Source organism: Piliocolobus tephrosceles, chromosome 11 (assembly GCF_002776525.5).
Source record: "Piliocolobus tephrosceles isolate RC106 chromosome 11, ASM277652v3, whole genome shotgun sequence".
Classification (NCBI taxonomy): domain Eukaryota; kingdom Metazoa; phylum Chordata; class Mammalia; order Primates; family Cercopithecidae; genus Piliocolobus; species Piliocolobus tephrosceles.
Window position 1 is genome coordinate 29,438,689 of NC_045444.1, and position 72,089 is coordinate 29,510,777.

At 38.4% G+C, this 72,089-nt stretch overlaps 1 long non-coding RNA gene and 1 pseudogene across 1 annotated transcript; one reads left to right on the forward strand and one right to left on the reverse strand.

The window, feature by feature from the left end:
* Positions 1 to 11,944: 11,944 nt before the first annotated feature.
* Positions 11,945 to 21,629, forward strand: LOC111546153. The gene is made up of 3 exons (XR_002732669.1): positions 11,945 to 12,175; positions 18,868 to 19,026; positions 21,132 to 21,629. It is a non-coding gene; the product is annotated as an uncharacterized LOC111546153 (long non-coding RNA).
* A 37,456-nt stretch (positions 21,630 to 59,085) lies between these two features.
* On the reverse strand, positions 59,086 to 59,540 carry LOC111546056 (annotated as a pseudogene).
* Positions 59,541 to 72,089: the final 12,549 nt, after the last annotated feature.

A 72,089-nucleotide genomic window follows, 5' to 3' on the forward strand; every position in this document is an offset into this window, starting at 1 on the left:
AGAGGGAATCCAAATGTCTACATTTTTTTCTATGATAGAAATGAACTTAGCATATTTTCAAGAAAAGACTACAGCTGTATGATTATATAACAAAGGCAATATTGTTCAGGAATTAGAATGAAGGAATTCAGAAAATAAAATGCAAGCAATACATAAGTGTCTATATCTTAGAGAGTTTAAAATTTAGTTTCTGTGTAAATCAAATGTATCCGGTAATACTGTGTCTTGAGGAAGTACATGAAAGGTTACCGCCGACCCTAAGGAACACTGATGTCCCAACCTTGTTTTCAACTGCAGCACATTTGCCTAACAGGGACATATTATATGCAATGTTGCATAACACAGAAGGAGCATGCTAGTAGCTTGCCAGAGGTCCAGAGCCCACCCCCTTTTACAAGGTCTGATCCAAAGCAACACTGAACAGTGCAGTGTCATTTGAGGGGAATAGGGCTGATCTAAGACCTTCAGTAAACTTCAAACCTACAGAAAAGTGACCCAGATCTTCACTGCAGTGTATCTGTTTAGAGGGAATGTGATGCCAATGAACCATTCTGGAGGATAATTTCTGTACTCTAGAATTTCCATTTGTTCCCTACATAACTGGTGACAGCAGGCATCATAGTGTAGGACTGCATGTTACCACAGGGTCTAGACCATGACCTTAGATGAGGTAGGTGCTTGACAAAGTTTATTTACAAATTTTGCATGTGTAGCAACTTGGTTGACATGATCACCATCTTCATTCATTTTTATTCCAACTGCAGCCAAGAACCCCGCAGGAGCTGAACGGGAGGGGGACACTTGCAACAAAGTGCTTAATTAGTTCCCTCAGTTAATAGAGTGAGTCACAGGGCAGGATTAGAAAGAAAATGCAGATCTGTTTGGGCTAGTATGCTAAACTTAGCTAATGGATCATTTGCTCCATCCTCAAGATAAGATGGAAGAAAGAGATAATTAGTAAGTTGAACAGGTATGAAAAAGATGGGCTAGGGACACTCAACAGCTTTTAAGATCTCTTGAAATTCACTTCTATAAAAAGTTTCCTTGTTTATAACTATTTGACTCTAGCTCTAAAAGGATCAGTTTTTAGTAGAAGCAAAATACTAACACCCATTAATGCAGATAACTAAAATCCAACCACTATGCAAATGACGGTGTTTAATTTATTTGCCATGCGCAATTTTTGCTGAAATTATTCTGTCCATGGTTCCCTGCATGAGAACTAGCACTAGGCTGATTTGTGCATAAGGATGTCCACTGAGTCAACCAGCAATGAAGACAACGGGCCCACCTGAAACCAGGGAGCTCCTTTCTGAGAGAGGTGGTTGTGATCCCTCATGGACCATAAATAGAGTCAGAATGAGGGGCCATGTTGGGTCATGCCCAGAACCGCTCAGCTGAGAAAGCCTCCCAAGTAAGAGCCTGCCCTACTTTGAGTGGATGTTTTCATGAAGTCAAAATGCCTTGATGAGAAGAGCATGCTCTGTAGTTTCCAGTGTTCAATCCTCAAAGTGCCTAAACTTTTAAAGAAAATGTTTCCGGCTAAGGAAATGATAAAACGCCTTAGGTGTGGAGAGATAAAGATGAATTTTGAAATTCAGAAATAAAAAAAAAAAATTGAAAAATAAAAATTTTGTGTTTGTTTGCCCTAAACACATGAATAGATATAATCTGATGAAAGTAGTACAAGTACTCCAGCAATAGCAACACCAAAAATTACACATCTAATTCTGTAAGTTATTTGGGTTTTTAATTTAAGTAAACACTATCTGTTAGTATACTTCACCTTGAACTGTAATTTATTGAACAACTAAACTTCAATGCCAAGATACTAGTCAAGGAGATCTGGAGTAGGAGTCCTAGTAGACCCCTCTAGCTATGCTGGAGATAGTTGCAATGCCACTGAAATGATGTGCACATGATTTTGCAGAAGTAGCATCAGCACCAGGCATTTGCAAATGTGCTAAATTCTCCAGAACTTTGATGCAGGCAAAATGTTTAAGGATAGAAATAGAAAACTATGCTATAAACTAAAAGCAGCCTTGCAAGTAATTACATGCCCACTTCTCAGGGTGATAAATTACACTTGTTCATGCTTTTTATACTTTTTCTATGATTTATGAGAAGATTATAGGTAATCTTTTTCTTTCTATTGATACTAGTAAAGTTGCATCAAGGCCATACATGTCAGTCTGGAATAAAAAAACCTGAGTATGATCTGTAGCCAAAACAGGTGGTGAAAGAATGTAGCAGCTAGGATGTGAGACTGAAAAATAAGCAGGGTAGGGGGGACTAGCGAATCATTGAACGCCAGTTTATGCCACTGGTAGCGCAGCTGTGAGAAATAAAACTCAACTGTGTTCACAATTGCAATTGACAACCTGAAGACAAATGGAAAGCCAGAGACAGACAGCTCCTAGAGATGGCTTGGCACCTACAAGTTTAGCCAGAACACTGTGCAAGGAAAATAGAATGCAGATGCGGAGAGAAGCAGCTAAGAGATAAGGGAAGAGACTATGGGTATCAAGTCCATCAGGTGAACTTCGAGGCCAGGTGGTGGGCATGGGGCTGTGTCTGCTTTAGATGCTTAGAGATGGTCTCCTGGGAATTGATAATGACCATGACTTTTCTCCCATAGCTACAGAATTTCCATGCATGTAATATTTTCACCACTTTCCCAGGTGAATTGCGGTTTACTCCAAGACAGTTCATCCCAGTCCAAAATTTCTGTGGTCATGTGCTCTTTTCACCGTGACCTTTCCACGCAAATGATTTTTGCCAAGTCACCCAAATACGGACTTCGTTGACATTTCTCTCACAATTGACAGTTTTTTGAAGGAGTGGGGCTGTCTTTTCATTGCCAGGACCTCTAACTTAGTCCATACCTTTTTAATGTAAAGTTATTCCAATGACTTCTCAGAGGGGTTATTTTTTTTTTCTCTCTCTCCATTTCAGAATCTTAAATTTTAAAGAGTTGTTTGTGGCCAACCTCCTGCTATAGGAAATCCTTCTAAAGCAATTTTGGTCACTCAGACTCTATTTACTGTCCTCTGAAGGAGGGAGGTCTTGCGAGAAAGTTTTTATAATATTGATTCACAAATAGTTCTAATTGTCCTACTTCTATGTGTTGACTGAACAAACATATGCCTTCTCTTTATAATAGACTTACATACATATAAAGATGACATTTATTTCTCTAATCATCTCCTCTACAGGTTAAATCATCCTGGTTGCTTCTCTCATTTAACTCAAAATAATTTCTGTATTTCACCATCCTGGCCATCCTTTTCTGTGCAGACTTCATTCTGCCATGCTTCTCTTCAAATGGGTACCCAGACGTAATATCCTGGCATAGTCCAAGCCATATTAAGAGCCAAGGCATTGTAATTTCTCACAAGATAATTTCAATCTATGCAGCCTACGATCTTTCTAGCTTTTTAATCGCTACTTTATGCTCTTGGCTTAAATTTAGTATGTCATCAATGAAACCCTCCAACTCCTTTATATTTGCTACATGATCAATAGTATTACTTTTCATCTTCTGAAGATATTCATGTGGATGAAGGATTTTAACTTAATGTTCAAATGTGACCCAAAAAAGCAGTGCAAAACTAATAGATGGACCAATGCTGAACCTAAAAATTTAGTTAATGATAACCATCCTCTACCAAAGAATGCTAGATATTTGTTCAGCTTATTTCCCTCTCACTGGGGCAGAGATAGTCTGGGGTGGGGGAGGGGTAGAATGGCATGAACCTGAGTTCAAGTCACCAAAGAAATTGAATGTGTCTGACACATGGCAAGGCTTTCAGCTGGATAGAATGTAATCCATTGAGATTAGTGGAAAATAAATCTAGAAAGGCAAACTTAGAAAATATTACAGAGGCTCTTAGAAGCTAGACAGTGACATTTTGTCTTTATTCAGTAGACATTGGGGAGAACTTAAAGATACTTGACCAGGTCAGTGACAGAATAAGATGAATAACTAATATCCATATAGCAACCAGGTATTATAAAGTAATTCTTGCAGACATCACCTCATGAATTAGAACCATACCCTAGAAAGGTTGGTCCAATGGTGACATGGAAGATGGAGTCAAAGCAGGTGCAGGAAGAACTCAGAGCCAGGAGAAGCCATGCAAGCAAATGTGGTTTTCAACTAATAGAGTATGAAGTCTTTAATCAGAATAGTGGAGACTAGAGTTTAAAAAAGGAAAGCCAAGATACAATTGACAATGGAAAGGAAGTGACTGGATGTGGTAACTGATTAGATATAGAAAGCAGCAAAGTAAATCAATCATGACCACAAAATTTTAACTAGAAAAATGGTAGTTTTTTATAATTGTAGGGAGAAAATAGCAAGAGAAACTTTTTTTATGGCATTGGAAAACGGTGGCTTGATCGGATGAATTAATATGCATGTGTCTCTTGGATATCTATTTTAAAAACCTCCAGAGTAGAGAGAGTCATAAATGTGTGTGTAGCCCTTGGTAGTCATATTGACATTAGTAGTACTGGACTGTACCTAGATATGAAGTATCTAGATAAGTTACAGGAATAAACGAGAATTCCAAATGAGAGAAAGTAAAAAGAGAAGAGAGAATATTAAGAATAACCAGTCAAAGCAATAAGACATCCACCAGGAAGGCAGGAAGAGAACTTATATTGGGTTGTCATTCAAGGCAATGAAGGAGAGGAGATGGGTGGGGGCAGAGTGTGCGAGTAGCAGCAGCATTTAATGCTTATAGAGTCTGCAATTGATAAAGCTCGTGATAGGCCCAAGCATGGACCAGTTAAACACATTAGCATGAGTCCTCTAGAAGAAACTGGGATCTGGAATCTGACCTCTCCCTAGCACTAGGAGGACAAACCTATTTGCTGGGAGGAAGTTTACTGCAGCAACAGAACATTGGTGTGGTTCAGAGATGAGCTGGCACTCTTCAGAATTAAGTGTCCTGCTGGAGAATCCAAGAGCAAGTGATAATGAGAGACTCAAAAAGGTAGAGGTAGTGGAGGCACATGCCACTTATTCATCAACCAGGGGTTAGGAGAATCTCAGTCACTAGGCTGGAATGCAGGGGTGGGATTCTGCTTTCTAGTGACAGTGGCGATGCCCCAGGAAACTGATGATATGGGATTCTAGGCAGATTCCAAAACACAGATTCCAGTACAAGTAAAACTGGGAGGCAGAAATTGGACAATATTAGAATTTGGAAGAAAGTCAAGGCAAAAAGAACAACATGAATAACTGGTCGTACAGTCTCAGAGCATGGGGCTAGAGACCCAAAAATTTTTGCCTAAGGTTAGGAATCTGAGTTTAAACCTGCAGGGGCTTCTAGCAGCTGCAGCTGTGAAGACTTTTTGAATGCAGAGACTGAATTTGACAAAGAGACTGTATCTTCAAGAATGAGTTTCAACTAGGATATATGGGAGCTGGTGTGAAAGTCAAATTACAAGACGTGAAGGAATGAGTGAGTGAAAAAGAATGCAATGCATGGAGGCCAGGCACAGTGGCTCACGCCTGTAATCCCAGCACTTTGGGAGGCCAAGACAGGTGGATCATGAGGTCAGGAATGCAAGACCAGCCTGGCCAATATGGTGAAACCCAGTCTCTATTAAAAATACAAAGCTGGGCATGGTGGCACACACCTGTAGTCCCAGCTACTCTGGAGGCTGAGGCAGAAAAATCACTTTAACCTGAAATCATGCCACTGCACTCCAGCCTGGGTGACAGAGCGAGACTCCATCTCAAAAAAAAAAAAAAAAAAAAAAAAAATGTAGTGCGTGGAAACAACTGATGAAATTTTACACTGAGAAAGGGAGAAAGAGGCAGAAAATTAGCAAAGTCCAGAGAGAGTTTTCTGTTTTTATCTCTTGGTAATGAAAATAAAAACTTCTGTAAGCAGGCTGGGTGGGGTGGCTCTCCCCTTTAATCCAGCACTTTGGGAGGCATAAGCAGGTGGGTCTCCTGAGGCCAGGAGTTCTATACCAGCCTAGCCAACATGGTGAAACCCATCTCTACTAAAAAAAAAAAAAAAATACAAAAAAATTAACCAGGCATGGTGGTACCTGCCTGTAATTCCAGCTACTCAGGAGGCTGAGGCAGGAGAACTGTTTGAACTGAGGAGGTGGAGGCTGCAGTGAGTCGAGATTGCACCATTGCACTCCAGCCTGGGTGACAAGAGTGAAACCCATCACACACACACACACAAAAACTTCTGTAAACAGAGAGAAGGAACCAATAGAAAAAGGAATCATTCATTAAACTACAGGACTGCAAGATAGAAGGAGGAGAAGGGTAAAGGAGTACACAAAGGATATGTTGGCCAAGAGTCCTTTTGAAAGTACAGCCTCTAGGAAGCAGCCCTGGGCAGTAAGAGCACGAGACAGAGGATCCAAGGCCTGTGTTTTAGTCCTCATTTAGCTTCTACTCCACCATGGAAGCCTGGACAAGTGCTTCTTCTCTCTGGGTCTCTGTTTGCTCAGGAATAAGGGAGATGGCCTAGATCTTCTGGCTTATGACTAATTACAAACAGGTAGATCACAGATGTGTGGAAGGGAAGAAGGGTGATTGGAAAGGAAGATGTGAGCAGCTTCAGTGTTCTAAGTTAGGAAGCAGCATAACCTGGTGATGGCTATGGCTGGTGGTGGAGGGTGTCACCTGGACTACTAGAATCAGATGAGAATCAGCTGAAGGGATGGCAGAGCACAGAAAGGCCATGAGAGACTGCAGGGCACAGTGGCTGAAATCTTAGCCAGGCCATTTCTGAATGCTTGCTCAGTTGCTCACACAAGTGTCTAAGTTATGAGGCCTTAGACAAACTACTTAATCTCTCCTGACATGTTTCCTCATCTGTAAAATGGGAGTAATGGTTCCCTCATTATTTTCATAAGTAAAGGAATAATGAACACATTCAATAAGATAATGCATGTATATTGCTATTTCGTATATTGCCGGACCTACCAGTGTGCTCACACGAGCTAATGGTAGTTGAGACAAAAAAGAGGAAAACAAAGCCGATAGGAAATAATAGAAATTCATACTGACTTTCAAGATTAGAGTTTTGTAACTTGCCCTTCTACTACCATTGTCTTGCAGTGAGCGTAGACAAGCAGTTAATGAAAAGAATTCATAGCATGGAGGAAGAAGAGGAAGAAGTGAAAGTGCTTCTGGAGGGCAGACAGGTGGGTGACTGAAGGACTGACATGACATTTAAGTCAGTAAGTCAGTAAGAAAAACTGAAGTGACATTTAAGAACAGAGAGGGTGACAGTCCCAGGGCCAAAGGCCTGGGGAATGAGTTTCTAGGTCAAAAGGAATTGGGTGAAGCAGGAGCTTTGGACCATTTGGTCAAAGAAATGAAACACAAAGCTTAAAGAATTGAAAGGAGTCATACAGGAAAAGATTTTTTAGAAGAGAGAAAAACTAAAAGCAAGAAGCAAAGAAAATTTCTAGAATGAGGGATAAAATGCTACGTTTTCTGGCAAAGAAGGAATTGGGGGTGGGGAGAGACAAAGTCATTATATTTTGATATTTGTTTACTATTTTGCCACATATATATATTATTAAATGGAGACATTGAATAAAGAAGTAGTAATAAAACAAACACAACTAGAGACCCTGGAAAGGAAATGGCCCAAAGGATGGCTTGGCCCTCTGAATCATATACTGGCTGAAAAGCAGGGGAAGTCAAGGTCACTAGAGACTTGGAAGCTAAGGTTCTGAACCCTGCACTGGGTGTTTTTGTCTTCCTTGTAAAGTTATAGAGGCATTTCACAAGTATTTATAGTAAGGATGATAGGCTAACCATAGAACTAGGCCTAGTGAAAATCACTATCAAGATTCACGAGCAATTGCCTCAATTATCATAACTTACAGACTGCTTACTCAAGTGCCAGGCACTGTTCAACACAATCTTATTAATCTCCACTATAAGACCCTATGAAACTATGGTTTTGCACATCTTACAGATAAACTGAAGCTCAGAGATGTAATGTCACTTACCTAAGGTCACTGTATTAGTCTGTTTTCATGCTGCTGATAAAGACATACCTGAGACTGGGAAGAAAAAGAGGTTTAATTGGACTTACAGTTCCACACGGCTGGGGAGGCCTCAGAAGCTTGGTGGGAGGCAAACGGCACTGCTTACACGGTGATGGCAAGAGAAAAATGAGGAAGACACAGAAGTGGAAATCCCTGATAAATCATCAGATCACCTGAAACTTATTTACTGTCACGAGAACAGCACGGGAAAGACCGGCCCCCCCCCGCCCCCCCCACCGCCATGATTCAATTACCTTCCCCTGGGTCCCTCCCACAACACCTGGAAATTCCCACAACACCTGGAAATTCTGGGAAATACAATCAAAGTTGAGATTTGGCTGGGAACACAGTCAAACCGTCACACCATCAGTCACTGAGGTGGTCAGTGGCAGAGCCAGGATTTAACCCTTCAAGTACTTTCTCATATTATAGATAAATTTCAAAGTGGAGGCAAATTGTCAGAAAACCGTTGATATTTTTCATTCAAAAGAAGATGCATGAATCACAATTATTTTTATCTTTCTCACAAAGTAATCCACTTTGTGAACTTCTATAATCCATTCTTCCCTGAATAACTTCCTATATTAGCTTGCCATTTTAGAATGTTCTCTGGAAAAATGTGTTTAGAGGTCCAATGTGGGAAAATTAAAATGGTAACTTCAAAGTATGGAACAAAAGTTGTACAAAATCTCAGTTTTCTGAGTATAGCAATATTAAGAAACTTAGCAATAAAGTCCTAAAAAATGTAATTGTAGCTTGGTGGCACTGTTAAATATGTATACTGTGGTCTTTTTGACAATTGTATTAATCCCTTTACAAAGCCTTCAGAAGTTCCATCACAGAAGCAAGGATGCTGTTTTGATCTATTTATTACTCTTAAGTGTTCAGAGAACTGTCCCTATTTTCTAATTAACACTTTTAAAGATAAAAAGCCATGTATTAAATCAATCTGAATGATGGTTGTTTGTGAATCCCACAAGATAAGGCAATTTGCATGTTCACTTTGTACTTCCAAACTAAATCTGCCCATCTCCAAAGCAGTCCCTTATAATGTAAACCTTTTGTGAGCATTTGTAACTTGAAAGAAAGTTTGGCCTACTACAGAAGCAGTGCCAATTATCTAAAGGGCTTCGTTACCAAAAATGATTAAGATGCAAAGATATTGGGTTGTTATTTTATATTGTTTGCTGTGGAGTTCGAGGAAATGACTTTTAAAGCATCCAGGATTATAGATTATTACCTTTTTATGGAGGACTAACACAACTCATTTCCCCCAACAGTTAACAGCTTTCAAAAGTAACCAGTTGCCACTCATTTGGGGTAGAATTCCTTTGATATGAATTAAATTGCTTGCTGATGAAATGCACCTTTCAGCGACCTGTTTGAGTTTCAGCTGATGCTGTAGTATGCTTCGTGATGTGAATTCTAGCATCGGTGCTAAATCACAGTGGTGATTTATTATTGGATTTTCGGGACTGATGAGTCAGCACTGTAAGATGTTTACAAAATTAGACTTTCAAGAACAATGGCACTTCTCTCATTAAACAGAAACCTTTGTTGCCCATACAGGCTATTGTTTCCACATGGTTGTGGTGTGATGTGTTCACACTTGGGGCTCGCATCAGCTAGGGTTTCTTTGCATTTGCAGAATCTGTCTTCATTGGACTTAAAGTGCTCAATCAACTTTGAAACCATGTGTAAAGGCTCCGGTCCTCCAAATTCAAGAAAGAATCCATTATCTTCTCTAAACAGTTCAACCTGTGCTTTCCCTTTGCCAAATAATTCAAGAAACCAGAAACTTCACGTTGGCTAGTGAAGTTGTATCAGATTTTTCTTTTTTTTTTTTTTTTTTTTTCTCTCTAAAGAAATGAAAAGCAATGCCTTGTATCTGTGGATCTCTTGTGAATGGCTCTGTAAAAGTTAAGACCTGGAAAAAGCTACAAGGCAGTGGATGAGATGGCGGAAATGTGTTGCTGACTTTTTCTGGGGAAAAGCAGAGGGTGTTTTTTTTTCTTCATTCAACAAATGTTTGTTGACCTTCTGTTGAATAACAGGTGCTGCTATATTACTACAGGTGCTATCAATATGAACACAAACATGACATTCTTGTCTTCATGGAGTTTACCTTCTAGAAAATAAGATGGACATAAAACAAACTTAAAAACACATAAAATAATATCAGCTCATAATTTCTATAAGCGTTAGATACGTCCCCTAAAATTGAAATACCTTAAACCTCAGCAAATGCAAGCAAAACTAAGGCCTGCTTATTCCCAAAACAATTTTGAGCTTATTTTAATAAGCAGCAGCTTCCTGGCCGGGCACTGTGGCTCACACCTGTAATCGCAGAAGTTTGGGAGGCCAAGGCAGGCGGATCACCTGAGGTCAGGGGTTCAAGATCAGCCTGGCCAACATGGTGGAACCTCGTCTCTACTAAAAGTACAAAAAATTAGCCAGGCATGGTGGTGGACGCCTGTAATCCCAGCTACTCAGGAGGCTGAGGCAGGAGAATTGCTTGAACCTGGGTGGTGGAGGTTGCATTGAGTCAAGATCACCCCATTGCACTCCGGCCTGGGTGACAGAGTGAAACTCTGTCTCAAAAAAAAAAAAAAAAAAAAAAAAAAAGCTCCATTTATAACACAGCTTTCATACAGCAGCTGTTTCTTAAGACCCCAATCACAGTTTTCATACTTTAGGTTCTGTTATAAATTCAACCTAATCATCATAGCACTTTCTAGCACTTTATTTTCTGAATCTAAATGGAAATGATCAGAGAGTGCATCATTGCTGACTACTCTGGGCATGTTTAGTATGACCCAACCCACAGAAAGAGCAACTCGACAATCTTTTGATGCCTCCTCTATCACTATTATTAGATAATTAACATGATCATAATTTTTTCTGTATTGTATATTGATTATAATGAGACTAAGTATGGACAAATAAAACATATTACCAACTCAAATCCTAAAGCAATGGATTTCAGCATTTGGCTCTTGTTCCTATGACAAAACACATGGCAAATGATGTTCACCCATGGGACATAGCTCTGTGGACATTTCAGGATGAGTGCAATCCTCAGGATGTTAGCATACCTCCAGTCTTTTTTTTATTCACTCAAGAATGCAAAAGGGAATATCAGTGAGTGAGAATGAAATCATTGTAGAAATAACCTTGACTCCTCTGCTCCCATTTATTTTTGAATAAATCAGTTGAAAACTATTCCTTTTTTTTTTTTTTTGAGACAGAGTCTCGCTCCATTGCCCAGGCTGGAGTGCAGTGGTGTGATCTCGGCTCACGGCAAGCCCCACCTCACGGGTCACTCCATTCTCCTGCCTCAGCCTCCCAAATAGCTGGGACTACAGGCGCCCGCCACCACACCTGGCTAATTTTTTGTATTTTTTAGTAGAGACGGGGTGTCACCGTGTTAGCCAGGATGGTCTTAATCTCCTGACCTCGTGATCCACCCGCCTCGGCCTCCCAAAGTGCTGGGATTACAGGCGTGAGCCACCGCACCCGGCCAAAAACTATTCTTCATCACAAATTACTTGTGAACCTCTGACAAAGAATCATAACAAATGTATGTGCCACAATAGTGCACTTAGAACCACTGACTGCAAGGAACTAAATTATTCTAAAATTAGATAATCATACATGTTCTGAACTTTCAGAAATTCATTATATAGTTAATTACAATAAATTTTAAGAAATTCATTATAATAATAGTTACCAATAACCAAAGCCAACCACTGCCATAATTGAAACACCTAATTTGCTTTATGATTATAAACTTCTCTTTTCTCCCTTCAGTACTAAAGATCTGGTGGTAGAAGGGGGAGGGAGCTCTTAGCTCTTCCTAAAGCAGGTACTTCCTTTTCTCTACAGCCTGTGTGTCTTTCAGATCTCCACTGACAAGGTGTTGATATGTGGAAGTAGTTACCTCAGGTCAAGTGTTCCTGCAACCAGGCTGCAAGTACTCACTTCAATGGAAAGCTCTGAGGTCCCTGCCAGCCCCTCTGGTCTACAGATGTCTCGGGATGCAGCCCCACCCTTTCTTAGTCACAGCAGTGGGATTTGCAAATGAGCAACACACCAGAGTTGTAACCAACTTTAAGGTGGACTTCAGCAAAAGGTAGGAAACTTGTTGGCTTCAGAAATGTACTTTTTAATGATTGATATACTTCAAAAAAATTACAAGAATTCTCTCATTGTCAATTCAGGTGGGACATTTTGTTCTTTCTGTGAATGAGTCCTTTGCTTATTTTTGGGAAAATGTGGTTTTACATATCCTAAGTTTAACCATAAATCCTTCTGAAATGCAAACTGAAAGCACACTTTCCTTCTCATTACATTCCATTCTACCAAAAAAAAGATCTAAGTATAACTGTAACAGCATCTATGCAGGGCTGTAAACCAGAAGTACAGGACTGCCTTGTAAACAGTGCTACATAGGAAACTTGGGAAGGTCTGCCTCTCCGTTGTGACTCGACAGGCAATTGCTACGTGAAGGCAGATTTATACATTAGACTAGATGCTTAAACCCAAATTTTATGGCTGTATAGCCTTGTAGGAGTTTTATTTTTATCATTGTGAAACAGGAAACATGTTTGATAGAAAATGAAATCAATAAATACCATTTCTATAGAATAATGTGACTGCTTGTTGATAGGCAGCATCTTGGAACTTTGTTTTTCCTCATTTTAGTGAATGAATGAAAACTTTGTCAAATTTAGGACTTCCATGGGCATGATGAAAAACTATTGCTTAAAGGCAGATTTTAAAACTTCAACAAAGGGAAGGAAAATATAGAGAAGAAAAGGAAAAATAAAGGAAAAGAAGGGAGGACAAAGACATCGGATGAAAGAAGCAAAAACTGAACAAGGAGAGAAGACAGGAAGGAAAGAGTGAGGAATGAAAGGAGAAAGGAAAGAAGGGGAAGTAAGGGAAGGATAAAATAAAATATGGCACTTAGGTACACTAGCAATATGGTTATTTAAGTACACTGAATTATCAGAGTGGATCAGCAAAAAGTTAGAAAGCACAGGTGTCTCTGTAATTGTGATGCATTGGGAAAATTCACACTGTTAAATGAGCCTCAATTTCTCACTTCTACCTGTGTGATACAGAAATACACTGTTAGTACACTGGGCCATAATCCAAAAGATGCCAAAACTAGTGTGTGAGAATGGAAGACTTGCAAAATTCTTCTGTCTTGTGCTCCTCTAGTATCAAATCAGACTGTGTACATTTATGTTTTATATGCTATTAGTAAGGCACATTTGTTGAATGTTTGGATTGAATAATTTTAAGAACACACCACTATTTTTATAAGAAAAATATCCTTAAAACATGATGAAGATTCATTGTTAATTTTTTTCATAGAGACATGGTTTAAATCAAGTTCACAATCCTGGGGGTGGGAAGTCAGCAAAATGCTGAGAAAATGATGCAGAACTAGTAAAAAGGAAACAATTTGCATGAAGGCTAAAATACAGCTCTTGGAAGGACAGCCTAGGAAACTAAAGAAGAAGACATAAAACTAAAGAAGATATTTGGTCTCCCTTTTCCCATGTAAATGTAAAACAACAAACCTAACATCGTGCTTCAGATTAACTATATCATAGAAGCATTTGCTGTATGAAATTTCTGTTCACAAAAAGACATGCTATATCTGAATGCACCATTCATTCTATTAATTACCAAATTTCTTTGTACTGAAAAATTTTTGTTCTACTGTAAATGTTTTTGTTAATGGAGATAACATCAGTGAAAACTTTACAATCTCCATAATATTGGTTTAAATTGACCACATGGTTAGAAATTAGAAATCTAAGATTTTTGTCAAACACATATACGAATTTCAATCTCTACAACTATCAAATATTTATTCTTTTGGTTCTCCATTCATCAGTCTCTAAATGGAGAAAATGTATATATTATGGATTTGCTTGTCTGCACTCTATTATGGAGCAATCCTTGCCCACATTTAAAGATGTATTTAAAGAGAATTTAAATTTAAACAGATTCATATGCACGTGCATACATAATGAAAGAAAGGAAAAGGGAGGAAACATTATGGAATTTCCTTTCTATTTTTTTCTGCAAAACACCACTTCTTACATGTGTAGGTTTTGGGGTATTCTTTCTTAAGAGGATATTCTTTCTTTCCTCTTATCAGGGTAGGGCACTGAGAGCAAACGATATTTTATTTATAATATTCAGGAATTTTTTTTCTTCATTTTTATTTCTGCTCACCCATAAAGTTACTATTGTAGTAACATGTTGGCCGATCACACTGTCCAAAAGTAGTTAAGTCTAAATTTCCAAAGGAAATATAAATTAAGACACAGATGGATGTTGTTGTATGAGGGGAACCTGGTCTGGGTTTCCAGGGTGATAGGGAGAGAGAGGGAAGTGATGTTTTGCCTCTTTTAACCTGGTTGTTAATGCATCTTTGCACAATTAATTCATGCCTAACATTTAAATGCATTTATAAATCCTCTGAGGGTTAAGTAATGTCATTACTGTTTTGTGGTACGTTACTGTGGTGCATCTATACCAGTTTTGCCCCAGATTCCTCATTACTCTCCTTCAATAAATAACAACAAACGGTGAAGTCTAGTTCTGCATCAGCATTTCAATTTCCTCATGAAAAATTGGCCTTCTTTCTTTTTGGTTTGTGAGCACCTGGGCTAACATCACTCATGCCATGTTATATAACAAAAGGCAAAAAGGCAACTTGAGCAATTGTCTGATGTCACTTGCTTATTTTGGATGCCATTTTGATCCACACAACTCAGACTATGGGCATTGTTTCCTTGTGCCCCTATAAATGGCAGAACAATCAACTGAATACGCCAATCTCCTGTTCTAGCTCTTTGCCAAGTTCACTCTGAGATTTAGCCAATTATCCTCATCAATTTATGGTATGACATATTCCCTTGCTAAGAAAATTCTTACTGCCCCACTGAGTCTCATTCTCTTTTAAACTTATATACAAATCACAGCCGGCTAATGGACATAGTAAGTGCTTTCCTGTACGTGTCAAAGATCACCGGGTTTGCGGTTGCTTCTCTGATGGGCATCACTGGCATCCCAGGTACTTCCCTGGGGAGAGTTACAGAAGTCTGGCTACAATCAGCACCGTGTCCTAATCCTGCATATGAGTATCATATCTCTCGAACAGGTGCTGGCACCAAAGACCGAGACCAGCTACAACTCCAGCAGCCTTTTTCATGAGATAATAAGATTTTAGGCAGGTTTCACAAAAACGTTGAGATTCACTGAATCGATAAATGTCAAATAAATAGGGAAAGTAACTGAGTGGTATACGTGTTGATCTGTCATCGATAGAGCTGTAGATCAGATGGCGATGTGATCATTTTTAGCGCAGCTCTTCCCATCCTCTGCTCAAATGCACCAAATGAAGCGCCCATTTGCTGACTAGAAATTCACAGTTGAGGTCGACTGACGATGCGGTGCAAAGAAGCCTGTTCTGTTCCTCTGCTCACAGATAAGCTGTGCCAACCTTCACCTTTAAATAGCCCTGTATTTAATTATGCGATATTTAGAAATAAAGTTCAGTCGCAGTTCACTAATAATTTGTACCCACTTAAGAGGAAGAGAGTTAGCAATCAGCAACTCAAAAAAAAGAAAAAGGACAGCTCAGTGCCAGGTTGCAATATAAAATAAAGCATTTATTTAAGGGCAATTTACAGTAAATTAAACTGGACTGTAACAAAAATATCCTGGATTTTTTAAAGGGTGATGTTATTTTTCTATTTCACCATAAAACCTTAGGAGCTATGAATTAACTTAAGCAAACAGAACAAAAACTGAACCCAAGAAAGGTATAAGAGCTACTTTCTTGAAAACAAAACAATCTTTTCGTTCCTGCCATTTGTCGGAATTCTTCCTCCGGGCAAGCTGGACAGCTGCACTAGTAGGTTTTTCAGTCATGGATTGTAAGCCCCACCTGGCTAGATTTGTTTAGCAGACAGCTGGCAGAATTAAATAAAAAGAATGGGACACACAATGCTTCCAAAAAAAAAAAAGCTGAGAGAATACTTTTTGGATGTTTTAGCCTTTTGGAGGTTTATGGTTTCCCTTTCTACTTTTTCTTGCCTATATCCACATGTTACTATATGTGAACATATCTCATGGATATTTTCTCTCAATTATAACTCCATAGCTGAGGTAAGAATGCAGCACAAATGAAAACATCAAGTAAACATGTCTTGAATGACTTTTTTTTAGTTAGAAATACCAATTTGCAGTTTATAAGTCCCCAAGAATGACATCAGTTTTAAATTACCATTTTTTATTTCTGCATTTTCTTTGCTATTTTTTAAAGCCAATAAAATAGATTTTCTTCATCTGGAATGTTCTTTCTAGCTTAAAGATAAGAAGGAGTCTAAATTGTGGGAATGGCATCCTTCTGCATCTGTTTCTCTCACAAACCTATCAAATATCTAATTTTTGGCATGACTGCTGACTCCGACAGGGGGATGACATAAACCAGCTTTGTGGTTACATGTTTCATTTTTAATCTCATGGAAATAAAGATCAGCACTGAAGTGTCCCTTCACATGTGACAATTTGGGACTCTTTTCCAAAAGCTCAGGCAGAGGGGCGTTAACCTGGTTAAATTTAACACACAGCATATGCAAAAGTGGCATGGATTTTTATGCTAAGGCACAAGACAAACCTGCCTTCAGCAGAGCCTTGTTCCCCTCTGAAGCACAAGCCACAAACAATGGGAACTGTATAACTCGGTGGCAGCAGGGTGCCAAAGAATGATGGAAAATGGATACAAGAATGGGGAGATGAAGTAGCTCGCTCAAGAGCCACACATTTTCTGTTTATTTTATCTCTTTCCATAAATGTGACGGACTAGTGGAATATTTCATCCATCCTAGATTCACTACTTAGCATGGGGAGAATCCAGACTTTTCATTAAACACAGTAAATATAGTACGGAAGGTTCAAAAAAACCAAAATGGTTTGGATATGATCCTGATTGGAAGAGCTCCATGAAAATAGATTCCAACTGCTTATAAATGAGCAAGGGGGAAGGGCATGCTTGTTTTAAAGGCAGCATGGCAGAGGAACATTAATGCTGATAGCCCAGCTATCATCTATGAGATGACCATGAACGGCCTCGACAGCCAGTGTAGAACTACTCAGAAGTTCACATTTCCATAGCCCATGGAAATGTATCGAACATTAAGGACCAAGCTAGGAAACAAACTCTTTAGTTCATTACCTAATATTTGCTTTCCAGAGCGAAAGCCTGACTTGGCCCTTCTCCATCCAGCCTATACATCTCTCCATGCAATGTAGACTTTATGGAGCCAGGCATGATCTGTTCATCACAGAGGCCTGATTCTCTCTAAGCACTGATATCAATATCATACATTTCAAATACAAGGGAGGCCTGGGCAGGCTTAATCCCCTGAGCCCAAGTAAACTGAACATGGTCTCTAGAAAGGCTGTTGGCATAGAACAAAAAGACAGTGTTACTGTTTATGCTTTTACATGGTTAGCAAAATGGGTCCCCATCAAAGACTAAGAAAACAGCCCTGGTGAGAAGAGAGGAGTGAGGTCACTCTAGGTTTCTGTCTGACCCTTATATGCAATCCAATCTTGGCTGTCATCTAACAGTGTTGTATTTAGTTTGATAGATATATCTATCTAGCCAGATGATTACAGTACTGTGCATCTTCCATGCATTCATGGCTTAGCTGAAATAAAAACTACAAAATCTGTTTGTATGTGCTATGGGCTTTCCTCTTCTTCCTTCATACAGATTTCCTTTCCTCCTCTCCCTCCTGCCCAAGAAAAGGAAAGGAAAAGAATTCCCTGTAAATTGTGTATTCTGATTCTGAATTATTTTGTAAATGTTTCATATGAATCCATCAAGTCTACCCTAGATCAACTTGCATCTCAGCCAACTTCTTTACTAAAGAAAATTGATTCTTGTTTACTTCTTTCAGGAAGGAGAATCATGATGAATTATTAGGATAACCCCCTACTGTTAGAAAATCTCCCTCCGTTGGCTACAGGAGCTTTGAAATTCGAAAGTCAGAAGTAAGCCTGGATTTTTTAAAAATATTTTTTTAGACAAGAAAAAAGATTTCTACAAGTTTCAAGCTCAACCTTAATAATTGCTCAACAGCCATATTTTTTCCTGTTTTCATCACCCCAATGAGCAGTACGTTATTCTGATACTTTGTTAAAAGACCCTTTAATTGCAAATTGACCTTCAATTTTTAACGGAATCGCCCACCACCAAGCAGGATTTTATTTCTGGATGAAAATTAATATCATTCCTTTCTATTTTAGCACATATAAGCATTTAATTGGGGATGGTGTAGACTACTTATCAAAGTAAGTATTCCTAGGAGAAAAAAAGTAGTTTTCTAAATGTTAATTCTACTAATTGAAATCTGCTAGAGAAAGAATTTATCATTTTGGATAGAGGTAAACATAGTGCTATAAATATATAGCAAAAATCCCATAGACATCATTGAATACATCATCACAGAATCTCATATATTTGGCAACAGAAAATGTACTCTATTATTTGTTGGGTTAAAAGAGACTACATATCCTTGAGAAGATTTTTTTTAATTTCTAGAGTTAAATTTATAGCGTAACAGAAAATTACTAACTTCTTCCACTACCTAGAGTTTCAAGTCACTAATTTTACTAATCCATTAAATGTATGTTTCTACGCTTAAGAAACCAAAGAAACCTGCAGATTCTGTATATTTACCCAGGGATCACTTTCCTGGTGGTGAAATGTAACCAGCTCTTTTGCAGAATGGAGCAATCACTGGGTGCCAGTAACACTATGCTACGATGTGCAGAGAGGGAAATGAAGGCTAGCTCATCCGAAGGAAACTACAGGGGAATTTTAGATCAGCAGAATGCAATTATCCAAGTTGGAATTGTTCCAGAACACCAAAGAGAACTCTAAAGGTGGGTAAATTGAATAGCGTTTCTCCTCAATTTCAGGACAAGCAACTCCATCTCACAAGACTGGTGCTTGTTCTGTTTATTTGTCTTTATGTTGTGAGTACTACTGGACACGTGCTGGCCACCATCACAGGAGGTGAAGGGTGTAGAACACTTGATCAGAATCAGGGGCATCAGATCAATAATAGGCACCCTATCCTCTTCTGCTATCCAAAGAGTGAAAGATGTTTTTAGAATCTGTTTCAACGTACAATTTATTGATCAACTGGGTACTCAGGGAGACTCTATTTTCCAGTTCCTCTTGCATCTATGTGTGACCACATGACTGAGTTCTGGCCAATGGAATGTGGGTGGAAATATATACTTGACTTTGAGCTTAGTCATAAAATAAATATACCACTTGATCCCTTTCTCTGTCTTTGTCTCTCTCTGTCCACACACACACACACACACACACACACACACACACACACACACTTATTCATCCAGAAGTGCAGCACTCAGAGATCTCAGAGATGGTAGATTAAAAGAGTTCAAATCCCTGAGTCCCTGCTTAGAGGGCTGCTATCCAGAAGAGTGACTCAAGCTACATCAGACCATGACATGAACAAGAGAAAAAAAACACTTACTGTGGTAAGATTTGGAAGTTTTTGTTCCAGGAGCTAGAGAGATCTTGACTAATGTGATGTCCACAATAGAAATGAAATTCCTTCAAATTCCAGAATTAAGAAAGTTGAAAAAAGTTACTACATAAAACAAGAACTTCCATTAATTGCTTATGGGAGTGTAAAACTTTGCTAGTGTTCTGAGGGGAAAAATGGGCAAGAAATATTAAGCTGTAATGGCTTCGTATCTTTTTATGCTTCAACCTAGTAAACACTACATCTAGACTCTATCCTGACGGAAAAATCAAAACTAGTGACCAAGATCTTTGTTCCTCAGAACATGGGTTATGTTAATTAAAATATTAAAATAATAATATTTTTATTATTTTAAATAAAATATTAAATATTAAAAATATTAAAATAATAATAATAATAATAAAATAATAATAATAAAAATATTATATCACATTAACATTAAAAAAGATAGTTAACTAAACTGTGTTTACACCTCTATTAGGAAATACTATTCAATCATCAAAAATTACATACCCAGTGGGCCGGGCGCGGTGGCTCATGCCTGTAATCCTAGTACTTTGGGAGGCCCAGACAGGCAGATCATGAGGTCAGGAGATCGAGACCATCCTGGCAAACACGGTGAAACCCCATCTCTACTAAAAATACAAAAACAAAATTAGCTGGGCGTGGTAGCAGGTGCCTTTAGTCCCAGCTACTTGAGAGGCTGAGGAAGGAGAATGGCGTGAACCCGGGAGGTGGAGCTTGCAGTGAGCCAAGATCATGCCACCGCACTCCAGCCTGGGTGACAGAGCAAGACACTGTCTCATAAAAAAAAAGAAAGAAAGAAAGAAAGAAAAGAAAAGAAATTATATACCCAGTGGATATTTTAGCCATTTATTTATTCAATAAACTAATGTTTATTTAGTATCTATTATGGCCAGGACTTATTCTAGATGCTGGGGATGTAACAATGAACAACAGTAAAATATGTCTGTTCTGATGATGTGTATTTTGTGGTGGGTAAGATAAACAATATACAACAAACAAATAAATCAATAAATGGATACTCATAATGAACTAGAAAAATGTTCCACTGACAATATTTAAGAATATAACATGCAGGAACTGTATATACATTGTACATACACAGGCATACACACACATACAACACCCCACATACAGAGTTAGACAGAAAAAGGCCAGACAGAAAAATAATAAAATTCTAACATATGCATATGTAACTTTTCTAATCATGAGCAACGTTCATATGAGCAAAGTTCATAAAACATACAAATCAGTTGCATTGCTGATGTATGAATTTGAGATGTTAAGTGTATAACTCTGGTGTGGAGGGATGATCAATTTACATAGAGTAACAGGGCAGCCAACCAGCAGCCACTTGTCAGAAGGATTTTATTATTACAAAATCAAGTAACACTCTGCAAAGTGATTTAAATTATTTAAAAGAAAACATGACATCTTTTTCAGAAAATCTTAAAAAGAAAAAAAGAAGGTGATGACTTTGGATAGAACCCAACCAGCCCGTGCTGGTCATGGAAGTGGAGAGACTGTGGCAGGAGCAGAACAGCGATGGAGGGATGCTTCTTATGGAAGTTGGGAGCCTGATGAATGAGTTCATCATTTTTTCTACCCTGAAAGTGACAAAAACTAACTCATGAAACTTTTCTGCCTGTATTCCAGAGAATGCAAAAATTACTCATCAAGTAAAAAATTAAAAGGAATTTTTAGTGCTCTGAAGTGGGAACTTAAATTTTCCACTATAATTTACTCGATTTTTAGAGATGACTTATAGGTTATGGTGGGATGGGTGAATGTGTCCATTTTGCATGTGCTCAGTATGTCCGCTTACAAGTTTCAAGTGTCTGCTGTATACCACAGCATTAGCAGTGAATGTTTCTGGGCTGGGGAATTTAGAATTATTTTTGTTTCAGTCTTCATATATTTCTACTTCCTTAAAAATTTTCTAAAGAGGATACGGCTTGCTTTAAAACTTAAATAAGAACAAAAATAAATATGTACATATCTAAAAACAAAAGTGTATGGCTGTCTCTTTACTCACGAGGCTTGTAAATAGGACTTTTTAGCCATGAATGGGGTACCCACTTCCATTATAAACTTACATTGCATCTGCACAGGTGTAGCTGCCATCAACAGTGTGTAGTTGTTGGCCCAAGTCCATGATGATCCCACTAGGCCATCACCTGGCAGGTGAGCTTAGGTAATGCCTTTGGGTTCTGTACCACACCCCTTAAAGATGCACAAATCAAGATGCTTAGCCCCCTGAAAGAGTGATCTCTCCAAAAAATCCATTAGTGTTCATCCATTCATCGTTTCTGATTAGACCCACACCCTCCAATGAAGTCCACAAATAGCATTTCAGAAGCAGCCTATTTCCATACAGATGGAAAAGGGAGCTTATTCTTCACTAAACTCAACCAAAAATCTTGGGGCATTATGCACACATGCAGAAGGGGCTGCAGTCCTGGACGTATCCCACCAGAACTCACTGTTGGCAACGGAGGAGGGCTCTGAATCAGAGGGTTGGAAGGAATCTAAGTAAGACGTCTAGTCCATCACCCTGCCTCCAGGCAATTTTCCAGGCAGATGGGTATTTATCCTGTTCTTAAAGCTCTCCACTGATCTGAGGGAAAAAGACATGGGTATTTATATCCATGATGTTTTCTAACCAAATGTGTAATATTTGCCACCTACACCATCTGCAGCAGTTCAAAATGTAGTAAGATTGAAAGTTAAACTCATTGATCTCAGCAAAGATAATGAAATAAAAATGTTTTGTATTATATATTATAGTTTTTCCCAAAGTTTTTGATGAAGGATTCATAAAATGGCATCAGTAGTTTCGGGCAAAGAAGAAAGAATTTGTTTGACGATTGACAATCAGTACAGTTTCCAGAAATCAGATAGGAAAAACTCAGCTGCTAGTTATTGCTCTTAGCACAGTTGTGTGCAAACTAACACCATGGTCCTAGGCTTCCTCTCTGGGGAATTCATTTAACTGTGTTTTCTTCCATGGCTTTCACCATAGCTCACCTGTCTCTCAAATGTATATCCTTAATCCCAAATAGTTTAAGAGAAAATAAATTATCAAAAATTCATGTTTTGCAGTGGGGTCAAGGACATCCTTTCTCTGCCCCTCCCATTACGAGCACAATTATTTTAAACAAAATAAACATAATCCTTTGTTTAGTGTTTGGATACAGAAATGAAATTTGAAGACCTGGCCAGATTTTATGAAGAACTGCCCAAACTCCAATCCCTTAATCTTCTTATTCACAGAACCTGTTTCTTCAGATTTTGGAACATGAGCTATTTAAGATTCAGTAGGTCACTTTCTCTGATGCCTGATATACTGATGATGGTGCTTAGCAACCTCTAGTGATTTTACTGCTGCTTGGCCAATCCTAAGTTTACTCATCAAGTACCTTAGTTTTTTAATTGGCCTCAGCATACCAAGCCAATATTCAGGTATTTATCCTTGACATTGGCTGGTGAGCAATGATATCATCTCCAGCCAGACAGGGTTCAGAGCCCCAAGAGATCACAGTTGGCCCCAGTTTCTGGGCAGGAGTATGGTCAAGCCAATCAATGTGAGGTACATCTGTGAGAAACCCCGCTCTGTGGACGAGCCTACAGACAAACCAGAGAAAACCGTCTCCAGCATCTAGCCCTTAGTTCCAGGTGTCATATAACTGGCCTGGAACGGTCCTTACATTTTCTCTGGGCTCACTGCTAGAGGCATTAGAGACAATAAAGTCTCTTTATTTAGGAAAGCTCTTTCTCAAAAGCTCTTCCCTACTGGGAGTGAGTCTGGCATTCAGAGGTTACCCTAGAAAACTTCAGCCTACATTTTATTGAAGGAACCATGATTTCAGACATGAGTCACTGAGAAGAATCAGTTGTATAGGATTTAGTCTCCCTAACACAGAGAGTTGGTGAAAATGGCCAAACTTAGTTATATACTTAGTGTGCATAAAATGGCCAGAAAAAAGTTATGGCAAAACTTTTCTGCATGAGTTATCTTTCTTTCCCAGTAAGCAAAACAGAAATGTAATAATTGTGTATCAAGTATAGTAGTATAGTGGAAAGAGAATCACCCTGGTAGTCTAGAGACCAGAGTTCTAGCCATCTTCTGCCACTTGACACTGATATAAGTAAGTATAAATTTACTCACCTATAAGACACAGTTCTGGAACGTTTCCAAGATAATCAAAATGCAAGGAGCCCTGGCCATGTAGCAAACCAGGAGTTCCCATCTGGCAGCATAGAGTAAACCAAGACAGGCGAGGTAGTAGCTGAGACATTCTATACCCAGTCCACTGAGATAGTAAATGCCAAGGCCAGATCAAGCCAGCATGAATATCTAAAAGTTATTATCAGAGAGTGAGACACAGTAGCACCTTTTCTAGGGGAAAGTGGTTCTCAACATCTAGGAGTACCTGAGTTTTCACTCGAAGAGGATGATGGACAAAGTAGTAGAAGTAGGACCAGGCCTAGCCCACTGGCTGGCAGGGCCTAAGGAAAGAGAAAAGAGCATGGCCCAGCTGATGGGGGTGGAAGGCAAGCTGGTCTCTAGTCCCAGAGAGAATTGACTCAGGGAACCGGAGCCAAGGAACCAACCCAGGTCACAGCCAGATGAGAAAGCAAGTCACCGTTGGAGGGTGATGGGTAGAGAGGCTGAGGCCTGCCTGCTCTACGTGTTGTTAGAGAACACTAGTTGCTGTATCCCCACTGGGCACCCACTGTGCTAGGCAGTAGCACCAGCACACCCCATTCCTTTGTTATAATAACTCTCAGAGGTAGCCTTTGCTGTACACACTAGAGGAAAACAGCCAGTATAACATTTCCCAAAAAAATGCTCCACGGACTAAGAGCTCTAAGGCTAAACAGATAGCTTGGGAAATGTATGCTTTAGCCTTTCCTTTATACTTTTAGAGAATCACAGTGTACATTAAAAGCTGTAAGATGTCCTGTATTAAATAAATCATTTTTCATTAGCCCAGAATTTCCAATAAAACCACCTCTCTGCCATCCAACAAATAAGCACACATACTTGTTCTTTCAGAAGCATTTACATCTTTCTGACCTAGTGTTCTAAGGAATAGACTCTGAAAATGTATGAGAAATGTGTGTGCTTTGTAATACAAAGCATTAAACAAGTATAAAATCTTAGTACCATGGTTGATTTATGCTGATGGAAATGAGGAAAGTCATGGAAAGTAGAAGCCAAGAATGAAGTAGCCGCTCTTGAGAGTCTGATTCGGTGTACATCCACCAAGACATTCATCTTGTGTAGCTGAACACCTAAATTTCTGGTGTGATACAGACCACAGATGGGGGATATATTTGGGTTTATAAAAAATATACAAAATGAATGAATGAATGGGAAAAAGTAGAAACAATATTATATTCCATCCATGTAGAATAAATTTTATTTGGGTGGGGGGACAATAAACTCCTCCCATACTACACTCAAAGAGTGGTAAAGTTTTACCAGAATGGGCCTCCCATCACAATCACATGTTCACAGAGTTCTCTGCCAGCCCCTTCCAAGCTGACAATGCCTCCTTACAGGGACTCTCTGATTTTCTCCTGTCTGTCCGTCTCCAAATCAGAAACTGTTCTGGGGCTATTGCCTCTGCAGGAGACTTAGCTCCTAGGCAGTTGGGTGTATGCATTTGTTGGGGTGAGGGAGGAGGGAAGGTGGTCTCAGAGGAAATTCTGGATTAAAAAATAAATAAATAAAAAGGTTGTTTTAATAAAGAGCTTCTCAGAGCCTTTAATGTGCTAATGTGCACTGTGGTTTTCTAAGAACTGGCTGAGGAGCACAGGACATACTGTACAGAATCTTCTAAGCTATATATTTTTCCACAAAGCTGTTTGTCCATGAAGCATTTGTTGGGGGTTGGGGGAGCTGCACTGGCTTCTTTACCTTTCCTTAGTGTGCTTAGCCATAGCTACCTCTAAGGGTTATTTTAAGGAATGAATGAGACAACAGGAATGATATTGCCCAGCACAGTCATACATAGCGCAGTATCAACAAATAGTGTTCCTTAACAACTTGCAGGCATTTGGGGAGGCACTATTATCCTCATTTTGTGAGTGCGGAAACTAAGGTTCATAAGGGTTCAGTGACATGACTTTCTTCAGTAAACAGCCAGGCCTAGGGCTTCTGCCTCCAAATCCTAAAAGCATTCTCCTTGCCACTCCTTGCGGCCCTGAGCGGTTTTCACTTTGTAACTATATCGTTACCTTTCAGGATGTCACATCCACCCAGAAATCGACTTCCCGTGAAGCACTCTGAGTAAAGCCAGTGGGAGCCTTGCGTCTGTGGATTCTATTCTTTTGAAGGCGTGTGATCAGCAGACATATGCTGTCCAAAGCTTCCCACACATGCCACTTCTGAGCTGGCCTATCACTGGGGGCCTGTGCAGTGTGGTCTATTTGAGGCCAATAATCATATCACCATTGTAATGAGTGGCAAATCCTATGTGATTTACACATTAAAAGGAGGCTGAGATGCATGGAAAAACCCAGCCCCCATTTGTCTAATGAAATTAAAGCTCTTAGCCAAATACTGGTACTGAAAAGAGATGTTTGGGAAGGGCTCTCCCGCCCCTGCCTCTGAAGAAGAGGGTGAGTGTTCTTTATTCATGATCCTGCCTCTACCTAAATCACTTCCACAATGGGACCTCTAAACCAAGGGGCCCTGTCTGGGAGCATGATTTACTCATAGCTGAGGCTGGGCGAGGCTTACAAAGGCATTATGACTAGTTATTTTCAATGACAATTGAAGGAAAAAATAAAGCAGCAAAGATATTCTGTGGTTTGGATGGCAAAGCACTAAACTGCCCTCTGCCTCCTCCACCAACTGACATAAAAGAAGGTTTTGATCCACAGCTGATAAAGCAATTATTTTAAGATATTTTCATATTCAGTGGTAACTGGACAGTATCATGAAACAAGTATAAATGATATGGCCCTTGGAGCAACTGGGTTGAGCATAAGCTCTGGAATGAACCATTGGTCCCATGATAAGGTAAGAAGAGGTGACGGGTTCTTGCCTTCAATGACTGCCCGAATACTTATGCGTTCCTCCTTGGCTTTGAAACTGTCTGAAGTCATATTGAGTGAGATAAACCAAAACACGCCAAATATAATTGGATTTAAGTGCGAAAATCAAGAATCTACCATGATTAAGCTAGTTAGCATATAGGATGCTCTTGTTTCATCCATGAATGGCTAAGAATATGAGTGGTGGCATTGAGGCAACAATCTGTGTATAGGAATAGCCAGAGCATATAGAAAAATAACTAATAGCCTTTATCCCTGGCTTAAACAACTCCTCAAAGGCAAACACATTTGAAAAATATAATGCAGTGTGCACACACATACTCACACCCACACCCCTGAACCAGAAAAAAGAAGAGTGTATTGAGAAGTATATGTCCATTTTCCTTACACTGTGTAAAACTTTGCACAATCCAGACACTGTCTGATTTCAACCTCGTTTCCTACCAGTCTCTGTCACTCACTCCTTATTCTCTGGCCGTATCTTTCTTTTTCTTCCTCAATCACATGGAATTCATTTTTCTGTTTTGAGGCATTCTCTGCTTGTAATATTCCTCCCCAATATTCTCACACAACTAGCACTTTCCCATCTAACAAGACTCTTGTGGGTTCTAAGCACATCAGATCAAACATATTAAAATATACTCACATTGCATATTGAGTAGAATTTATATAAAATGATAACAGTTGAGTTGCAGTTGATTAGTTACAATTGGCATTTTGTATGCCTTTAAATAAATATTGTTGGTTTCAATTTTGCTGTATTCTTTTCATAAATTAATGCCAATAATATTTTTCCAGGCCTGAAACACTTTCCCAGGCACTGAAAAACTCTTAGTCACAGGCATTATGCTTATAATTCTTAGTAGATAAAATAGTCCTGCTTTCATCATTCCAGTTCTAGTCAAATGTCATCAGTTGCTCAGAAAAGGTATTTTCTAATTATCTGTTACAAAAACAAAAAACAAAAAAACACTCTTTCCATACTCAATCACTCTTTACCATCACTTTATCTGTTTCCTGATATTTATAGAATGTCTACTATATGCCAGCTCATTCATTCATTCAACTGATTTATTGAATATCTACTATGCTAGGTCAATCATTTATTCAACTGATATCTATTGACTGTCTTCTGTACACCAGGCACTCTTCTAGGCAATGGGGATGTGATAGTGAAAAAAACAGTTGTGTCTCTGATCTCACTAAGTTTACCTTCTAGCAGCAGGAAACTCATAGTAAACATTCAATACAGGATAGCTTCAGATTATCAAAAGTATTTTTTAAAAAATAATGGTAGGCAATAACAGCATGCAGTGAGTGGTTATTCTGGACAGAGTCCAAGCTTAGTAACAAAAGCTTTTAAGTATAAATTAGATGCCTTGATGCAGATCATGGGACAGAAGAATTTGGAATTCACCCATGGAGCTCAGGATGAGAGAAGTGTGTGAGTATCACCAGCCCTGAGGAAGAGAAACAGGAGACCCATATGAGAGCCCATCATGGCAACTCATATTTTTACGTGCAACTTACATGCAACTCTCATTATAGAGCATGAGCTTTAATCACTTTCAAGAAATCATTTCATCTTTCTAAAATCTTTAGTTAAACAACATCTCCTGGTGTTATGATAGACAGACAGATACCCGGGCCAAATGAGTCTTATGAAATTGTGAATTATAATTCTTGAATCCAGAATAGTTCAACTCAGCCATTGCATACCTCTGACTTAATTAATGTGTGTGTGATATGTTAGTTATCTTCACTGATTTTCTCAGGAACTTCATTATGTAAGTAAGAAATACATTATCCCTGTTTTGTGATGAAGAAATGGATACTCACAGAGGTCACCTACCTATTTTAGATAGGATTGGTTAGACTTATGGTACAGTAGCAAGCAACTCCTAAAGAAAGAAACAACTTTTGTTTCTCTATCACACAAAGTCCACCACAGGTTAAGTACCTTCCAAGGCAGTTGTTTTCCTTGCAAAGTGCGTGATGGTTAATTTTGTGTCAGCTTGACTGGATTAAGTCAACTTGACTTGGATAGCTGGTACAAATTATTTCTAAGCATGTCTATGAGGGTGTTTCTGGAAGAGATTTGAATCAGCAGACCCAATAAAGAAAAGAAGAACCAAACTCTCTCTCTCTCTCTCTCTCTCGAGCTGGGACATCCACCTTCTCTTGCCCTCAGACATGAGAGCTCCTGTCTCTCAGTTTTTGGACTCCAGACTTACACCAGCAGCCCCAACCTGGTTCTCAAGACTTCAGTTGTGGACTGGGACTTACACTGTCACCTCCCCTGGTTCTAAGGTCTTCGGTTGGAATTACACCACTATCTTCCCTGGTTCTGCAGCTTGCAGACAACAGATCATAAAACTTCTTGGTTTCTATAATTATATGAGCCAATTCCCATGTTAAATCTCTTCTTTTATGTCATCTTTTATATCCTCTTGGTCGTGTTTCTCTGAAGAACCCTGACTAATACACAGGGACTCAGCAATCCAGGCTGTTTCTATCTTATGACTCTACCACCCCAACATGAGGTCTTGTTGTGGGCAAGAAAGGACTGAACTAGTACATAGGAAGTTTCACTAGCTTAGCCCAGAAGTGACACACATAATTTCTACACACCATTCATTGCCCAGGACTACTCTCACAGTCCATTTAAATGCAAGGGATTTGGGAAGTATAGCTGTCCATGTTCCCAAGAAGAAAAGATCTGAAATGAAATTTGCCTCTGCCACAGTGCCCAAGATCAAATAACAAATAAAATTTAAAAACTAAGATTTGCTTCAACCTGATGCCAACCCCAGTAATTTTTTTTTTTTTTATTTTTAATAGAGTCAGGATCTCTTTATGTTGCCCAGACTAGTCTTCAACTCCTTGCCTCAAGTGAATCCTCCTGACCTGGCCTCCGTAAGTGCTGAAATTACGGGCTTGAGCTGCCATGCCTGACCAAGCTCAGTACTGTTTTCATGATTCTATCTAAGCTAGAAGGTAAGGATTAATTTTTTTTGTTATTTCTAGGGCCCAGGCCAGAATATCGCTGACATATGGAAGATGCTCAAACAGGGAGAGAGGGAGAGAGAAGGAAGGAAGGAAAGAAGGAAGGAAGGAAGGAAGGAAGGAAGGAAGGAAAGAAGGAAGGAAGGAAGGAAAGGAGGGAGGGAGGGAGAGAGGGAGGGAGGGAGGAGGGAGGAAGTTATTACTTCTTATCTTCAGGATTGACTGATTCTGTAATGTACAGTAAAGGATAGATATAATAAAGTCATTAGTTTCCATCCACACAGTGTCTTTTGGCATTATTAAAATGAAAAAGTGAAAATGTAAAGACCAGTGAAGTCATCTTCTAGTCTTTAACCCTATACATACTACAAATAGCTTCATCCATGAAAGAGGAGAGAAGATTCAGAAAAGATTACATAGTTCTCATGAGGAGGAAATAGAGACAAAAAGGAATCCATTTGGAAAGAGATTGGTGTGTATAATTTGCCATGAGTTCTTTGGCAGAGGTGATATGCAAAGTAAATGCTACAGTAAAATTATTGAATAATAAGAGTACTGTATTTATTTCTCTCTACACAATTTACAGTAGAATCAAAGGAGTACGCTTTACACAGCCCTTACAGGAAAAGCAAGACAGGGACAAGTAGAAATAAATTAAGTATCTGCCATTGATTGTCATGGATAGCACCAGCTTATTGAGCTAAAACTTTATTAGTGTGCTATAGTTGGGATGATGATGGTCTTTTTATTGTTTTTGTGGTAACTCTTTATTTTAAGTATCTTATCATTATGAATTCATTTAGTATTGATTGCAATAGCACTGATCATAAAGAATTAATTTGGCATTACCATGGATGTCACATGCACTTATACAAGACTTCGACTGTAATTCAAAATTAATTAATATGGTAAAGTGTTATTGCTTTTGCAATTTTGCAATTCTTATAATGTATCTAAGGTATTTTTTTTTTTTCTAGCAGGTGGATCCTAGCAGAAAATCTATGAAGGCATTCTCCTCTGGAGGGGAATTTCATTTAGTGATAAATGGGAAATTTCGTCTTGTTTAAAAAAAATTATTTTCATGTCAAAACATTTGGGATTCCAGTCCCAGGATTCAGGGTTATGGAAAAACAAAAGACTTGAGTCCTGGAAAATGATCTTGTGTATTGGGTGTTCCCACTTGCTTGGCACAGCTGGGATGAGCTGCATAATTGAGAGTTCATCTTCCTTGACATCTTCTGTCTCTCACCAAGAATGATTTGTCCCTGTCAGAGCAAAAGGCCTCCAGCAAAGGAATTCCATTTACTTATAATGACGTGGAATTACCAGAAGGTACAATTCAGGACACACTTCCAGCAAGTTGAGATTGTTCAACATAGGCATGAGTGGGAATCCAGCAACAAGAATCAGGGTCTAAATCAAACGGCACATGTCTGGAATGCCCATCTGTCGTCTTTAGTTAAAATCCACTCTGCCATCCCCTGCTGCTGCTGCCTTTCTGCCCTACATGGGGGCATGCATAGACACATTGGGATATCATGCTGTAGATAGCTGATCCTACACATATCTGGATTAGGGTATTTCTCAAGGGATGCTACAAAAAAACACCAGGTCTACATGTCCTCCCTTGATCCCTAGTATAGAGAAAATCTTTGCAGCTTCTCACTATTCCTATTATAAGATGCAAATGTTATGTAGTTGTAATAGAATAATTCATTAATTCACCAGGGATTCATTGTTAGGCAATCCAACACATAAAATTGCTCTGACTGAATAAAATACTGGAGCTTTAATGGAGAAGTGGGTTCTAAGGGACAATCTGGAACATGGGATTGCCCAATGCCAGTATGGGAGGTTCCAGAATCCCAGGGACCATGGTGGTGACTGAGGGGAGGCAGAAGAGCACATATAACTGAAATGGAATCTGGAAAAAACAACAACTGGCCATGGACAGTGGAAGATCAGTCAAAGAAGCAGGCCAGAGAGCAGCTAAGGTGGTTTAGCCCAGGCGGGGTCAACAAATAGTAGCTGGGTGCTAGGAAATTCACAGGACCCTGACAACAACTGACAGCTACCTGTTCTTAGTGGAGATTCTTACCAAAAGTGAAATTAGAATACAAAGTAGAAGGTTGGCAGCAAAAATTGATAGGCCTTTGCCTTCTAATAACTTAGCTAGTATCTAGGCAGGCAGGAAGGACCCTGGTCAGAGCCCAGAGCCAGGTCAGCAGATATGGGCAAGGCAACATGGTCAGAAACTCATAGTTGAGCTGTTTGTGACATCCCCAAACTAATGGGCCCTGTCATGAAGTTAGCTGGGGATGTCAGATATAAAGAGACCAGTTCCAGAGTGGTCAGGGATTTCTAGGCTATTAGAAATACATTTTTCTTAGGATACCTAAATCTGCTTTATTAAAAGCACCTTTAGAAATATTCAAAGTCAGTTTCCTCATGTCAAATATGTACCACTTGTAGTTTTAAAGGTATCCCTCAAGGAAACCCAGGCTCAGAGTCAAAGACAGTTTCAGACAGCTCCTCCAAGCTATCATCCCTCTGTCCTAACTGCCCCTGTGCTTTCTCCTGGGGAAGTCATAAAAATAGAGAGAAGCCACAGCATTCACTGGCCAAACCCTTTTTTACGGTTGTGTGGAAATGCTATTATCACCCTTGTCTTAAGTAGTAAATACCAGAAGTTTTTTAGTTGGTATAAACAACAAAGATTATTCTACTGTTTCTGTCTGATACCAAAAAGGTATCTAAAAGTCTATTCTTATCTTTCTAATTACTGATATTTTCTTTGTGACAGTTAATAACACGCTGGAAATCAGATCCCACAGCTGCAGAACAGAAAAATCTAAAGTCCAGAATTCGCCCGTCCCTCCAATTGGTTAAAGACTTCAGGAAAATGGAAGACTGAAGCTCGCTGAAGTAATTTGGTTCTTAATATCTGAAATTAGGATGTCCCTTGATTATAGGTGTTTCAGGGTATCTTCAGTGTCAGCGACACTCCACTTGCTGACAAACACAAGTTCAGCAGCTCGCAGCGCCTGTGGGAGAATATGCATTCACCCTTTAAAATGAGCAGAGGATGTCATGGAGGTAAGAGGGTATTCTTTATTTGTGCTATGGGAAGCAATAATGGAGATTTACAGTTCTCCAATATAGCATAGGATTTCCCAGAATGCTGACTAACGGAACCACTTGGAGGTTTATTGATGTAGTGCCATATTGAAAACACAGGTTTATTAATAAATAGCTTCATGAGAGCGGAAGAAGCAAAAGCAGGTAGCAAATGACTAGCTGGCCTGCAAAACAGGAAGACCATGTGAAAAAGCATGTGGCTTGAGGCCTGGGACCAGGAGATTAACTGTAGGGATCACCTAAGAAACTTAAGCATTCAGGGAAAACATTCAAGTGGAATCTATGCGAACAGAGCCTTTTCCTTCTGTTTGCAGGTTTTAATAGCCACAAATGTCTCTCAGCATTTCCCTCCCTTAGGAAGACAATATCAGAGTGCTGGCACCAATTTCTCAAAATTATACTGGCAAAAGATAAACAAAGTTTAAGATATAGAAATATATTTTACACCAAAAAAAAAGGAAAAAAGAAAAACACACTGAAACCAAATCCTCATATTTCTTGGCTCACAGTAGCAGGCTGACTAGCTACCCAAAATGAGCTTACTGCAAAATCACTCTGTTCTCACCACAGGCACAATTTACCAACTGGGTGCAGCAGACACCGGGCTGGCTCCTGAACTTCTCTCCTCCAATTAAGCTGCACAACCTGTTACCATTTTGCCAATGGATTCTATTTACTTAGGTTCTGCATAACTTGCCAAGTGCTCACTCTGTGGAATTCCCAGCAAAGAAAAAAGGAACAATTGGGGGAAATTTTTGTTAACATCCTTTCTTTTAACTTTCCATAGCAGAGGGGAATGCATCAACATGGAGCAGATGCGCTGAGACCAAATGCTCTCTTCCTCATGATTACAGTTGGTTATACCTGTGGATAGGCAAGCTAATTCCGCCGCAAATGTGCAAGAGAGGGTAGTACTAACGTACAATGTGTGGTCCTGGAGGCTTTGTTCCCATGTAATACGGTGCTTCGTTTCACAAGACCTGGCACACAGAGAAGAACACTGAAGCAGACAGCCTCGTGCAGTTGAAACTGTGGTCTCTCTCTGTATGGCTTACAGAATGCCCTGGTTCTCAGCATTGTTGACACAAGTATTGTGGAATGTCTTTGTTGGCGTTGGAAAGTAATGATTCTTTCTGCTGAATGTGTTCAGTGACTCCTTACCCTATTGTTTTCTGCCACTTGAAAATGCCCAAGGATGTCATTATAACTACATGTATCAATAATAAACCTTTACAAACGGTTGACTAAATGAGCATTATTATCTTTGTTTCTGAAAATAGTGTACCTTTTTACTTCATTTATCAGTAACTAGGTGTAGTCGATTGCACTCTGGTATTGATCCCAATATCTATACCCGTCACAGACTACCTTTCCTCAAGGTCATTGTGAGGTCAGGTTATGATCAATAAGAACTGACTGTCTGCAAATAAATTTATATAGCTGACATAATTGCAAGTAATACCTTTTTCAAATTAAGGTGGACCATTTTATGAAGCATATGTGTTTGAAACATTAGCTGCAACATCATCCAACTCTGCATAATGAACCAATCTCACTAGAATTTACAAGTCCTCTTTGTGTAACTGAAAGCTGTGTAAGCTCCCCGATAACCATTTCTAAATAACACCTGCAGAGTTTCAAGCTTCGGGTTTAGCATAGATGCTAATTATGTTTTCCAAGCAATGGCATTTTCCTATGTAGCCCTTACATGCAATTTTATTTCCAATTTTCAAATCTCATTTCTATCATTGCTATTTCAAAGTTCAGGGTGGAATGCTTAGTCAACCTAATCAGAGGGCCACATTTGGTAAAACCAACTTTCTTGAGTAGAAACAGCATTATCAACTGCAGAGTGGTTGCCAGTGCCATCTCTACCTCTGTACCATGGGCCCCTCACACTGCAGGGAGATGCACTTGTGATCAGCCTGCTAGCCACTGGATGTCACTGACGCTTACATAAATGGAGCTTAAGGGGCATTTAGCTGACTGTAAAAATCATGACTTCAGTAGAAAGCAGTTTAGCTAGAAACATTTCACTCAGGCAATTTCTAATTTCAGAAAAATAGGCTCATAAAGCTCACAAAGGCGATACCCAACTTCAAGCGTGATTAGTTTCAGTTGTTTGTTTCAGCTTTAACTGGGATATGAATAAACAGCAAGTTTTGGGGGTGCATTCCATTTTGACAGCAGCTGCCAGTCTGCTTTTAAAGGGACACTACCCAATCAGGTTTGCGATGTCCTGAAATGCTTATCAGCAAGTTCAAATCATAAAACAATAACTTAGAATATCTTTTTAATTCTACAATTATTCATTTTTGTTTAACAGCATTTAACTGTTTTCATGAAAACATACTCTTAACCAAAAAAAATTCAAGGTTATTTCAAGCACTTAACATGTACTTCTTTTGGTACAAATAATTTGGATTCAGATTTTAAATAAGAAGTGGGACTTTGTAAAGCACAATTAATGATGACAAGTGTCAGAAAACCATCACTGAATATACTGTAAAATGGCTTCCACCATAAAACTCATTCTCAAATCAGATTATGGCAGAAGAATATAATTTTCCTTGACAATTTCATGAATTCTTTTTCCAGGACTTATCAAGGAAACCAATCAGACCTATCAGTAGATAGTGCAGTGTAAATATGAAAAGATGCAATAGATTGGAAAGTTCAAACAAAATAAGGGTTTATCTTTTGTCTTGAATATAGACACAAAGCAAATGTAGTATGTGAGTGGCTTGGAGAAAAGGCACTATATAAGAGCAAAGAATTATGACAAATGACATTGCAACAGACATGCTGCCATCCCAGAGCTTGAGCCATTTGAGAAGCTATTTTGAATTAATAACGCATACCATCGTGATTACATTTGCTTAGCAGAAACATTTTAAGAAATAACAGCCTGCAAAAGGAAACTGAAACAATGGTTCTCTATCCTTATGTAACACACAATTGCCATTCTTCTTCAGAGAGAAAAGGTTCAAATTCTTAGTAACTAAAGCCCATACATATTCTTGTTTTTAAGTGACTATGTATTTGTATATACAGCAAAATCAACTTAAAATGCCCCCCCAAAATAAAGTATTATATGACAGGAAATATATATTTATGGGAACTAGCTCCACCACTGGTATCTTACATTGTTAGAACTGAAGTTGCTATAGGGAAGTGAAGTAATTAAATTCAATCAACTTTTGGTACAAGTAACCCAGAGAAGGCTAAAGCAGCAATCCACCCAATCCATCATCCTCCTTTTCTCCTCCCAAAAAAGCCAGAATCACGAAAATGCGTTATGTGTATTTGGGAAATGTTATCTGTTACTAAGTTGATTAAAAAGCAAAGCTCTCTACTCAAATAATGAAGGCCAAGCAAATATGGCACACATTGCTCATAGTTCAGGTAGCTGGGAACACCTGGAATCCCACCTTTAGGCAATTTGGTGCCTGGCAAAAGGCAGAAGGTAACATTGTAAGGAGTTCCCTCACTCTCTCTTAAATTATATTTCCACCTTAAATAAATTAAAGCATGCAGCAGCAGTAGGTAAGGTGGTCAATGCCATTAAATTCAAAACCTGAACGTATTGAACTTTCTGCAATTATACACGGGTCATCTCTGGACAATATGTTGGCCATCTGGTAGCATCTGTGCCGTTCCCTCTAATAGAGTTCCTGCTGTGGCTCGAGGCCATGGCAGGCAGCGCTAAGCAGGTCACATGTTGTGTCTTTCAGCCATATTTAGGTCACAATTTGGGGTGGGAGGAGGCAGGAATTATCTTTTTGCACAAAGGCAATAAAAATGAATAATCCCTTGTAGGTATCTTGGGTTTTGTTAAATAGATAGGGGGTAGATTTTAGTTTCCTTCCATGGTTCCCAAGTTGTACAAAAGATAAAGAAAAATGTCATATGCTGAATGCTAAATATTTGTCTGTAAGTTTCCTTTCCCCAAAAAAGAAATGTATCTTTTTAAATAGTGGCATATCTGTTGTTGTTGTGGTTGTTGTTGTTGTTTTAACCAAAGGGAGGAATGGAAGAGGAAATTGAAAATCTATTAATTAGACTTTAGATAATGGATAGGGTGCTGAAGAGCCTAGAAAGCGGGTATATTATAGAAAAGTTTTTTGGAGAGAGGGGAGGTGATAAAAATATCAAAAATATATAAAAATATATATACTTGTCTTTCAAATAGGGGTCGTTGCAAAGTATATACACATATTTTACATTCCTCTAGATAGCTATTGAAAGCTTCCATCCTTATATTAGTTGACTCACAAAATGTCAAAACTGATTTATGCAAGCCTTAAATGTGTACAAAAAATTCAGCAACACTGAGACAGAATGCTTTTTTCCCAAAGTAAAATCATTCTAGACATATGAATATAAAACTACAAGTCCTATTACTTCTGACATCAGTATAAAGTTTCAACCTGGCATATTTACTGATTATCCCCACAGAAAAACAATTACCACGAGGCACATTTTTAAAGTGTGAACCTTACATGTATTATCCAAGTTTGCTTGATATAGATTTTAAAATGCAATATGGACAAGACTCAAGTACGACATAAGCAATTCCAGTTTGACATCAATTAGTGAGTAGCTTTTACTCTTATAGACATATTTATAATGGAAAGGAGTGCATTTAGACTTTAAGGTCCTGCCAACTAATCAATTTGATGAACTAATTGATAATAAATGTTAATTGACAACTAACAACAGTCAATTAATTGCATTTCAAATGCAGCTCCAGGAAGCTGAGTTGAACATTATTCTACCTCAATCTACTCAAATAATAGCTCAGCAATGACTTTGCAACAGGCTATAAAGGTCAAAATGGGCTAGCCTTTTCCTTATTGTGGGATCAAGGATCCCAGGGCATCAGTTTACAAAAACAGTAGCAGCTCATGACCAAGTCTCCTCTTACCGTCCTGAGTCTCTTTCTGTGAGACCATTGGCCGGCTTCATAAAGATCCCCTGTGGCATACCCTCTGGGTTACAATGTGGAAAGTCAGCACTGAGCTCTAACGAACAGTTGGTTCTGCCCGTTATATAAACTTTGTCTTTGACAGAACCACTTAACTAAAAGCTAAACCTAGATTTTTAGGATGGTTCTGTTTAGTTATGAAATTTCCACACTCAAATATGATTCTCTCTACTGTGTCTTTGTAGCAAGAAGGTTATGCCCCACTTCCCAGATTTTTTATAATGAAAGAAAGGTAAAACTAGTGAATCTGGCACAAACCAGTCCTAAAAGTGTTGTCTGTTAGAATTCAAGTGTTCTTGATTTTAGTTAGTTGATACATAGTAAAAACAAAAGCAAAAAAACAACAAAAAAAAAAACCTCTCAGCGTAATGCAAAAGCTATGCCTGTATTCTCAAAATGAAACTCATTTGCATTCCTACCCACTTGAGGGTCTTTGCACTTTCTGGTCACTTTGCCTGGAAGGTTCTTTCCTAGATGATCTCATGGGTCTCTCCTTCAGCTCATTCAGACCTCTGCTCAAATGTTACCTCCTCAAAGAGGTCCACCCTGGTCATTCTACCCCGAACCCACATACCCATGATGGTTAACTTTAGGTGTCAACTTGACTGGATTAAAAAATACTTAAAGAACTGGTCAAGCATTATTTCTGGGTGTGTCTGTGAAGGTGTTTCCAAAGGAGATTGGTGTATGACTCGAAGGCCTGAGTAGGGAATACCATCTCAATGCGACTGGGCACCATCTGATAGGCTAAGGGCCCAGATGTGGGGAAAAAGGGCAAAGAAAGGCAATTTCCTTTCTCTCTGCTGGAGCTGGGATATTATTCTTTTGCCCTTGAACAGCAGAACTCCAGGCTCTCCAGTCTTTGGACTCCAGTACTTACACTTTTGGCTCCCCTGGTTCTGAGGCTTTCAGGCTTGGACTGAACCACACTATGGGCATCCCAGGGTCTCCAGCTTGCAGGCAGCCTGGGCTGGAACTTCTCAGCCACCATAGTCAAATGAGCCAATTCCCATCATATATATATATATAGGTATTATATATATATCCTACTGGTTCTGTCTCTCTGGAGAATCCTAATATACACCCACCCAATTGTTCACTCTCTATTCTCTTCTATCTCTTGTATCTCTTCATTTGTCCTCATAGCTCATACCACTACCTGGCATTCCAGATTCCCTTGTTTATTTGTCATTGATCTCCTTCACTTAAATGTAAGCCGCATGAGAGAGGGACATGGGACTATTTAATGTGCATCCCTAGTGCCTAACCAGTGGCTACAGTGGGCCCCATTAATAGCTATTCGATGAATGAAATCATTCCAGAAAACATTCCAAGTGAACTGCTATGTCTCAGCACTCCTGATTCAAAGCAAACATCTAGGAAAAGCAGTATGGTGGAATGGAAAGAAAACTGGAAAGTGAGTGAGAAAATCCAACTCCAGCCTCAGCTGCATGACGTATGTCACTTTGGAAAAATAACTCCGACTCCCTGGGATTCAGTTTCCTCATTATCAAATGAGGGTCTTTGACAAGATGACTTTTTAGAACTCCTCACTCTGAGAGGTCTATGTTTTTCTTATTAATTTGTCCTATTTGAAATAAAACAGTTCTTCATTGTTCTTTTCTGGCTGTGTTCTCCTTTGGAAAAAAAATAATAATAATACAATAGAATCATGTGTGTTTCATAAAGATTGTTAACTCAGAAGACTTTATGGAGTTAGAAAATGTCACTATAAAGTTAAATAAATGGCAGCCAAGGGAGAAATAAGTAGGGAGAGGCTAGAGATTTTAAATGAAATTTCAAGTGAGATGTGAGATTTGAAGAGACAGCGGGAGCAAAGAAGACCTCTGACAAGGATGAGGGGAATTTGGGGTCAAAGTACTGACAGGGGAAAATAGAAAGGTAAAATGGGCAAAATATTGGGGAACTTCTTAAAATTTTAGATTTTAAGCAACTCACTGTAAAGAAGTGGTTTAATTTTAAGAAAAGGGAAATAAGCATAATTCTGAAAGAGATGGTGAAATGGTCCCCTGTGGGAGTGTGGGGTGAACTGCAGTGGTGACGTGAGTGGTGTGAACAATAATCCCACACTCTCAGACAACTGTGAGCTCTTCCATGCATCAGAGAATAAATAAATGTAGCTGAAATCAAAGCTTCTGGCTATGATGATATGGATTTTTATGTCCTTGTTGCTCTTTCTTGGATCCGACCCAAGCCAAACTCCCTAAATCCCTAATATTCTGACCAGAAAAGATGTGGTGTCTTTCAAAAACGACTACAAGGTATAAAACTCACATTCTTCCCCAAAACAGGTTAATCAAAAAGCTTAAACCTACTTGCCTTAGAAGGCAGTTCACTTGGCTCTTCCCAACTTTTTTTTTTTTTTAATCAGTTCCCTTCACTTGCTTTAATCTGTGTTTTTATTTTTGAGAAAAAAACATTGTGAGAGAAGCTGGTATAGTGACCAAAAGCCTCACTTTCATTTCTTCTGAATGTTGAAATGATACACAGATACCATGGGGTAAGGTGGGAAATCCTGTTCCTCATGGGATAGAGCCATAAACTCATGGAATGTCATTGTCATGGAAAAAATCAGATATTATTTCAATAAACTCCTTTGAGCAACCTAATCTATGAGTTTATTAAAAGACCCTCAGGTTTATTTGGTGGACTCTAAATAATCCATATGCTCTTTCAAACAAAAACATTCAAATGGCACAGCAAAGGCATTAAGTTTTCCCCTCAAGTACATTAGGAGTGCATCAGTTTGCTGCCAATGCAGCCTCCTGATATGTTAGCAGGGGCTGGATCGGGTCCTAATGGAGCTCTAAGAGAACAACAACTGCATCTGGATTTCCCACAGCCTCTGAATTAGTGGTGGGTGCACCGAGGTTCAGAAGCACACAAATAAACTAAGGCTATTTCTTTTCGCCTCATCAAAGGGAGCAAGTGAATTTCATTTGCTCCTCCTTCATGCTCCTCCACAGAACTCTTCCTGACCTTCTCAAGTTCCATTTGCTATTGAACAACTTGGGTTTCCTTCCAGTCTCTACTTCAGCTCCACCTACCCCACTCACTCTCTCTCTTGTTCCCTCTTTCCCTCCGTCATTCTCTCTCTGCATCCTCCCTGCCTCTTTCCTCACTCACACACACCTTTAGATTCTAGCAAATTGACTAATTATTAGGCCAAGTGCAGTGGGCCCAAGCCAGCACTTTGGGAGGCGGCGGTGGGAGGATTGCTTGAGGCCAGGAGTTCAAGACCAGCCTGGACAACATAGCAAAACCCCATTTCTACCCAAAAAAAATAAAAATAAAAATAATTTTTAAAAAGTAAAATTAGCCAGGTGTGGTGTCTGGAACACACCTCTAGCCTCAGCTATCTGGGAGGCTCCTGCAAGCCCAGGAGTTCAAGGACATGATAGTAATACTGCACTCCAGCCTGGGCAATTCAGTGAGACTCTGTCTCTAAAATAATAATAATAATAATCAATAAAATCTGCTAATTTCCCACTAGAATGCAAGACAATATATTTATCCTCTATGGAAATTTTATATACGCTAAGATACATTCTAGCCTTCCCCCAAAAATCTGAGATTTCATTCAAAAGCCAGCCCAGATTCAAAGATGTTTCCTCAAAATGTTCTCTGATGGAATAAGTTTTGGAAAACAGGAATCTGACTCATTTACCTTCACATTTTCCATCTAGCCTAGCCTATGTTTTATATCAGCACAGATTGAAGCAAGTGAATGAATAAACTCAATGTGTGTCTTTGGGGGTAATTTGAGTGTAATGACAGAACATAAATACATTAGTAAATAATGTAGGGGTAACATCAGTATATAAGTAAGTGAATAAAAACTAAAAACAATACATTCAAAAAGTAGTTAATTATAAGCAATAAAGAAAACACTTGGTACTAAAAGTCTAGAAGTCTATGGGGAAGAGGGGTGACATATGGCAACAACTTACCCAAGTCAACTCTGTTAGAAAGGACGATGCAGCAGAGGAGACACTTGGAGCAGATATCCAGAGTATTAAATAAAAAGACATGGAGAATTAAAACAGAGGGCCATTAGAAAAACATTAACTTTGAAAATTACATAATTGCATAGCAAAAGAAAGATTTAGATCTACTTTTTTCCCAAAGCAGTTTGTCCTTTTCTAATTAGGATCCAGTGTAGTTACTGCTAATGTATCCTAATTCATTAGTAGTAAATGGACCTGATTTTAAAGTAACTCTTCTCAATAGCATTAGAATAGAATTCTTGAGGCAGAATAGAATATTCTAAGAAGAAAGCTTAGAGTCTACTTCTGAAAAACTAAGGAGTTAAATGTTGGTGAATATAAATTCACCAGCATTAATATGTATGTTCTGCATGTGTTTAGGTACATGGCCAACTACAGAACACCTTCATTGTACTCTGGCTTTAGGTGGTTTTTTGTTTGTTTGTTTGTTTCTTTGTTTTAAGTATTACTTATCCCAAGTATAATTTACGGGAGCTGTTGTTTTCACTGTCAACCTATTTTTTCCCCACACAATTTGATTAAAGAAAATACTGTATCTTTCATGAATTTATTTTATAAATCTAAGTAACAACACACCAATACCTGTTTAAAAAAATCTCGGCCAGGCAAGGTGGCTCACGCCTGTAATCCCAGCACTTTGGGAGGCCGAGGCGGGCGGATCACAAGGTCAGGAGATCGAGACCACGGTGAAACCCTGTCTCTACTAAACATACAAAAAATTAGCCAGGCGCTGTGGCGGGCGCCTGTAGTCCCAGCTAATCCGGACGCTGAGGCAGGAGAATGGCGTGAACCCAGGAGACGGAGCTTGCAGTGAGCCGAGATCGCGCCATTGCACTCCAGCCTGGGGGACAGAGCAAGACTCTGTCTCAAAATAAATTAATTAATTAATTAATTTTAAAAATGTAAAAATCTCAACTATTAGTCTCTTTTAAAGGAATTGCTCAATTTATAGGACTGATTTTTAGATGATATTGAGTCAAGTCCTTCAAATGATAAGAAAAGGGGACACATAAAAAAAAATACGAAAAACAAGGTACTTGCCTAGTCTCAAAGTATTATTGATTACTATGGAAAAAAAAAAAAACAGTAAATTTACCATGGAGAAACCCAGAAGATACCATTTTAACCAAGTGATTAAGGTTAACACCATGAGTAATGAGTCATATCAACATTAAGTACCCCCCTCTGTGATAACTGAGGATATACCATTACTTCTGTGGTATTCTTACCGAAATGCATAATTTCAATCTAATCATTGCAAAATATTAGTAAAATTCAAATTGAGAGATATTCTACAATACAACTGCTCATGGAAATGTTATTTTTTTAATGTCAACATCACAGAATACATAGACTGAAGAACTGTCACAGACTGAAAAAAACTAAGATGACACAGCAGTTAAACAGAGTGTAGGATCTTGGACCAGATCAGGAAACAGAAAAAGAACATTCGTGAAAAAATTGGTGATATGCAAATATGAACTATAATTCAGAAAAAAGTATCAATGTTAATTTCCTCATTTTAATAATTGTACTTTGATTATGTTACATTGTTAACATTAGAGGAAGCTGAATAAAAAGAGAACTCTTTTATTTTTATTTTTGCAATTTTTCTGTACACTTAAAATCATTTCAAAATAAGAAGTTTGAAAAAGGAGTATCAGGTCTAATGCAGGTAAACTTGCATAAATGTTTTGAAAGGAGTAATTGGGAAGGCTCACAAAAAAGGTGCATGTGAGCAAGAATTTAAAAACCCACCGAATTTTTTTATTAAGGAAAACTTTGCTTTGTGATTTAGAATGGTATTAATAAATATTTGTTATTAATCTCCATATCTGCTGGGAGAAAAATTAAGAAGTAGGTTTTAATTGAAGAGAGTAACAATATAGACACCGTTATAGGTTTTGGAGAGAAATTGTCAGATTCCCTTCTTTCTCAAGCTTTAATGGAAAACATTTCTTGCATGGCAGTTTGAGAAGCTAATCTTCCTGTCACTAGTTCAGATTTGTATTCCTTGTGCTCAGTGACAGGCAAACAGTAGGTGTTCTGTGAATGTCTGTTGAGTAAAGAAAGGAATTAATATTTTCAGAACGAATTCTGAAATTTTTGTCTTACATACCTGCCAACTCATTGGGACCTATCCATATATCAGTCCAATCTTCAACATTCCCCTGCCCTAAATAAATGATTTTTTCTTCATTAATTACAGACTATAAGCTGTTCCCCCACAAACTCATATGCCAGAAGTCCAAAAGTCTTTTCAGTAACAGTAAAAATTATCCTGATAAACTCAGTCTATTCATTAAAAAAAGCATCAAACAAATCCCCATCGAAGGACATTCTACAAAATGCTTAACCAGTACTTCTTAAAACTGTCAAGGTTGTCAAAAACAAGGAAAATCTGAGATACTGTAACAGCCAAGAGGAGCCTAAGGAGACATGACAACTAAATATTGTGCTATTTTAATAAGATCCACAGAAAAAAGGCAGTAGGAAAAATCTGGGGAAATCTGAATAAGTTATGGACTTCAATAATGTATTAATATTGTTTCATTAACTATAACAAATGTGCCATAGTAGTGTAAGATGTTAATAACAGGTGAAACTGAGCGTGGGGGATATGGCAACTTTCTGTGCTCTCTTTGCAATACTTTTATAGCTCTACAACTGCTCTAAAAATTAAATTTCCCTTTGAAAAAATCAATGTCAATAAAAATTTTTATATATAATTCAGTTTTGTTATATTGTGTTTATTTATTTATTAGAGACAGGGTCTCACTCTGTCACCCAGGCTGAAGTGCAGTGGAGCCATCATAGCTTACTGCAAACTCGAACCCCTGGGCTCAAGCGATCCTCCTACCTCAGCCTCCCAAGAAGCTGCGACCACAGACATGCATCACAACGCCTGGCTAATTTTTTTATTTTTTGTAGAGACACAGTCCCACTTATGTTGCCCAGGCTCATAATTCAATCTCATAGAAACCTTTTTAAAGCATATAACAAATATCTCCACTTTCCTAAACAATACTTTCAAGCATAATTCCATTTTTTCTGTAAAACTGAAGTACATTATGAACATGTTTTCATCCCTTGTAAGTATACAATTATTCTTCCACTCTGATAATCTGATGCCAGTATGCATTTTAGCAAAATCTTCCTTTAGTAAAAATCTCCTCTGTTAGTACATAGGAAGCCTTTAGAACCAGGCCTGGAAAATAGAATGTTTATGGAAACATGAATATTATTATATGAAGATAACTGTCACTCACTCACTGGAAACAGATTATAAGGATTGGATAGTTCTAGTAACAATGAAGAACTAGTTGTAGTCCACCTACGCTTGTTCACTTGTTGCTGTTATGACCAAATACGAAAATTGTTAAATGGTCAGTCAACGTCATGAATTAGGTCTTTGACCACGGAAAGTGCTAAATAATCCAGCCAGCAATGGACTGTACCTCTGTTTTAGATCCCATTGATTCCACGAAACAAGCATGGAGGCTCCCATATGTCCCTTCCCCACCGTATCACATACACACCATCTTCTGTCTCTCGACTCTGTTGGCTTGCCTCCATCCTCCAGATCAAAATTGACCAATGATACTAAAGAAGACAGACACCAGTGGCAAAGTATTAAAGTGAGCTAACAGCTTGTTTGGGAAGGTGACCGTACACTTCCGCCTTCCCATAGTCTGTTTCCAGCTTTCAAATGCCATGACCTAAAACCCTTGAGCATGGAACATGGAGGAAGCCACGCGTGACTGGTCCGGGTCACTCTCAGACAACATTGTACTGGGAAAATTCTTGCAACGCACTTACAGCATCCCCCTGCCTGGCTCTGGTCCTGCCAATCAAAACCCAGGCAGGCATCCCCTTTTGGCAAGTGGCCAGAGGAGGGTGCTCTATTGTTAGGAGAAGACCCTGCAGGAAGACAGAAACAAACAGGGATTCTCTTTCTTTTCCATCTCCCTTCAAACCTGCAAGTGAAGCTGTGGTGGTGTTTCTTCTTTTTTGTCTCATCCTGTCACTCTCTAGTCTTTGAACAATAGAGGCAACAATGGTCTTGTCTAAATGATTTCACAGGCTATTATTCAGACACTCAACTTTTAACATTTCAATTTTGTCATTCTGTTTCCACACAAAAGGTGCACTTCTACAGTATAATGTTCTCAGAATTATGTCAATGAGCAGTAATGGCTTTTAACATTAAGTTGATCATTAACAACTACATTATCTGAGGCATAATCAGTACTTCAGCCTTTTGTGTGATTATGACACTACAGAATTGAAGCTAATAGGAAGATTCACTCATAACAACATAGGAAAATATTTGTACAGTAATAAAAGGTTAGTGAAAAGCAAACAGTCTCAAACAGTAAAATGAATAAAAATACTAACGTTTTATTTACAAAAAGTGGGCTTCTAAAGGAGAAAAATAGGTAAACAATATTGCTATGACCAAATTTCTTGGTCATAAAGATCTTCATATTGGATCCAAACATTCTATATAGAAGTCATTATAAACTTTATAAGAGCACATTCCAAAAAGTGTGTATTTTAGGAACAGAAAATAAAATAGCAGATTCTGTGTCCTAAGTGTTATTGTATCTCCACACATTGTCAAGCTATTGGCAAAGAATATTGATTGATAATCTTGGATATTGCTTTAAAATTGTTTTACTCTGCCCCTCTCACCTCTTGAGTGGGAAACCACTCAGGAAAAAACTGTGTCTATTTGCCCATAATCCAATGGTTGCAACCAACAATACTTGCAATGACTTTCAGGATGCAGATCCATCAAGGTGGTGACACCAAGTTCAGAAGTCTGGAGAGAAGCTCAAGTCTTTTTTTGTTTGTTTGTTTTGAGACACGCTCTCATTCTGTCACCTAGACTGAGTGCAGTGGCACTATCACAGTTCGCTGCAGCTTTAACCTCCCGGGCTCAATCCATACTCTAGCCTCAACCTTCTGAGTAACTGGGACTACAGGTATGTACCACCACACCTAGCTAATTTTTGTATTTTTTGTAGTGACAGGGTTTCACCATGTTTCCCAGGCTGGTCTCAAACTCCTGGGCTCAAGAAATCCACCTACTTTGGCCTCCCAAAGTACTGGGATTATAGGCATGAGTCACAACACACAACCTAAACCAGAGTCTTAACAGATCATGTCTTTTATATGATTTTAGATCTTGATTAGAGTATCTGAACCGTAAAGAGGAAATATACCTCATCAAAGAATCAAGCCAATGCTCATATAATCATATTATTCCTATCCTTTGATGAAATAATCAAATGTCCAGAAATGTACCCTTTACGAAAATCCTAAATTCAGAAAAACCATGGAGAAATTAATCACGTTATTAATAGCAGTGAATACCAGATCATGCTAAATATCCAAAATGACAGAGATGGCTAAGTAACCAAGGGCTACATTTTCACACACAATGAGGGATAGCATAGCCATTTTTTATGATGTTTACCAAAAAATTAATAAATAATAGAATGTTAAGTGAAAAAAAGAAAAATTCAAAATCACTTGGAGTATTTGTGTTTTGTTATGTGTGTGTTGCATGTAAAGACCAATGCACAGAAAATAAGGGAGTAGGGGCTGGAAGAAGAAAATATGTCAAATTAACAATGTGGTTTTGTTGGGCATAGTTTTTCTTATTTTTACTTCTTACTTTTCTGCTTTTCCAAATTTTCTTCAAAGGGGATACATCGTTTTACAATTTTGAAAAGGATGCCTATTTAATTCTGTCATTCAGTTCTCCTTACTGGAAGATACTGAAGCAAATACACATATAACAAGGACAATCTGCCACTCACCATGGTTTCCAGTCTTCAAACATTGAAAGATACTCCTTTGACTGGAAAATACAGAAACTCTGTGTAGAACTCAAGGGCCATTTGTGTGACTTCATCCTGGCCCCAAATCTTCCATCCTCTGATTGGTCCCGCCCACACTGATAAACCACTATTGTTTCCAGGTGTGCCTCACCGTGACCAGAGCGTTTTGCCTCAGCCCACTCTGTTTGGAGCTTCCTCAGCACAGTTTGCAGGTGTCTTTTCCAATCCCGCCTCCCATCGTCAACCCAAGAGGTTTTACGTAGGGAATGGAAGCAGTACGTTTTAAGGACGGGTAGAAGGCTTCTATTGCCTCATTCCAGGAAGCAGGGGAAACATGTAAAAGAATGAATGGATTCTCATTTGGGGAGTGAAGCTGACAGGACAACCTGCGGCATGAGAAGGCATGTGGGCGGGTGGTGATTGTTCAGCACACTCTCTGCTCCAGTCAAAGAAATCAACTTGCTGACCTTTGAATGTGTCTCGTTCTGTCTGTGCCACTTTCCTGACACCTCATATGTTATTTGTCCCTCTTGGAGTACTCTCACTAATGCTGTCTATTCTTCCTCAAGCTATGCTTCTATTTCTTTCTAAATTAGTCCATTTAAAAACAATACATTTGAACTTAAGACACATAGTTTACTTAAAATTCCGCTTTTGATCACAAAGCATTCTTCCAAAATATTCCAACTAGAGACCGCTTCAACTCTGTAATTTTTCTTATTATTTTCCATTCCACAATTATATATTGGAAAAAATACTGATCTATAGAAGGATTATGCCAAAATTGTATTAATAAAATATGGTTAAGGTTCATTCTCTTGGATATCTTTTTTAATACTTCAAAGATACAGGGAAATATTGTGAACTATAAAACACAGAACAGCAATTTGAGTTTATGACTATTTTTGAAGTTACTAAGAGTTTCTCATGTGAGTGCTCTTTTCTGATTTCCACTGGTATTTCTTTAAAATACTTAGGAAAAAAAAAAAGTAGGCATATCTTTGATTTGAAGAAAGAATAAATATACTGAGAGGATACAAGAACAAATCAGCCCTGAATCCATGGGTAGCCATCCTAGCAGAATACAAGTCACTGAGCAGAGGCCAGGGCTTTCTTTGAAGAACAAATCAGTTTTCCTGCAGAACAGTTTAATCACTTTCTATGAAAGAAGAAAAAACAATGTGCACAAATAGGAAGTCTTTGATACAATCTTTGTAGTCTTCAGGATGCTTTTGGTTTCTCAATTCTACAATACAGGTCAGGGCTGTCAATGGTCTTGTCATGTTGTCAAAAGGTGACCATCCACACTGTCGGAGTGGTCTGTCTTTGTAAGAAGACCATGCTGCTTCTGCACCCAGCATCCCACCCCCACTACATCATGCTTCCTGGCACTCAGGGTGTTTGTTCAACCTGCATTCCAAGAAGCCATGCAATGGGAGGGCTCTTCAATGACTATGCCATCGTGGCCGCCTTTCTTTCGTGTATTATTGAACTGTGAGTCAGGTACTATACTGCATGAGATGCATTAGTGAAACAGATATAAACACTGCCCTCAGGTTACCTCCAGCATAGCCTCTGTATTATTTATCTATTGCTATGTAACAAATGACTGCAAAACTTAACAGCTTCAAACAATAATAAATATTTTTTAAATCTCACAGTTCCTGTGGGGCAGGAATCAGGAACCACTTGGATGGTTTAAGCCTGAGGTCTCTCATGAGGCTGCAGTCATCTGAAGGCTTGACTAGGGCTGGAGAAGCCACTTCCACAGGGACTCACTCACAGGGGTGGCAAGTTGGTGCTGGCCTCAGTTTCCTTCCACATGGGCCTCTTCAGAAGGCTGGTCAGCCTGGAGGCCAAATATCCCCAAAAAGTGATCTGAGAGAACAAAGTAGAAGCTGCAATGCTTCTTATGACCTCTCCTGGGAAGTCATGGACCCTTGTATTGGTTACACAGGTCAGGCCTGTGGAAGGGGACTCTACAGGGCATGCTAACAGAAGGCAAAGATCACAAGAGGCCATCTGGCTCATCTTGCCATTGCGTGTGACACCCTCCACCACGACGCAGAATTCACTTTTAAACCAATTTGAATCCATACTGGCCTGTGACTGCTTTGACCAATTGAATACAATAGAAATGATACTATGCTAGTTCCAACTGAAGGGTCCTTCAAGAGGACTGAAAGTTTTGATTTCCTGCCTTTTAAAGCCCTGAGCCACTGTGTAAGATGTTCAAGCTGCCCTGCTGAAAGGAATGTGTGCTTCATGGAGGTGTATTGACATATCAGACCTGTGTGCAGAACAGGCCATGTTAGTGGATGATTCAGATGACTTCAGTATCTGCTACTACAACCACATGAGAAATTCTGAGAGAATCCCCGAGTGAGCCCAGCCAACTCTTAAAACCAGGAGACATAATAAATTATCAGCCTTAGCCACTAAATTTTGAGCTGGTTTGCTATGCAATGTCAGAAAACTAGGATGATAGTTATGCAAAATTTTTTATGTATCCTTGGTACTTTATGTATAACTTTTGCATTACAACATAGGTTCCACAAGTGCAGGGATTTCTATACCAAAGGCCTAGAACAGTACCTGGATCACCACAATGGTCTCCTAACCAGTTTTTCACATTCCTTTTCCCTCCTACCTTCCATTGTCCAAATAGCAGTCAGAATGACTATTGTCAAAACCTGTATCAAAGTCTTCCCTTATCCTGACTAGGCTTTATCTGTATTATGCATTATCATTGCAGTATACATATCTTTTCCATGGCACTTATTGAACTAGATATTTATATTGAAATGAATATTTAATCATAATTTGTAGAAATGATAAAAATTATTATTATTTGAGACTGAGCCTCGCTCTGTCACCCAGGCTGGAGTGCAGTGGCGCCATCTCAGCTCACTGCAAGCTCCGCCTCCTGAGTTCACGCCATTCTCCTGCCTCAGCCTCCCGAGTAGCTGGGACTACAGGCACCCGCCACCATACCTGACTAATTTTTTGTATTTTTAGCAGAGACGGGGTTTCACCATGTTAGCCAGGATGGTCTCGATCTCCTGACCTTGTGATCCGCCTGCCTCAGCCTCCCAAAGTGCTGGGATTACAGGCGTGAGCCACTGCCCTGTAGAGTCCCCTTCCACAGACCTGACCTGTGTAACCAATACAAGGGGAATATTTGGCCTCCAGGCTGACCAGCCTTCTGAAGAGGCCGACGTGGAGGGAAACTGAGGCCAGCACCAACTTGCCACCCCTGTGAGTGAGTCCCTGTGGAAGTGGCTTCTCCAGCCCTAGTCAAGCCTTCAGATGACTGCAGCCTCATGAGAGACCTCAGGCTTAAACCATCCAAGTGGTTCCTGATTCCTGCCCCACAGGAACTGTGAGATTTAAAAAATATTTATTATTGTTTGAAGCTGTTAAATTTTTATGTGTGTCTCTTGACTAGATCCTAATCTTCAATGAGCAAGGCATGTCTTCTTCATTGGCCTATCCCCTGTTTCAAACACAGAAACTAGTACGTGGTAGGGGTTCAACAAATATTTGGTGAAGAATAACTTCTCAAAATGTCTTTTGCATTTCACTTGATTTTGTAATAGAAACTTACTTCTTAGTGCTTTTAGTCTGCCTCTTTGGGCTATTTCCAGTTGCAAAGAAAAAGTAAAATCAATTAATGTTTTAGCTCTTTTTTCACAGGCTTCTGGAAATTAGTTGTAAAAATACACATCAAAATGTGACATACACTCATCTCTTTCAGCCTTTAGATTAACTTTAGATTCTCTTATAAAAAGCAAAGATTTATTGAGAATAAACCCTCAGATTTTATCTTGTTCCTCAACACAAAATAAAAAGCAATAATTATCCTCCTCCCCTTTCTCAGTTCTCATTTTACTTTTTTAGAGATGACGTCTTGCTTTGTTGCCCAGACCGATCTCAAACCCCTGGGTTCAAGCAATCTTCCCCCGCCCAGCCTCCCAAGTAACTAGGACTATGAGTGAGCACCACCACGCCTAACTTGCTTTCTAAATTTACTGTAATACTAGGTTTTATTTAAAAACTGACTGCATTCTCTGTCATATATGTATTAACTTATTTATACTATGAATACAAGTTTCTCCAACTCCCTCTTTTAGAGACCTTGCAAAGCATAAAGCCATGGTTAATGTAATAATACCAATCCTCAAAAAGCAAAATCACTACCACAAACTCTTCTACACTAATAAAAAATGGAGCCAGACAGGCTGTTAGGTAAAGCATATGCTAACAAAGCACAGAAGTGGTGAAACACAAGGACATTTTTCTTATATAGGAGACCAAAGGCCCAAATATTCAATAACAAAAATTTTAGCCATATGTGCACTTATGTAGAACAGATTATTAACTGTTCTCCTTCATAAATATAAGAACTCGATTACAATAAATCTGAATAATTTTAAATTATTTTTTCTGAAATCACGGGCATTAAGCAGTGATGATCATTCAGTGGAAATACTCATCAAGATACATGTATGACAGAAATATCAAGTTCATTTTGCAGTGTCAAATGGAGGCAAATTCTGCAAATGCTTATATTCAAAAACATTTTTAGAGTAATTACTTTTTTTGGACAACAGTTTCGGTATTCTTTTTCTTTTTTTTCCTTACATATGCTTCTAAATCTGTGTTTGGAATCCAAATTTTAACTTTAATTACAAGCAGAGGAATATGCCTACTTAACATCCATGTAGGCCTAGATTACTCTAACATTCATAGATACTCATGTAAGTTTCCAGTTAGAAGTTTTCTAAAGTTTATTGATGTATATTACATTCACCTAAAGAGCTTATGAAAATACAGATTGCTGAGTTCCACTTTCAGAGCTTCAGAGTCGGGGTGAGGCCCAAGAATTTGCTTCTTAATGAGTTCTCAGATCAAATTAATGTTACTGGTCCAGGGACCAGACTTGGAGGATCACTTACCTAACCTACCACCTACTTACATTTTACAGACAAAGAAATAAAGGCCCAGAAAAATTGGAAGACTGATCCAATGTTTCTGCCACAGTCAATGGCAAAAATGACAAGACAAGGTAGGACTAGAATCTAGCTTTTCTGATTCTAATTAGCATGTTCTTTGACTCAATTGTCCCTGTCTGAGATGTATTCAGTACCATATGAGGTGTTAATGAATAAGCTATAGAAAAAATAAGTCACAGTTGAGGGAAAGAGATGGCAACATAAACATCCTCTTTCCCCGTTGACAAAATTAAAGACATGCAGAACCACACCAAAAATTGGATGATTCAGGTATTTCTTTGTGGCCACTACCCCTTTTGAAGTGTATTTCCCTCTAAACATCTAAGGACTTACTTTGCATTCTTACATTGCAACGTCTTTGTTGATAACTTTTCAGTAATTCCATTACAGCAAATCACAGGGTTGTCAAATCTTCAAGGATCAGAAGATCATGAGTTGACAAGTAGCAGATGCACAGAAAGAAGTTTTAAATGAAGTATATTCGTTCCCCATGTGGAGCAAAGTAGAATACCTATTAGTCGATGATAGTAAAACCGGCCGGCAAGTAACAAAGAATGTAGTTATGCCACGATATTTACCGTTTCTACCACTTTTATTCAGTAAAGAATCAAAGAATTCAGAAGAAAGAAAACTCTTAGCTTTTCAAACAAGCTGTTTCTGTTTAAGGACAGAAGTTTCTGTTAAAATTTAGTATAATTTTGATGTCACTGAGCACAGTGAAAGCTGCAGGCAAACAGAACATTCTCATTGTAATACCACGACTGTAGGCATATTTGAAACACTATCACTTCTTCAGACTATAATTATAACTGTTTGTTGCTTCTGTGGTTTCAAAGATAATAGAAGTTGCTCACAAAATTTACACAACACTGATGTGTTGCATATAAAATATAGACAGTCACGTGCAAAATATCCCATTATACATTTTCTCATAGAGAGAAACAGCTGAGAAACCTACAGACCATCAAATTATGACTCCAGTGTTTCATTACAAGCAATTAGACTCCGGAACCCAAAGGTACAACCAAAATGCTTGGTGTAATTTGGTTAATACCATTTAAGAGCTGGGCCACAGGTGCTTAAATCTACAGAAAAGGAAAATTCTAGTGACTATATAAGGTCTTATTACTTTATGGGTAAGTACTTGTATAGCCAGAGCATCAAAGGTGGACTCAGGAGAAAATACATGTGAAGTGAGGAGAAAAGACTGAAAATTACACACATTCATTCCACAAGCAATGACTATGGAATGGCTACTCTGTGTCAGGCACAGTTCCTCTCCTCGAGGAGCTCAAACCCCAGCAGGAAAGATGAGCATAAATTCATTCCTTCAGCAAACAATGAATAGTGCTGTAAGAAAGAAATATCTGTATGACCTGTTACTAATGTTATAGAACAGAGTGCTTATGTATTCAAACACTTAGGAAGTTATCACTAATAAATGACATTGATCTGTGTCTAGAATTGAAAGGAAGTTTCCATATGCAAAGGGCATCACCTGACAGGAAAGATAGCCAGGAAAGGCAAGTTGAGGTGAGAGCCCTTAAAAATTGGAATTTGGACATGGTTTCTAGATACTAAGAGTCATGGAGAGTATTTGAGGGTCACCAGGCAGGGTCATTTCTGAGAAACCTCTTCTGGAAAGCACACCCAAAAACAGTAGGCTAAATATAAAAGACACCATTTTGCAATGCCTAGATGAGCTTCTGTAATCATAAAGGAGTCTCTAGAAACCAATGACAAAAAACTCAAGAAGTTATAGAGATTTGGAATGGACTTTTGCCTTGTAGTGTCTACTAATTCCTGGTGGCCTAGAATGTCAATTTCATAGTCATGCTTAGTGACAGGACACAAACCTGATGCCAGGGCAGAAATGGGATCAACACAAAAAGGAAAATGGAAGTAAACAGTGAGGTACAAGGATAAAATAACTAAATGAAAATTAAAGATATAAGACAGAGCGTCAATACAGCTAAAAGTTGGTTCTATGATGAAACTAATAAAGAATATATCTCTGACAAAAATAAGAAAAGAAAGTAAAACACACAATGTGAGGAATGAAAGGGGTGCTTAATTAGTGATGCAACACATACTAAAGAGATGGTAGGAGAACACTATATAAACTTAAAAACAGTACATGTGAATGATTCACTGAAATGAACACATTTCTAGAAAAATATGTTATCAAAATACACAAAAACCTAGAAAACCTAAACGGCCTTAGAACTCACTCAAGAAACTAAAAACATGGATTGAAATTTTCTGCAAAGAAAAATCCCTTATTGAAATATTTATTTTGATGCATTCTATCAAGCAGTTAAGGATCAAATTATTTCATTCTTTTAGAAAAGAGAAAAAGAGGAATTGCTTTCTAACATATTGGATGAGGCTGGCACATCCTTTACACCAAAACCACACAGAGTCAGTTTGAAACATAATTATGAGTCAATTTCACAGGATAAATGAAAAATACTAACCTACATTAACAAAATAAATCCAGGGATATATGAAAAAGATAATACATTATCACCAAATGGTGACTATTCTAGAAATGCAAAGTTGATTCAACATTAGAAAATTACAAAATTAATTCATTACATTAAAAGATTAAAGGAGAAAATCAAAATCTCCCCCATAGATGCAGTAAGAGCATTCGATAAAACTCAATACCCACTTAATAAAACTCTGCAAGCTAGAAATAGAAGAAATTTTCTTTATTCTGGTAAACAACAGCTGTAAAAGCACATACAGCGATCGTAAGATTATCTTCAAGTTCAAGAATGTGACAAAATTGCTTTCTGTCACTACTTCTATTCAGCATTGCACTGGAGAGTCTTACAATAAGACAAGAAAGAGTAATAAAAGTTATAAGAAAGGAAATAAAAGGAAAAAATACCACTATCATGATTCAAAAATAATATTACTGTCTACAATTTAAAAATCTAAAGATAAATTGTTAGACCATATAAGAAAATGTAATGAAGTTCATATATGCAAGTGGAACATGAATTAAACTGCAATCTATACATCCCAACACAAGGTAATTTTTAAAATACTGTTGACAATAACATCTGAAAACATAAAGTACCTAAGGAATAAATCCAACAAGATATATAGGACATTTGAGTAGGATATTATAAAACTTTATTGAAGAAATATAATGGCTTAAATGCAAAGGCATACTATGTTCATAGTTAATCATAAAGATTTTTATTCTGCCAAATTGATATTTAGATTCATTATGATTCACAACAAACCCCAACCAGAACATATTTCTGCTTTTGGTAAAATACAGTGGCTGTACTTTTCGCTCTAAATGCAGTATAACTAAAAATCCTAAACACACACACACACACATACACACACATACACACATATGTACCAGAACACTCTACAGGTAGAAAGAAGAAGGCAGACTGGCCAAAAAACACAGGACCTGAGGTATAATATGGTGATAAGATCCTTGGGTTTTCTTTTTGATCATATATCCCAAACTTGGAACTGGAGAAACCAATAAAACAGTAATATCAGTGGTCACGGACCAAAAATGCCTCCAAAATGCCTACTGGTCCAAAGACAAAGGAGCAGCCTAGCAAGACAGAAAACTTTTGAACATCAACCACTGTACTTCTGACAAACAATACAGAAAAATTGGTAACCCCACCCCTACCCCACCAGCAAAGGCCAAGCTAATAACTTGAACTTCTACTTTTGCCAAGCTGGAAATAGGTACCTAACATCCTGCTGGGTTAATGTCAGGGAAGAACCACAACATTTTTCCCACTGGCTGGATTAGATTTCCCCACTGTGCTGACAGTGGAGACTACACAGGGGGAGGCTGGACTTGTATCCCTACCATCCTCTCCCCACTGAGGCAGTATCTGAAGATGTCCACTGGAAATTCAGAACCTTCACCATTGCCCCACTCTGGACACAGTTTGGCAGTTTCTTAAGAAACTGTGATGGTAGGCAGTTACCATACAACCCAGCAATTTCCCTATTGAGCATTATCTGGTGATAAATGAAGACATATGTTCACACAAAAACCTGCACACAAGTGTTTGCAACAGTGTTATTTGCAGTAGCCCCAAACTAGAAATGACCCACATGTCCTTCAAAGGGTGAATGTTAAACAAACTATGATACTTCTGTACCAAGAAGTAAATAATAATTCAACAATTTAAAAAATTGTCATACCTGGAACAACTTCAATAAATTTCCAGACAATTATACTGAGTTAAAAAAAAGAAATCCCCAAATGTTATATACTGTATGGTTCCATTTGTATAACAGTCTTGAAATAACAAGATTATAGAAATGGAAAATAGACTAGTGGTTATCAAGGGTTAAGGAAAGGGTAGAAGCAAGAGGGAAGTGGATATGACTATAAAATGGCAATATGAGTGATCTTTGTGTTAGGGAAATGCTTTACATCTTGAATATCAGTGTCAATATCCTAGTTGTGATATCTACTATACTTTTACAAGAAGTTTTCACTGGGGAAAACTGGGGAAATGGTACATGGGATCTATGTATTATCTCTGCATGTAAATCTACAATTATCTCAAAATAAAACGTTTAATTGAAAAAAAAAAGCAGGTTTTTCGTGAAACTTGACAAACTGATTTTAAATGAATATAGAAAAGCAAAATAATAGTATAAAGGAGCAATGCCAGGGAAATGTCAGACTAGGAAACCACAGGGCTTCATTCTTTTCTAAAAGCAACTAATAAACTAGCAAAAATGGTCAGAATCAACTTTTAAAGAATTTGGAAAACCAGTTAAAAAACTTACAACAACCAAGGGATGATTTGATAAAGAAAGAAGCTTCTATATATGGTAGGAGAGTGGTACAGGAGTGGTGTGGCATTTTAAAGTGCCTGTGTACCATCCTTCACACCCTAAACTGCAGCAGCCATAAGAACAGCAGCCTGTACTCCTGATGCAGGTTGCCAGTGCCAGAGGGAGCAACACAAACCTTATTCTTAAAGAATGATGGTGTGAGTTTCACCCTGTCTGTTAGTTTCATCAAAGACCAGCACAAAAGCTTCCTTGTGTTTCACCCAACTCAAGTGTCCCCAGAGTTGGGATGCATACTAGAAAAGGCCTGAGAAAACCTAAGCTTTAACCTCTGAGTACCCTTTTGAGGTACTTCTGAGACCCTACATGATCTCCACTCATGTAGGAAGTGGTTGCTAAGGCAGAGTTTTAAACAGCCTGGCTAAGGATTGAAGAAGTGCCCAAACACAAAGCAAATCTACAAAATCCGAGATAATTTTATCTTTTTATTTTTCTTCTCCCTCTCCTCCTCTCCTTTTTTACCTCCTCCTCCTTCTTTTTTTTTTTTTTTTTTTTTTTTTCAGTGCCAAGTGTCGAAGTTACCTCTGTGAAAACACAAGCTGGCCACTAAGCTAGTAGAACATAGACTTCAATGGCTACATATAATATATATATATATATATAAAAAAAAACACTCAGAGAGACTTAAAACTAGTTTAGAAAATTTACTGAACAAGTAAACAACCACAACCCATACCAAGCAGGAAAAATAAACCTCAAGGAAGAGGAAAGAATCTGATTTTCAGGCTTGCCACATTTTAATATTCAAAATTAATATTAATATTAAAAAATTAGTAGAAACTGTTCATGGAGATACCCAGCCATTAGACCTATTGGAAGAAGGCTTTAAATAAACTGTATTACATAAGCTTAAAGAAGTAGAGAAAGCATAAAAAATAACTTAAGGAAATGAGATAAATGCTGTCTCAACAAATAGAGAATAGCATGACACACACCTGTAGTCCCAGATACTTGGGAGACTGAGGCAGAAGGACTGCTTCACACCAGGAGTTTGAGGCTGCAGTGCACTATAATCGTGCCTGTGAATAGCCACTGCATTCCAACCTGGACAGCATAGTGAGGCCTCATCTCAAAAAAAAGAAAGAGAGAGAGAAATGTGTCAATAAAGACATAAAAATTGTAAAAGGAAATCACATAGAGGTTCTGGAGTTGAAAAATTCACTAGAGATTTTCAACAACAGATTTGAGCAAACAGAAGAATTGATTAACTTAAATATAAGTCAACTGAGATGAACAAAAAAGAAGAGAACCTGAAAGAATGAGGAAAAATGAGCATAGCCTAACAAACTATGGGGCACCAACAAGATACTAACTACACAAAATGGTAATCCCAGAGGGGAGGGGAAGAGAGAAAGGGACAGAGAGAATTCTTGAAGAAAGTGTGGCTGAATATATTCCAATTTTTTTTTTTTTTTTTGCAAACAAATACTTTTTAATGGGTTTAAAGTTTTTTTTTTTTTTTTAAATATACTGGAGAATCATGCAATGCTGCCAGCATTGGATGCAATCCGGGGCCGCAAGTCTACACACTCCTTTGCTACTGGTCCTGTAATGGCAGAACCTTTCATCTCACCTTTATTGCTCACTATGACCCCTGTATTATCTTTGAAATAAAGAAACATGCCATCTTTTCTATGATATGACTTTCATTGTCAAATGACCACTGCTGGATGTACCTTTTTCATGAGCTCTGGTTTGCCTTTCTTGACTGTGACCATCACCATATCACCCACACCAGCAGCAGTCCTTTGATCCCCTTTCACGGAGAGGATATACAGGTTTTTGGCTCCTGTGTTGTCAGCACAATTGATCACAGCTCCTACCAGAAGACCCAGAGAAATCCGGAATTTTGCGTCAGAGGACCCAGCACGTCCTCGCTTTCATATCTTGAACACCGGAAAGAAGAAAAAAGGGATATATTCCAAATTTAATGAAAGATATGAACCTACACATGCAAGAAGCTTAATGAACTCTATGCCTGTGGAAGGTAAACGCAAAGAGATTCACACCAAGGCATATGATAACTAATTTTTCAAAAGATGAAGGCAGAATTTTAGAACAGCACAAGAGAAGCAACTCATCCCATACAAGGAATCCTTCATAAGACCATAAGCTGATTTCTCTTCAAAAGTCAGGGAGGCCAGAAGGAATGGGATGAAATGGTTACATATTTAAAGTGCTGAAAGAAAAAAAAAATCGGTCAACCAAGAATTTAATATCTGGCAAATCCATCCTTTAAAAATGAAGGGAAAATCAAGATATCAGATTTTAAAAACCTGAGGGAATTTGTCACTAGACTTGCCCTACAAGAAATGCTAAAGGAAATTCTCTAAGCTGAAATGAAAGGACACTAGAAAGTAACTTGAAACCATATGAAAAAAATAAAGAACAACAGTAAAGAAAGCCATATAGTAAACATAAAAGCCAGCAGTGTGGAGATAAACCCTAGACCAGTGGAACAGGACAGAGATCCCAGAATCAGATCTATGCACCTAGACAGAAATCTGATAAATGAAAGAATCAGCATTTCAAATCAGTGCCAATGGGACAAATTTATCAATAAACTATGCTGGTACAATTGATTATACATATGGAAAAAAATGTAGTAGTATCTTCCACCCTATAAACAATTAATTATAGATGGATCAATAACTTAAATAAGAAAAGAAAGACTTGAACTTTAAAAGGGAACATAAGAAAACATATTTATCACTTCAGGGTAATAAATAATTTTAAAGCAAACAGAAAGCACAAACCAAAACAGAAAATACTGGTAAGGGATTACTATCTGAAATCAGTTTTTAAATCCCGTGAATTAAAATTTAAAAGTCAAACAACCTGCCGAGTGCAGTGACTCATGCCTGTAATCCTAGCATTTGGGGAGGTAAAGGCAGGCAGATCGCTTGAGCTCAGGAGTTCAAGACCAGCCAGGCCAACATGGGGAAAACCTATCTCAAAAAAAAATACAAAAATTAGCCAGGAAAAAAAAATTCAAACATTTTTCTCACTAAAAATGAAAAAAGATAAAATGAATAGTTTTTCACAGGAGATGAAGAGAGAGTAAACATGAGAAATTCTCAATGTCAATTGTGATGAAGGAAATGTGTATTAATTCTACCATGAAATACAATGTCACATCTAAATAGACCACAAAAATTAAAGTCTAAAAATGCCAGGTATTTGTAAGGTTGGTAGGTTGGTGCAAAAGTAATTGTAGTTTTTAACCATTACTTTTAATGTCAAAAACCACAATTACCTTTGCACCAAACTAACATATAGACCAAGGGAAACTCCAACACACTGCTTGTACAGAGTAAATTGGTAAAATCACTTTGGAAAACAAGTTGGAATTATTTGGAAATAGTGAATTTGTGCATACCCAATACCACTTCTAGGTATACATCTTAGAAAAACACTTGAATACATGAACATGAGGAAACCTATGCAAGAACATTTATAGTAACATTTTTGTGATAATAAATCAATCCAAATACCCAATAAAAGAAGAATAAAAAAATTAATTGGGATGCACTCTTGAAATGGAATAATATGCAAGAGTGAAAATACAAAAATTACAGACATATGCATCAACATAAATAAGTTCTCAAAGACATATGAGTGAAAATAGCAAGTTATAGAATAATATATTATAATTTCTTTTATACAAAGTTCAAAAACAGGCAAAATGAAACAACACTGTAACATTTTTATTTAAACATATGCATATAATCTCTACATAGATTAATATATATACATATATGGCAAACTTTAAGAGAAACAAAGAAATAAACATAACTCCAGATGCTGATTACTTTAGATAAAGGAGAGAGGATGTAATGGGATAGAGGAAGGGGGTGCAATTGGGCAGGAACTCACAAAACAAAGGCTTTCAAAAGTAAAAGTAGTATTTTATTTGTTAAGTTCTATTTTATTTGTTAAGCTGAATTATTTGTTGATCTGAATTTTATTATTTTTAGATGCTACTTACATATCATATATATATATATTCTTCTAATATGCTGTATTTCACAAAAGAAAGTATTATATTCACAATAAAATAGTATGCATTTTATTTATAATAAAAAGTGAAAACAAAATCTGAGTCGGGAAAATTAATCAAGTCTATGTTTTAGAAAGATTATTCTGATTGACATAAAGAAGACAGACTACTATCTAGAAGGGAGAAAATTAGATTCTAATCTGGGCAGTGCCAAACACAGATTTAAAGAGAAACCTGCCAACATATAATTAACAGAATTGCTGATAGAATGGATGCAATGACACTAATGTAATTTGTGCCTGGGATATTATTAGGAGGATGGTTATGATGACCAAAGAGAACTGTAGGAAAGCCCCTAATTGAGAGGTGGGAAGAGAAATAGGAGCAAGCAATGGAAAGGTAGAATGACACCCACAGGGGAACAGCATCCCAAAAGCCAAGTGAGGATTAAAAACCTAGCGTTTGGACTGGATAGCTTCAATCACTGAGAAGTATGTTTTGAGGCCCTCTGCTGATACAAAATGTATAGGAATAGTTTTCTGAACTTGAGGACAATGGAAAGGTTTTGGAATAGCAGCTGTGGGAAATACAGTAGGGAAAAAAAAAAAAAAAAAAAAAAAACAGAGACAAAAAGACTCCCCACAAGGAGGGTCCATAGCTGAGGTCAGATGGCATGAATTTGTAGGAGAAGTCAGCTGGCAGCATTCATGACCTTCTCCAGCAACCTTGGCTACCATGAAGCAGCTATCAAGGTTGTAAACGTCATCACATCTAAGACCTACAGACACATAGGTTTAGGCTAACTAGTTAAAAACCTTAGGCAGGCCGGGCACAGCAGCTCACGCTTATAATCCCAGCACTTTGGGAGGCTGAGGTGGGTGGATCACAAGGTCAGGAGATCGAGACCATCCTGGCTAACACGGTGAAACTCCATCTCTACTAAAAAAACAAAATACAAAAAATTAGCCAGCTGTGGTGCCTGTAGTCCCAGCTACTCAGGAGGCTGAGGCAGGAGAATGGCGTGAACTCAGGAGGCGGAGCTTGCAGTGAGCCGAGATGGCGCCACTGCACTCCAGCCTGGGTGACAGATTGAGATTCCGCCTCAAAAAAAGAAAAACCTTAGGCAGGAGAAAGGAGAAATCATAAAATCCTTTATACCAGGAAATGTCATTTCTATGGATAACTAAATATTTCCACTTACGCATAGCTTTTTCAGGATTCTGGTTGGTCGGAATTTTCAGGAAAACTTTGCAAGAGGAAGGTTACAGGGGACAGACTACAGCCCCCACTACAGCAGTTGACTTCAAGGCAATAGCTGACATTCATCCTCTCTCCTTAAAATCACCCATCTGAGTCCACTTTGCATTGCTATGAAGGAATACTTGAGGAATAGAGGTTTATTTGGCTCATGGTTCTGCAGGCTGCACAGGAAGCATGACACAAGAATTTGCTTCTGCTGAGGGCCTCAGGCTGCTTGCACTCATGGTAGAAAGCAAGGGGAGCAGACACCACATGATAAGAGAGAGGGGAGGCAGGTGCCAGGCTCTTTTTAACAATCAGTTGTCATGGGAACAAAGGGAGCCAGAACTCACTCATTACCATGAGGATGACACTAAGCCATTCATAAGGGATCCACCCCCATGACACAGACACCTCCCACTAGACCCCATCTCCAGCATCTCCAACACTGGGGATCAAATGATGTTTGGAGGGGATAAATACCCAAACCATAGCACCACCCATGGTAGAGTCTCTCTTTTGGTTAGCACTTTTTCTGGTTTGTGCTGCTTGCCTAGTGTGTTGACCCAGGTTCTCATCTCTAGGCTCTGTTTCCATGACCTTCTCAGACCTAGTTACTGTGATCGCTCTTTTACAGTCACAGTGGGCCTGAGAAGCAACATATTCCACATTGCGTAGCAGCAGCCCTGCTTCTAAGGTTATTGTGCTCAAATTACACCCACCAAGCAAAGAAGATTGACATACCTCAGGGCAACTGCTGCCGCAGGGGCTGCGGTCTCCTCTGGCCTCCATTATGACCTTGTTACCTGGTGTGGTAATTCTGTACTTTGCTTCTGACACTTAAGTGCTACCACCTGACTTCTGCTCTTCAAGGATCCAATCATCCCCATTGCTAGTAGGGAGCTCAGTTCTCTTATAGAATCTCCTACCATTAGCCCCCACATACAAAGAACATTCCACCACTTAGCTTCTTGAAAACTCTGGTATCTTAAAAAGCAATGCATCCCTGTTATTTTGACAAGCAATTTTAAAAATATGATCAGAATTCTTCTGGCCCTGGAGAAATGAATAACATTTCTTGCTTCCCACACTTTACTCCATAATCTTTTCAGAGGCAGCACAGAACTTGCTCTGAAGGAAGCGTTTCAAAACCGAGGCAGCTCCCACCCCTTGCAGTCCATCCGTTTTCTCATACTCATGCAAGAAAACTTGTTGAGGTCAGCACCTTCATCCTTTTGGATATTTGCTGGATTGCCTTTTCAAGACTTTTCTATTCCAAGTCTTCTTTTCTGTTCCTCCTTTTCTTTCTCTCACGTCTTTTTCTCTAACCTGCTTCCAATCTATCCCAGGAGTTCCACTTCAATTTTCATCCCAGCTGCATATGCTTGTCCTCTTATCACTACCTTTGGCAGAACACTCCACTATGGTCAAACTGTCGTTGGTCTCCACGGCCATAAACATGACTGACTTTAGAAAGCAAGGGTGCTCTGATAGAAAGAGAGAAATTAAAAGATGGCTCTCCATTGCCACAGTGAAAGGTACAATGACAGGGACAGTCATAATGATGGCAAAGGCACCAACCTGGGCACCTTACTGGTTCTTGGAGAAATCAATGTGCACATATCACATTCACTCACTCACACAACACGCCATATGACAATACTGTTTGTCTTTTTCCTAACTGAACAAAGAAAAGGCAACAATACCTTTCAAAGGGTTTGTTCTTTCTGAGTAAAATTTTGTAAGACTGCGATCAAGGAAGGTGTATATGAGAGACAAAGATAAAAAAAAATCCCTTGCTCTGAGAATTTGCTAAACGATTTCGTATTGCTGAATTTCACCCATTAACACGTGTATTTAGATCCTAACAATGACTGACAGACATTTGGAAAGCAAAAATAAAAGTTGACCTGCAGACAGTTCAAATTTGCCATATGCTTGCTGTCACCGTTAACAGTTTGTAGACCATCCTAATTTATTCTTCAGCTGACTAAGCCAATGTATTTTAAAGAAAATGAATACCTGTTCCTTTTTCAAACATGACATTTTGTTTTTCCTTATTACTCATAAGTATGGACAGCAAAATAAATGATTAACAGCCAATCTCAGGTAGTTTTAGGGGGAAAGAATGGGTTTTTCCCCAGGACCTATCACGAATGGTTTCCATTTAAATGATTGCCTCGCTGAGGAAATTCTCAAACGATATTCATCAGTTACAATTTCAGAAACAAACATTTCCTTGAACATAACATAATTTTTAAAGGGAATTTATTAGTGCTCAGAAGTCACTACAATTTAAAGTGTATGTGTGTGCGTTTTTAATCTAATTTTTAATCTAATTTTTTAATCTAATTTTTTACCTTAAAAAAATTCATTAGTCTCTTTTGTCTAGTGTGTTTAAGTAATCACATATCCCGTTAACTGGTGGCCCTGTCCTTTTCTTTCTTAAAACTTCATTTCTTAGGCAATATTATGGATGGAAGAAATTTTTCATGGAAAGAGGAAGAAGTTAGTATTTGTTGTTTTAAATTTTGACACAGTACAAACCTACTCAGCCTTTTATCTTCGTGTATTTAAGGATAGGTCTTCAACTTTTCCAGTTTCAATGAGATAGCTCAAATGATCAAGCTTATTTATAGTAAAAAAGTCATTAAAACCTGAGTAAATAAGATATTTGCTAATTAATTTTTAAATATTCTAGATTATGAGCAACGGCTGTGGGTTGTGTTACACAGTCTTTGTTCCTCATGCTTTTAACATAGTGCTTGGCCTGTGGTGGGACTCCATAAATGAATTTTAATTGGCCAGTTAGTAAGTCACCAATAGTTATTTATAAGTTATAATGTGTATTCTTTTTTTAAGAGTGCCATATTTATGTCAAAATGGAAAACAAACCAAACATCTAAGACATTTATAACCATTAATTATTTTATAATAAAATATTTTATTGCTTCCATTTTAGCAAACTTTACTTTTCTTCAAATATCTCTTCTGAGGACTTTTAAGACATGAATCACGATAATAATAAAAAAAATTGCAGTAGGTCCTAGATATTCAACCTAAAACTAGAATTAAAATGGTTTCCTTGCAGGCGTGTGCTCATTTTCACACTGATGGACAAAGCCCTTGGGGAATATTAGAAAGTTGATATACAACTCGCCCAACACCATCTCACTGGTTTTTCACAGCAGGTCCTCGTTGTCCTTTAAATTCTCAGACAGAGGAGGATGGGACGACGTGCGGCTTCAACTGAAGCCCCCACAAGACTCTCCGCTCATCTGCAGAAGCGAAGGCCTGGGCAGCTGGCACCTTTCCATAGGGAGCTACAAACACCACTTCGCCACATTGCAAGTTTCCCCAGGCAGCAGATGTCTTTTTTTTTTTTTTTTTTTTTTTTTTTTGAGACGGAGTCTGGCTCTGTCTCCCGGGCTGGAGTGCAGTGGCCGGATCTCAGCTCACTGCAAGCTCCGCCTCCCGGGTTTATGCCATTCTCCTGCCTCAGCCTCCCGAGTAGCTGGGACTACAGGCGCCCGCCACCTCGCCCGGCTAGATTTTTGTATTTTTTAGTAGAGACGGGGTTTCACCGTGTTAGCCAGGATGGTCTCGATCTCCTGACCTCGTGATCCGCCCATCTCGGCCTCCCAAAGTGCTGGGATTACAGGCTTGAGCCACCGCGCCCGGCCCAGCAGATGTCTTGTAGCTGTCGTTCAGGTCTGCAACTCTACCAAGCCACCTGTACAACATATTTAATGTACCAACAATGATTTTGTTGCTACTTAGAAAAGATTTTTTTAAATTTTTCTCTGAACTCCTGTATGGTCAGTGGGATTATTAGATAAAATCAGGCCTCATGTTGCAAAACTTTGTATTCAAATACAGAAGGAAAAAAAATCAAATCAAACCCTCTACGTTTTCCCCCTTCCCACAACTTCCCCAAAATGATTCAGAAAAACGCATTCACCTTCTATATTATCATAACTAAATTTTGTTCCTTAAAAAAACTGATGTTTCCAACAAACAGTTTTGCCGAAGCACTGTACAGAAAAGTTAAACAACTAACTGTTAAATTGCTCACCCTTTTGCATTACTCTGACACACCAAACTTTAACGTGCCTCTACCAAAACTTAAAACTGTGAGTGCAATCCTCTTAGAACATTATAAGGAAAACATTCTGACTTTTTCGACTGCTAAAGTGCTACTTACAGTACCATTGTGTCTGTTTGGTTTAAAAATGAGGTTGATAATGATAATGTTTTTCCATAAGATGATCTTCTACTTTTTAATGATACCCGTTGTTTCCCCTACATAAATGACTAAATCCTTACAGAATCTCTGTCTTGATTAGCACTCCTGCTAGTAAAATTTCACATACTAAATCAGCACCAGCTGTAGCAAGAAAGAAAGAAAAAGGCAAGTGTAAATGTTCCATATGCCCCACCAAATTGGCATCTGTGTCAGTAACCCTTTTTTTCAAAACTATTGTATACATACATTCTCTTAAGTGTTTTGTTCACAGAATACTGCTAACAAAATTCTCTCTGTTGGCATATCAAGGAAAGAGCCTGTCCTTGGTACCATTCAACTGCACAAATACAATTGCTTCTTCTCCTCTTGTGGTCACAGACATACCTGAAGGTTCTATTTATGTAAGTTGCTTCAAATTAGTGAACCTTTATTTTGACATCTGTTCTCTGTAATGTGGCACTGCAGTGTTCTTACAAAGCTGCTTTACAGTTGGAGTTTAATTGGTAGCAACACCAAACAATGTCAGAGAGACAAGAGAATTTATTTTGGTCACCTAGAAGGTATCTCAGAGACCAGACTCAAAACAAATAACCGGGAATGTGGTGGTGGTGGTGGTGGTGGAAAGTATTTGTGATCACTCTCATCTTGTCACCTGTATTTTCTTCAAAGGATGAAGTGCCTCTCCACAGACAAAGATTTATAGATACAGATATATCAGAAATAGTCCCAAAGATATAAATGCTATGTTATGATAACTTAGGTGATTTTCAACAGTTTACCCATTGAGACCTTAGGAATTGCTGGAAACCTAGTAGAGATTGTTCTTCAGGAACATACTCAAACTATCACTATGAATCCTAAAATATCCATGGGAAAGCTACAGAGAAAAACATCCTAATTAAAAGATCTACCTACAAGGATCTACATACAGACTATGTCCCAGAGATGCCTGCCTCATAGGTTAAAAAAAAATTATTTTCTCCTCTCATCAGAACATGATTATCTTGGCCAAGGCCAGTTGCACATGGAAAAAGAGAACTGGCCACACCTTTCTTGGTGGTGCCCATCGATTCCTGCTCATGCCTTCTGGCAAGTGTTTACAACACTGTGTTGCTCTTATTTGCTTACATTTCTACCATTCTTTGAGAGTTGGGATAGTAGGCCTGAATCTATTCCAAGAGAGATTTCAGTAGATACCCAAAAAAACGTTTACCCGAGTCAAAATTGTTAAAAAATGCAAAAAGTTTGTTGTAATAAGCTAAATGAACTGGTTAGTGAACAACTTACCAACTGGGTTCAAAAGACCGAAATAAATGAGGACAAGGGGGAATGGATGAAAATTTCCTTTGCTTCCCTGAAGTTTTTCTGCTATATAAATACCCTTTCGTGGCGGGACGCAGTGGCTCACGCCTGTAGTCCCAGCACTTTAGGAGGCCGAGGCGGGAGGATCATGAGGTCAGGAGATCGAGACCATCCTGGCACCGTGAAACCCCATCTTTTTTTTTTTTTTTTTTTTTTTTTAAAGACATTTATTCAGCGTCACGATCAGACTATTACATTTAGCAATCAACAGCATGGGTGCAAAAAAAAAATCTACATTAAAACCCATCTCTACTAAAAATACAAAAAATCAGCTGGGCGTAGTGTCACACGCCTGTGGTCTCAGCTACTCGCAAGGCTGAGGTAGGAGAATCGCTTGAACCCAGAAGGCGGAGGTTGCAGTGAGCCGAGATGGCGCCACTGCACTCCAGCCTGGGCGACAGAGTGAGATTCCATATCTAAACAAATAAACAAATAAATGCCCTTTCATCAGATGTAATCCTATGGCTATTGAGATTTAGTGAAACTTACACTTGATAACTCTTTCCTATTTAAGGATCAAAATCAGAAGACATTTTGGTTAGATGTTAAAAACCTCTTGGATCTGAAGAGGCAGTTTACCTAAATTCATAGTATATGGTTTAGAGAAGGGCATGTAGGGAAAATCCACAATTATAGAATATACTGCAAACTGCTTTCTAAAAATATGAACATTCTTTTTATTAAAAACACGTAGCTTCCTTCACGAGGCAGTATCCCCTCTCCCAAGTATTGTGAATAGCCAGATCTGCTAACCTCCTCTCAGGGAAGCTGTGAAAGGAATCCTGCACAGGGAAGTTTGGAGGAGACAACCCAATGTTTATATATGTAAAATTCAACTATGCTTACCGACTCTATAGTGATCTTGCAGCTGTTAAAATAATTACAATGGGGGAGAGATGAAAAAAGTTGGTTAATGGGTCCAAATATACAGTTCCATTGAAGAAATAAGCTCCAATGTTTCATATTAGAATAGGGGATGATTATAGTTAACCACAATGTATTGTATATTTCAGAATAGCTAGAAGAGAGGACATGAAATATCCCCAACAAATAGAAATAATAAGTACCTGAGGTGGTGGATATTCCAGATACCCTGACTTGATCATTACATATTCTGTACATGTAACAAAACATCACATGTACCCCATAAATGTGTCCAAATATTATGTACCAATAAAAAAGATTATAACAACTTATTCTTAAAACATTTGGACACATTATAGTTGATGGTAGCAGTGGTGAAATGTGTATTTCTACTCATCTATATCTTCTGTAAGTAAATACATTCTTTTTATCTGTATTCCCAAGAGTAAGCACAGTAACAGAGTATATATTTCAAAATGACTATTAAATACATGAAAATTTTATTTTGAACAACTGATTCTTTACTTGTTTGCCTGCTTATTTTTCAGTCCCTACTCCTAGGTCTGTAATTAGCATGCTTATTTTAATACAGTTGTATGGATGATAAATTACACACTGATACGGGATTTCCCCCAATGACAGACAAGTATAAAAATGAACATGGGGAATCAATCAATCAGGAAGTCCTTTGTTTACAGTCCTAGTATACTTCCTAGTTTAAAGTCATCAACCCAAAAGAAGGGAGGCAATGGCTGGACCAGCCAGGATGGTGTTACAAACTAGCATTCTGGTTGGTCTTGGCCTGTGCCATGCTGGTGATTACTTATTTTGAACATCAACTTTGATTTATGTTCTAAGGCAATTTGTGATCCTGATGAGAAGACACCATGTAATTATAATTTCAAAACAATTAGACAATAGACAGTAGATGAAAGACATGGGATTTCACACAATGACTACAAGGCATTTGCAGAAAATGGTCATATTTAAGATGGAAAGTTCAGAAAGTGGTGACCCATGGGATTTTCATTTGGAGCACTGGCCTTCATGTTCTGAGGTGATTCCCAGTGCTAGTTTGGATTAATACAATCTGTGTATTGGCACAGGTGGCACCAGCCATCATTGCCTTTTCTACTTCCATAGGTTTTGTTCACCCAAAGCCACCTCATTCTCTAGAGATGACGCCAGGGTAGTTTGTGTGTGGTGGTTGCTTCTCAAAAGGCCACAGCTAGGTCACACATTATTTAAAGCACTACTTTATTTAAGACAACTTTCAAGTGTTTCTTCTCCCTTTGCTATCTATGATTGCCCCATTTCAGTTTGCCATAGAGCAGCTGTTTCGATATCCAGCATTTATCCGTTCTCCACATGCATCCAGCCCAGAGGGATTGTTAAGCAGATCATTGTTTTAATTCTGGCTACATTCCAGGTCCCCATTATTAGTGATCCTGTCTTAACATTTACTGTTCAGTTTGGCTCACAGGTGATGTTGATTAAATTGGATATGCCATCTGGGGTGGGTTTTCGTCTGTAGGCACACTCCAGGCTGAGCACACCTACGGCTTCATTTTGGTCTGAAGTTTCATGCCACATTGGATGGCATTCTGGACATGATTTTCCACCACCTGGGCATGACTCTCGATTAATTCATTTAGTAGTTGTGTTGAAATTAAGCAATTCACTTCACTATTAGGGTCTTGGTTTCCTAATAAATAAATCAAATAGTCATTCATTCATTCCTTCACTTAGTTCCTTATTCATTTTGTAACCATTTATTGGCCAGCCACTTTGTGTCTGATACTCTACGAGCATGCAGAAATCAGAGAAAAACAGGGAGTCCAAGCAGTGGCGGTAGGACACACAAACAGAAAGGCAAGAACACCACATGTACTGTTCACAGAGCAGTGCCCTCTACTAACAGATGGGAGCAAAGAGCTCTGGAGCCTGCAGGACATGATCACTGAACTGGATCTTAAAGATCAAGAGCTCTGAACTCTGCTTTCATGCATCTCATCAATTAAAATATCCATGTGAGGGTAGCACATAACAATTTTATTCCTATTATTGGGGGAAATAAATCAAACATATATGAATTACTTATGTTCTTATTATTTCATTATTTAAATACACAAAGCAGACTTGAATACGTGTGCTACATACAACATGGGGTTGTTCTGAGAATCAAATGGCATGATGCGTGAACAGACACCTTCTAAAGTGCTGCAGAAGGCTCTTTTGAGCATGTAGGTGATGCTGCCTGCCCTGCCTGTCCCACTAAGCTGTCACAAGGACTGAATTAGAAAAGGAATGTGAAAAAATGTTGGAAATGTAAAGTACTGATAATAATAAGGGCAGTAACAACTAACACTTACTTAGCTCTTACAATGCACTAGACATGGTTCTAAGTATTTTACTTGTATTAGTTTATTTAATCCTGACAACAATAAATATGGTAGGGCTTAGAGGTAAGCCATATGAAAGTGCTAATATTTGACCATTTCTGACCTGCCAAAATGACAATTTCATATGGTTCAATCTGTTATTACTTTCCTGTTTTACAGATGAAGAAATGAGATGCAGAGAGGTTAAGCAATTCACCAAGGGTCACAGAGTTAGTACAAGTGTCTTGTTTTTCCATTATTTATGGACATTCTGAATCTGTTGGTGTTCTGGGGTTGCAAGAATAAAAACCCAACATGTCTAGCTTTAAAAAGAAAAATAGAAAGTACATGAGTTTCT